This window comes from Protopterus annectens, chromosome 4.part0 (assembly GCF_019279795.1).
Source record: "Protopterus annectens isolate FY-2018-M chromosome 4.part0, PAN1.0, whole genome shotgun sequence".
NCBI classification, from domain to species: Eukaryota; Metazoa; Chordata; order Ceratodontiformes; family Protopteridae; genus Protopterus; species Protopterus annectens.
In genome coordinates, this window is record NC_056733.1 from 1,724,326,575 (window position 1) to 1,724,398,663 (window position 72,089).

Consider the following 72,089-nt stretch of genomic DNA (forward strand, 5'->3'; position numbering starts at 1 on the left):
GCATCTACCACATATTTGACACCCCTTTCAAACTGACTCAACCATTAGGGACCCAGGCACTTTCGTTGGCAATGAACAATTGTCATGAAATCCTTTTAACTTGCCAGACTAATCACGAGGGACATTTCTTCCAGATCTATGGAAGTTAGCATTCTTATCCTCACCTCCCTCAACAGGGTCATAACAGAGTATAACAGCCCTTGTTGTATATGCCTGTCTAAACATATGACGCAATTTAAGAGACTGCAGAGTTTACTCACTAAGATAATTGAGGGCATGACTTCTTTAAGCCACATGGATAACCTAAGAGTGCTCTCTCTTTTTTCACTTTCCAATAGACTCTTGAGAAGTGACCTCTGTCTTGCCAAAAATCCTCAAACAATCCAGTTCTATGTCACCTACTGTACCCAGACAAAACAAATAACATCTTCAGCACACATGCAAGATATCAACTTCCATCAAAATATAAATAGGACCTGCTAGCATGGTAGATACATATTTATTTTTATTTTTATTTATTTTATTTTTATTTTACATTTGTTGACCGGGCTAGTCTAGCTGGATATATGTCCATTTTCAGTAGAGGCCCGGAGAGAAAAGCTCCACACAGTTTCAACAATGTTAACATAAACAACATAATAGAAAAAAAACATATTTCTACATTTTATACATTTACTAACAGGGAGTCTGTCACTTATGAGTACATAATAAGTAATGTATAATTTTAATAGGCTTAGAATAGTTAATAAGACGGTACATTTATGTGTTGCTAAAAAAAAGTATTAGTTGCAGGAAAGAAGTTAGTAAAAGTGTTGATATAGATAAAAGAGGAAGATAATGAAAATATATGGAGGGGTTGTTAGGTAAAGTGTGTAGTAATGATATGAGTCAGTTTAAAAGATGTAGTAGTAGTATGGAGTGTGAGGAGAGGAAGCATGGTAGTATCTAGAAAAAATAGAAATAAAGAAATATGGATAAGATAAGTTAGTGAAAGAGTAGGTTCAGAGATGAGAAATTTTAGATGAGTAAGTCAACAGTAGATAGGTTGGTCAGTCTGGTTTAGAACAGGGGCACATCCAGTGTGTTTTTAGGTGGAGTTTAAGCCTATTTTTAAATAGAGTAATTGAGGGAATTGTGGTCAGTTCAGATTTAAGTTGATTCCATGTTTTTCCAATGGAAACAGAAAATAGAGAGTCTCCTGCTCTATTGTTTGATTTGTTGATGTGTATAAGAGATTTTTGTGATGATCTTAGGTATTTAAGGTTTACATAGGGGTGGATAAGATTTGTTAGGATGGGTGTTCTTTCAGGTTGATACAGAATTTTGTGGATGATGGTAAGTTGATTATATTTCAGATGCTGCTGAAGTTCAAGCCATCCAAGGAGCTTAAGATTAATACAGTGATGAGTTCTGTAAGGGCTGCCTGTGGCAAATCTGGCTATGTTATTAAATGAGTTTTCAAGTTTTTTAAGGTTATTTTTTGACAGATTGGTAAATATGGGTGAAGCATAAAGAAGGGTGGACATAAGGTGAGTGTGGGCAATGGTAATTCTAGTTGCAGGAGTAAGGAAGGATTTGATCCTAAAGAGAGAGCCTATTTTTTATTTGTAGTTTTCAGAATGTTGTTGATATGGGCCTCAAAGTTTAGGTTATTATCTATGGTGATACCTAGCAGTTTGGTAGTTTGATCTTGGGTTATTAGTGTACCGTCATGAGATGATAGAGAGAAGTCTATAGGTGGAGATTTACTGGTAGGTGTGAAAAAGAGAAGTTTGGTTTTTTTGGGGTTTAGTAAGAGGCAGCGTTTTGTAAACCATAGTTCTACAGAGTTAAATGTGTCTTGAGATAGGGAGTGAAGATGAGATACAGATGATGCAGTGCATATTAGTGTAGAGTCATCTGCTTATTGGATGCATGTGGCTTGTGGAATTACTTGGTGTAGATCATTAATGAATATGGAGAACAGAAGAGGGCCCAGTATGGAGCCTTGAGGAACTCCAATGTTAACTGGTAGTTGAGTAGAGAGAGTGTTTTTCCATAGCACCGCTTGATGTCTGTTATTTAAGTAGGAATGGAACCATTTAATGGCGAGTGTGTCTAGAGATAGAGATTTAAGAATGTTAATGAGAATAGTGTGATTTACCATGTCAAAAGCTTTGGATAGGTCTATGAAAAGAGCAGAGGAGAGCATTTTAAGGTTCCAGTTGTTATTTATGGTGTCAATAAAGGAGAGGAGGGCAGTAGTAGTGCTATGGGAGGGTCGGAAGCCATGTTGGGTGTTGGAAAGTAAGTTGTTATGGAGAAGGTGGTCTAGCAATTGCCTATGTATACATCTTTCCATGATCTTAGATAGAGGGGATAGTAGGGCTATGGGATGATAGTTAGAGAATTCAGTGGAGTCTCCTCCTTTGTGAAGGGGAATAATGTGAAAGACTTTCCAGAGTTTAGGGATATATCCTTCAGTGATGGTTCTATTAATGAGGATGGAGATGGGGTATGCAATAGATTTGGCTGCTATCTGTAGATATTCAGATTGTAGTTGGTCAGCAGAAGGAGTACATGGTTTCAGTTTTTGGAGAAGGGTGAGAATAAATGATGTGGGGACAGGTTGGAAGAGAAAAGCTGGAGGTGTGTTATAGTTAGAGATGGATGTTATGTCGTGGGGAGAGAGTTGACAAGCAAGATCTTGAATTGCTTTGACAAAGAAAGTATTGAAGGTGTTTGCAGTTTGTTCGGGATTGTCTTTGTCAGTGCCTTGAGGGTTAGGTGTGAGTGATTGACTTGGGTGTAATAGTTGATTAATACTTGACCAGAATTTCTGGGGTTTATTGTGGTGGGTATGTTGATATTGTAAATAGTAGTTTTTTTTGTCAGTCACTATGGCTTTTTGTCTCATTTCTCAGTTGTTTAAAGTTTTGGATGTCAGTATGGTTTTTAGTTAAGCGTGATTTATTCCAGCATTTATTTCTGAGATGGATTTTTGTTTGGTTTCCCTAGTAAGCCATGGAGCAGCTTTAGTTCTAATTCTAATAGAGCGGGTAGGAGCATGACGGTTGAGTATGTCAAGAAAATTATTATTGAAGTAATCAACAGCTTCATCAAGGGAAAGGTGTTTTAGTGGGGACCAATTACATGTTTTCAGTTCAGTAAGGAATAATTCTGAGTTAAAGTTTTTCTTGGTTCTAATGTCCCTATATATGGGTTGAAAGGGGGGGTTGGTCTTTAGTCGGATGATGTAGGTTAGGGAGTGGTCGCTTATGTCGTCAGGGAGGGTTCCGGTTTCATAATTCTGTGGTTGACTATTAATAAGTATCCAATCTAAGGTGCTTTCTTTTTTGGTATGTTTATTCAGTCTAGTAGGGGGAGGTAATAGTTTGGGTGAATCTGTGGAGATTAATATGGTTTGTGGGGCATTTATTATTGCAAGAGTTCCAGTCTATATTAAAGTCACCTAGGATTATGGTTTCTTGAGGGAGGTTTAGAGATAACCAGGAAAGTATGTTTTCTATGGTAGTGATGTTGTTTCCTGGGGGAACATAGATAGTAATAATATAAATAGATTTAGCTGGGTTTAGTTGAAATTTGGTAATAAGTATTTCAGCATTAGGGTCTTGGGGAGGTTTAAGTTTAAAGTTGGTTATTTCAAGGCCAGATTTGAATAGTACAGCTACTCCACCACCTTTCTTTTTAACACGGTCTAGGCGTATGATGTTATAACCAGGTGTTAAAATTTCATTATCTTTTGTTGCTGGTTTTAGCCAGGTTTCTGTTAGACATATGATATCAAATGAGTAGAGTTCCAATAGAGCATGGAGTTGTGTTATTTTATTGTTAATGCTTTGTGTGTTAAGGTGAGCTATTAAGAATGAGTTTGGAGATTTTATGAGTGGGTGAGAGTTAGAAGGGTTTGGGTTGTTGAGTAGTATGGTATTTGTGGTGTTTGGGCCTGGATTTGGGTGAATGTCTCCGTCTTTTAAAGATTGGAGTATTGTTAGATATAATTTCTTTGTGAGTTTGCAAATAAGTGGTGGATATCTTTTGAGGTTACGGGAGTTGTATCTAATGTGGACTGTTCTATGGTATTTAGGTGATAGATGTTTGGGTATGGAAGTGATGTTGAAGTGGTCAGTGTGAGAAGTGTGTTGAATAGAGGTAGTACATTTAGTAGGATTTAATAAGTTTGTGTATATAGGGTGCTCATAGGAGGTTAATGAGTAGATGAGAGTTAGAGGAGGTAGAAGTATGAGTAAGAATAACATTTGTAAGTAGATTAAGGTGTACTGTTTATTTAAAGTCATGGTATTGAAAAAAGAAAGAAAAAGTAAAAGACAAGAATGAAGATTAAGTTATTGTTTTTATTTTTAGTTGTTTTGGCGGGAAAAGTGTGAGAGTAGTGTGATGGAAGTGGGACTATGAGTGGTGGAAATTAGGGAGGGGGTGTGGTCTGTGAGGTATAAGGTTAGGACCCCTGGGGGTGGGTGGGAATTGGGGGTAGGGTGGGGAGCGGAGTGAGCCCGTAGGGCGAACGGAGCGGGTTAGAGCAAGTAAAGAAGATCTCCTGGAGTCAATCAGAAAAGCTACCGATTGTGCAGGAGTTCTGGGTAGTTCCAGGTGAGTGTAAAGTAGTTGTAGTAGTATAGTATAAAGTAACACTGAAATAGTAGAGAGGGAAAAGGGAATAGAGTACAATGAGGGGGAGTAATGAAAAGGAGGATGAAGAGTGGATAAGATAGACACTAAAGAGGGATAGTATATTAATGGAGAGGAAGGAGAAAAGGAAATGCAAGGTAGTGGAGCCACCTGGTGGACAACAGCTTGAGTATCAGAGAGCTTGGCTAGGTAGAAAGAGAGAAAAAGAGGTGAGTCAATTGGTAGAACCACTGGGATAAATGTTATGGAAGAGAGAAAAAAGGATAAGATGGTGAGAGTTGGAACTGGCTGCTGGGAACCTGGCTCAGGAGGGCAGCTTTATCATACACTCTTGGTGTTAAGTAATACAGAACATTGTATCCACATTTATATCAAGGGGTCAAACGTACTTTCTCTATTTCTTCAGCAAGGTGGGATGTATGGCACAGGACAAGTAGTCTGGGTGCAGATTGAGATGGAAGTCTTAAGAGACAGGCAAGTTGGTTCCCAAAATCCTAGGTCAGTGAGGAGGTTAAGAGCTGTAAGGTCAGAGAAATTCAAGGGTTAAATTAGGTGAGATGGTAAGCAAGGCAATTTAGGTGTTAGTGTCACAGTTAAGGAAAAAAGCAGACTGTTATAATGTTAAAATAAACACCTCTAACACATACTGGTCCTTATAGGGACCATTCTAAACAGGAATTCAACAGTAGTCAGATTCTAACAATCCACAGGCAAGGTTTAGTGTCGATTGTTACATGTATCAAGCAATTATTACAGAAAGAAATGTTTAACAAAAGTAGACAGCCCACATATATAAATGCATTACAGTTAGGCCAGGTATTCCTGCTGGGTTACTCAGACAAATATCATAGACAGCAATTGGTGTATCTTGACAGGATGATGACACAATGTAATACAGAAATAAACAAGACAGATCAACAGGTGTGCACGTACATTAAATCCAGTGTAAGTTCCTCAAAGAGTCGCATTACACAGCCAGCTCACACTACTGGAGCTAAACAGCATTCAAAGGGTTATAAAGCATACCAGCTAGCAATGCCTTCTCCGCAATTAGAGTGTAAGCGGTAGCTGTACAGAACAAGTGAAACGCTAGGCAAAACTGCCTTGATATTAAAAAATGAGAGCGACTTAGCAGAACAAGTGAAACGCTAGGCGAAACTGCCTTGATATTAAAAATGAAAGCAACTTGGCAGCTATACACGTTAGTAATAACGCCAGCTTAATGCAGCTTCCCACAAATTAAAGCATATATTATACAGTTATAATAGGTCAAGTTTACCTTAAGCGACAGCTGTATAGATTAAATAAACGCTGGCCAAAACTGCCTTTATATGAAAACTAAATGTGAATCAGCAGCTATACACATTATTAATAACGCCAACATAATACACCTACCCACAATTTAAAACATAATGGAGGTAGGATGATGTAAGAATGTTCACAAGCTGATAAAGCCGGAGAATAATTTAAAGTTCTAGCAATGTGACTTTTAACATTTAAACAATGTATAAACCCATAGAAGCCTTGCCTTCCCCAAGAAAGTGAAACGGGAGTGTTACTGATCAAGGAAGACTCCAGCTAATCATTAATCTCTACAATGTGAAAACAAGACCTGCATTTAAACATATTAAAGTAAACGCTAGCTAAATGCCTTCCGTATTATTTCAAGTAATGTTAGCTAACCCGGTACAGATGTACGCTAGGTCTTTAGGTATCTTTCTCCAGTAAGCTAGAAGCCTTCACTGCTACAGGCAATAAAATGGTAGCTAACCTTATACAGATGTACACAAGGTACATTAAGGATATATCACACTTAACAGCAAGGAGTGTCCAAACTCTAAGGAAGATGTTCTAATGCTCACAGTGACTGCGTTTGTTTGGTGTGCTTCACTCGAGACAGCGTGGGGCTCGCCGTCTAATGCTGCGTTGCTAGGACTACTCAACGGATTGCGTGGTAGTAACCCACGAGGAGGCACTCTGTTTAGTGAAACGACTGGTGCTCAAACAACAGTCCAGGTGCTAAATATGTGCGACATAACCATGCTGGAAGTCAACAAAGTTTGGCTGAAGTTAGTTTAGGGAGAAATGAGCATTATTCATCTGCTTAAGCAGACAAAGGTACGCTTCAGATTTCCCGCTCAGTAATTAGGATGAGTAGTGCATTAGTAGTTTAGACGTCTAACTCTATAAAGCATAGGCTAATATGTATTGGTTAACATTACAACAAGTGGGATAAGATCAGCAGTTCAAAGTTTAACAACAGGAAAAGACAATTCTTAGTTTAAGCAACAAGAAATACAAAAACTTACGATGCAAATCCTACTGGGACAGGGACACACAGCAGCCAGGGCAGGATGTGGGATATTAAAGATGGCGCCAGGCAAAGTTACCCTACTATAAGCCTTTGGGGAAGGAAGTGCAGTGAGAGGAGGAGGGGATAGGGTAGATAGGGGGAGGAATAGTGGGAGGGGCTACAGAGCGGGTTAGAGCAAGTAAAGAAGATCTCCTGGAGTCAATCAGAAAAGCTACCGATTGTGCAGGAGTTCTGGGTAGTTCCAGGTGAGTGTAAAGTAGTTGTAGTAGTATAGTATAAAGTAACACCGAAATAGTAGAGAGGGAAAAGGGAATAGAGTACAATGAGGGGGGAGTAATGAAAAGGAGGATGAAGAGTGGATAAAGTAGACACTAAAGAGGGATAGTATATTAATGGAGAGGAAGGAGAAAAGGAAATGCAAGGTAGTGGAGCCACCTGGTGGACAACAGCTTGAATATCAGAGAGCTTGGCTAGGTAGAAAGAGAGAAAAAGAGGTGAGTCAATTGGTAGAACCATGGGGATAAAGGTTATGGAAGAGAGAAAAAAGGATAAGATGGTGAGAGTTGGAACTGGCTGCTGGGAACCTGGCTCAGGAGGGCAGCTTTATCATACACTCTTGGTATTAAGTAATACAGAACGTTGTATCCACAGTTATATCAAGGGGTCAAACGTACTTTCTCTATTTCTTCAGCAAGGTGGGATGTATGGCACAGGACAAGTAGTCTGGGTGCAGATTGAGATGGAAGTCTTAAGAGACAGGCAAGTTGGTTCCCAAAATCCTAGGTCAGTGAGGAGGTTAAGAGTTTCTCTATTTCTTCAGCAAGGTGGGATGTATGGCACAGGACAAGTAGTCTGGGTGCAGATTGAGATGGAAGTCTTAAGAGACAGGCAAGTTGGTTCCCAAAATCCTAGGTCAGTGAGGAGGTTAAGAGTTTCTCTATTTCTTCAGCAAGGTGGGATGTATGGCACAGGACAAGTAGTCTGGGTGCAGATTGAGATGGAAGTCTTAAGAGACAGGCAAGTTGGTTCCCAAAATCCTAGGTCAGTGAGGAGGTTAAGAGTTTCTCTATTTCTTCAGCAAGGTGGGATGTATGGCACAGGACAAGTAGTCTGGGTGCAGATTGAGATGGGAGTCTTAAGAGACAGGCAAGTTGGTTCCCAAAATCCTAGGTCAATGAGGAGGTTAAGAGTTTCTCTATTTCTTCAGCAAGGTGGGATGTATGGCACAGGACAAGTAGTCTGGGTGCAGATTGAGATGGAAGTCTTAAGAGACAGGCAAGTATCTCACCAAAATCCTCATTTACTGAACAGACTTTTCTTAGACATAAAGCAAAATAGCTCCTTGACCACATTAAGAGTAAATTGGACAAATGGTTGGGTAATTACAAACACACATCTGATCAGGCACCTTAAGCCCTCATTGAAAGGCATTGAAACTAGATCTGTATCAGTCATGTCAATGGGTAGCTAAAGTTCAGGTATTGTGGCTAGGCCACTAATGGTTCCCTGGATCAACATCCTAGTATTGTCCTTTAAACCTATGATCCTAAGAAGGGAAAAGGCATATCACGGCTTCCCACAACCAGCTACTTGGCATTTTTCACAGTTCTAAGATTTGATATAACATCCACTTCAGAAACAACTCTGGCATTCTGCATATTCAGTTTATTCAGTTTAATGAATTATATAATCACTGTCATCTCTTTGAAACAGATGGTGCTGAGGTACTTTAAATAATGTGGTTGCCCACTCTTTTGTTCTGCCAGAAATGTAAGATTAATAAAGTAAGTGTTGCTCCAACTGCCACTCCTCAGCTTATTGGCTGCCAGACAGCCACTGACTTTTGAATCAGTGCTGAACTTTGTAACAACCTTCCATCATTAATTTTTTGCTGGAATGTGCTGAGCTGAGCATTTCAGTAGGACAGTTCAATTCTCAGCAGTGCTTACAAGGCAGCACCTCTCATGCAGGTCTAGATGGCATTGAGTTTCACTCAGCACACTGAGAAGGATCAGCAGATATCCAATCTCTGCTTCATCAGAAAAGCATGTGTGTTATACTCTAATGCATGCAGGAGGTTTCTGGGTTAGTGGGAAAACAAGCAGCAAATAGGAGTTATACAAATTACTGCTGGAATTTAGAAAACATAAACAGAATTGCTTTCAAAATTAAATATAACTGAAACATGTGTGCTGTCATCAAGTGAAGAGATACATTGATTGAAAGCTGTCTAATTAACAGAAAGAAAAAAGTGGTATCCAGGAGGACATTTACTGGAGATGACGCACACTTGATTGTGAAAAAATAAGTTAACTATATGCCATAGAACACTATCCCTAGGATTCAGAAGCATTGTGGCCATGATTGTGACCAGCCTTCCTCTGATTACTGTGCATGTGGGATGAGCCCCAACGCTCACTAACAATGAAATTAGCAATGCACGTGTGTGAGAAATATTCCAACTCCTGGCTGCAGTTGCAGTAACGACTGCAGGAAAAGCATGTAGGAATATGATGCAGCTACCTGGAACTATGAACAGCAGTAATGCTCATGCATTGAGCACAAGCCACGAAGGTGCTCGGCATGAACTTGCAGACACAGCTGCAGCAAGAGAAAGGAAGTATGTTTCATCCCAAAGGGGTCATCAGACTTATGTGTTAATCTATTGTTTGATGGAATTATATATATGCAAATAAAACAACAAGTGGAAGGTAGGAAGGGATGTAAAATGAAGATAGCAGGGTAGAGTAGATAACAGCACCATACAAATAAATATAACATAGACATAAGTGCAAAGGGAGGTGGTGACAAAATTAAGGATGTGGAGGACAATGCATAAGAAGACATGATACACACACACACAAACACACACACACACGCACACACGCACACACACACACACACACACACACACACACACACACACACACGCACACACGCACACACGCACACACACAGACAAATGTCAAGAAACTATACATAAAAGAAAAAAGAAAACGCATAATGGGTGAGGTAGAGAAAATAGCCAATATATCAACCAAAAGCAGGTATAAAATCACTGCCAAAGACCCTACTGTAATAATGATGTGCCAATATGAAAACAATAAAAAAACTCCAGTGTGACCTAGGCACTCAACCCTCCCCACTTATAGTGAGCAAAACACATCATTTAAAGGTTGAGTTACAGAAGAAGTTTGCTGAAAATTGTCAGAGAAGTACATGGTGGTTAGTTGAGACACACTTGAAAATGGAAGAAAATGAGAAACAAAAAACATTCAACCCTGAGGGGACTTAATCCACTCCCTTCTGTTTATAGTGCAGAAAGCACATAATTTACAGGTTGAGCTACAGAAAAAGTCATTTGAAAAATGGAGTCTTTTCTGTTATCCACAGACATAGTTGCCATTGTAATACTTTATACAACTACTCAAATCCTGAAAGTTGCACCCTATATTGTATACACAAACTGCCATGCAACTATAGTCAGCTAATGTGCACAGCCAGTTGCAAATGAAGCCAATTTACGTGATTCATGATAGTGGCTGTACCTAGTAGCTGGACATATGGAACTTGGCAGCCCTGACCTTTGTAATACAATGAGCAGTGCCAGTTCTTGCCAGTTTCAAAAGGGCAGCAATGGTGACTCCTCATGACCTACTGTGCTCAGTACAATTACAAAAGATATGTTTTGGAATCCCCAGATGCACATTATTGAGAAGTGTTTATATATTCTTTGACCAGATTAAAGGATGGGAACTGATGTCTAGGAAAGAAATGAGCAGAGTTTTATTTTTATTTATTTTATTTCACATTTGTTAACCGGGTTAGTCCAACTGAGTTTGCAAACAAATCCATTTTCAGTGGAGATCGGAGGGGAAAAGTCCCAGCAAACATAAGTAAAGATAAAGGGACAATATAAAAATATTAAATAACAATCACACTACACAATAATTGTAAAAAAGAAAAGGTTATTAACTATTTGCATTACATTAATAGAAAGCAACCCATTTTAGTGGAGACCCAAGAGGAAAGAGCTCCAGCAAACATAAGCAAAGATAAACATACAGGACAAAAACTATTAAAATAACAATGCAAATACAAAATTAATTATAAAGAGAAAAAAACAAAAGAAAAATTAATGAACATTAAGGGTTGCAGTGATAGCAGTGGTCTAAATCTACTACATATAAGAGTAAAAACAAAAAGATAATTGTTCAAAAGAAGGAAGATATACAGACATTGATAGGAAGTGGGGGAAGGAAAGATAAATAGTGTGGAGAATGGGAGGGGGAAGAGAAAGGAGGGGACTGTAGTAGTAGAGCTGAGGAGGAGGTTAGGGTAAGCAAAAGTTACTAACAGAGAAAGATAGTTAGGAGATAAAAGAGGTTATGAAATAGGTTCAGACTAAGACTACCCCCGGGATTCAAGAAGCTCAGCGCAAGGACAGTTTTAGCCTTGCATCGAGCATCCTCACTACAGATAGTGCAGCAGCGGCATATGAATATGTATGAGGGTGCACCGCCACACCCTTGACATGCACAGGAAATGTGTGCGAGTGCAGAGGGCATGTACAAGTGTTCTACAGAGGCGTAAACATACCCCAACAGTTGCAAAACCTACTATACCTACTAGTAGAGCCCGCCTCTATTAGTAAGTCAGTAATTCAGTGTCCATGGATACCGAAATGCATGCTAAGCATACAAGAGTGTTCACAAATAGTGAAATAAAATCAAAGTAGTAAACACACAACCACATAGTGGAATGTTGAGCCATGTCCCTAGAACTTTCACAATTAGATTCCCCGTGTCTCTATTATACATTTGAATCGCTGCAATATCGAAGGTGTAAGCAAAGCACAGCGTGTTTGCACGTCACTGCCCTCCACTAAGCGTAGCTTACACATCAAATTCATTCAAATAGGGAAAAACATGCAGAATCAATGTAAATGTCAATAGTGTGGTATTTAGAACATCTGCCTAATGAACAGGCATTCACAGTTTGAGCCCAACAATAGCACATATAATTTTCCATGTGGAATGAATGTCGTTTTGCTGTAAAACTGACATAAGAGTATCGTATGAGATATTTAACTTAAATATCATTCAAGCAAAGTGACACGGTCATAATGAATAAGGCACTAGTAAACAGGTGTAACCACAAATAAGCAGCAGTAAACATATATAAGTACCAGTAAGCAAGTCTGAGTGTGCTTGCATGGGTCTAATCAGTGCCCAGCATAGGAAATGTATATAGGTATGTACAGATATATAATATATATACATATATATATATATATATATATATATATATATATATATATATATATGAAGAAAGAACAATGTAACAATAAAGCATACAAAAGGAATGAGAAGGGAATCAACAGCAACCCCAGTATTATATAGCGCTGTCAGCGTATATCATATCAAGCTGGGCAGGAGTGAGCAAAGCACTGCTTCTCAGACCACAGGCAGGATATTACCAGTAAGAGTAACATTGTTCATTTGCTAAGTCTACTTTACACACAGAGGGCAGTCCCTGGTGGGACTTCCCAAACACTGATAGGCTATTTGGCCATCCGACCATTACGCAAGCAAGTGCAGGTATGTTCAAGGACTAAATGGTGGGAGAGCCTGAGAATACATGGTTTGGGACAACATACGTGTAGGGCCCCTAAAGCTTGGGAAAGGACAATGTGTGGAGGTGTGTCATGGCTGCGATAACAACTGAACAGTGGATGGTATGCATGTATGTTGAACTCAAGTGGGGTGGCGGAACTATGTGTATAAAATTATGGAGCCAGGTGTGCCAGGGTTGGATGGACTGGTTCTAATTGGACCGCCCCGTGGAGGTCAGTGAGTTTGTTATAAGTATATATGCATACAAACATGCAGACATCAATATGTAGAAGTACATTCTCTGTAACACATTCATTCCATTTGCAGACATAAATAACATGACTGTACCCTTACAAACCTTGACAGTACATAGAATAATAGGTTGTGAATAAGAGGGAAGGGGCGAAACTATAAAATGCAAAAGTGTGTACAATGTCCGAAGTCAGTGCTGTGCTGAAAAAAATCAAATGTGAGGACATTCCCACACATAGAATCATACCTGTGATCTGCCTGCTATGGGAACGCCTATTACTAAACCAGTGTATTTGTAAAAGAAATACGCCAAACACATACATAATTAGGCTCTCAAGTGTAACGTGTGTGTTACCACATAGTCATACATATTAATTTATTGTAGTGTCATGTTAACTGGAGTAAGGATGTAATGAAGTATAGAGTCTAATCTTGACATAAACACATGCATGTCCCATGTGGGACAAGCCAAAAATTGTGAATAGTGTCCTTTTGGTCACTCATGTCACCAATGTTTGTGGACTAAAAGTTTGGGCGTTTTGAGGATACATGGAGTGAGTCAACCGAAGTGATGGGTCTATAGGAGTAGGGAGTGGCCAATGTGTAGTGGTGTGGATATACCACGAATCCAACTGGAGAATGGATGACTGCAATGTTATGGAGGCATTGGAGTGGGTGTTTTGGGAACCAGGAGCCATGGGTATATGGATATATATGCAAATGAAGCAGCACAACAATAGTGTATTGGTTAGAGCAACCGCCTAATGAATGGACATTCCCATTCTGAATCCCACTGCATCACATACCATTTACCATTGGTAATCTGTACATGAACATATTACGACATCTGTCTGCTGTATAACCTGCAAAATAACAATTAAAAGTTAACTGGAGCGAAGTGTCAGTGTCATAATGAATAAGGCACTAGTAAGCAGGTTTAAGCATATATAAACACCAGTAAGAGTGTGTAAGTGTATTTGTGCTGGGTATGCATTGCTTTACAGACACACACACACACACACACACACACACACACACACACACATCTATATATATATATATATATATATATATATATATATATATATGTGTGTGTGTGTGTATATATACATATATATATATGGTTACCTATCATTTCATCGAAAGTTCATTTCATCTAAAGTTCATTTCATCTAAAGTTCATTACATCGAAAAGCATTTTGGGTGGGGCTTCACCCACACCCCCAATGTGGGGCTGTGCCCCCACACCCCTAACTATATATATCAACTCCAGGGTCGCACAACATTGGGGAAGGGGCAAATGCTTACATGTAATGAACAGATGAAATGAACTTTCGATGAAATGAACTTTCTGAAATGATAGGTAACCATATATATATATATATATATATGTGTGTGTGTGTGTGTGTTTAGATATATATATGTATATATATATATATATATATATATATATATATATGTGTGTGTGTGTGTGTGTGTGTGTATATACATATATGTATATATATATATATATATATATATATATACATATATATATATATCTATATATAAATATATATATATATAGTTGCAGACATCATATACATATACGTATATATATATATATATATATATATCTGTGTGTGTGTGTGTCTGTGTTTGTGTGTGTGTGTGTGTGTGTGTGTGTGTGTGTGTGTGTGTGTGTGTGTGTGTGTGTGTGTGTGTGTGTGTGTGTGTGTGTGCGTAGATATACTCAGATATATAGCTATGATAGAAAACAGCACACAAGAATGACATATGTTCACAGGCTATGCCAATGGAAGTGAGGGGCCCAAGCGAGAAACATGAAACACGTAGCATGACCTTCCAACCCCCCCAACCGCACATGGGAAACATACACACAAACAATGTAAAGAGTCCACTGCTCCCCAGACCACAGGCAGGATAAAACTGGGGGGTGTACACAGTGCACCTATGAATTCTAATCTTGGAACACAGACAGGAGCGTCCCTTGCGGGACACCCCAAAAATTGGCAAGACCAAAAGAAGGTGATAAACTGAACATTCTGGCTGGGGTGCATACATGCCCGGAATACAAGGGTGGGAAAGCCTGATGACCCATGTGTCGAGACCATTGTATGAAATGGGTCCTGTGAAGTGGAGAGTGGGCAGTGTGTAGTGGTGTGTCCATAGTTTCATAGTTTCATAGTTTAGTACTAGGCTATCTGCCTGGGGCATTTGTAAGCCTAGCCATAGTGATGTGGCTTTTGCCACCCCATGAAATGGTACAAAAATGTACAGAATAAATTTAGAATACTGTGCCTCTGTCTAGTAGTGACACAATGAAGGTCCCCTTATATAATAGAATTAGTTTACTGTGCCCCTGTCTAGCAGTGACACAGATGTGACCCCCTGGGGTAAACTTACAATCTCCCATCCGCTCATCAAGATTTCTCTTGAAGAGAGTCAGTGAAGGGCTCTGCCTGATATGAACTGGGATCTTGTTCCAAGGCATGGGAAGCCTCTGGGTTATGAATCTATCCCTCCAGCATGTCCTATTCATACTTGTGCCGAGGTTTAAGTCTTTAGCTCTCGTGGTCCTGATGGATTTGGATTTTTTGAGGTGGAGCATGTCCATCAGATCCTGATTGGACATGGCCTTGTACGTCAGGCAGTGATCACCTCTGAGCAGGCGGTATGCTACTGAATAGAGCTGAAGTTTTTTTAGTCTGGCAGAATAAGACATATGTTGGAGACTAATTTACCAAGCCAGTTCCCTGAACTCAAAATAATCTTCCCAAGGACCACCATAAGAGAAGCAAAATGTTAGCTAAAGGGTGATTAAAGGTACTACACTTACGTACCAGTCCGTTTTTTTCAAAAGATATAGTATTGTCAAAGAGTAACTTGAAATTCAATTTCCAATCAAAGTACTTCAAATCCAAAATTAATTCCACCAACTTAGTTCTCTGCATTGGAACAAAGTTAAAAACCTTGCTGAACAAGTCAGCTATACTAGGGTCAAAGTTGGTGGAAAAAAAATTCTGTACAACAAAGTCTCTTTGTCTGTTGATGTATGAGGTATAAACCAAATCACCTCTGGTGTCGTTTGTTGTTTCAATCTCACCTCTTGAATTTGAAATGTCAAAGAAGTCATTACCTGAAATGTTTTTAAGTTCCAGTTGGTTACCCAATACTAGTTCCATCTGGATTGATGTTGTCGCTCATTCCAGTAAGGAGATATGTCTTGTCTTCCCCTCGGTTGATTCCGATACTGTAGACAACTCATCTGATTTCATATCCTGATGGAGCATCGAGGAGGGTCCCACCCTAAAGGAACACGATTCGTCGGTCACTGTTCAGCTCCACTCATCCTAACTTCCTGATTGTTATTCACTAGGCTGTTGGATATGTTGATGTCATTCCCCCGAGGTGGTTTTGGATATGCTTCACCCGCCTGATAGGCCTTGCTGTCTCGCTCCAATTTTTTAACTTTCTGCAACTGGTCATCACTGGCTGACCTATTAACTCTGTCCAATACACTCTTGTAACCTAAACTAGACTGCTCAAATAAAAGATCTTCATGTAATTTTTTGTCAATCTCTATAAGTTCGTTGCGGAAGACATCCATGCAAAGGATGTTATGTTTTATCAACAGTTGCATTAATTCAATCCCCTGGCAATTGAATAAAGCAATTAAGTCCTTGTACAAAGCTGAATCAGAAGTTAATCCACTGGGAAACTTCCAATAGTGAAGATCCTTGGGAACTAGATTTTTCTTGATACAGTCACAAAAGTAGGCGTTCTCAGCCTGTAACTTATGGCATTTAACAAGCTTATTTTTAAAAAAACTGATAATGTTTGTTGAAAATTCCCATTAAGAGTAATATTACGTTTGTTTGGTTGAAATGAAAAGTCTCTGTCAAACCATCTCTGAAAGGTGTCGTTGCTCACACCACTACTTCCATCACTAAAACTACTTTCCATTGCTCCAATGTTGGAATGACCTTGTCCAGGAGGTATGCTGCCATCACTCCCACTTGGCACACCAAAAGGTGCTTCTCTGGATATTTCATGGAAAAGTTGAGTTAAAATGACCATATTCTCCCTTGGGGCATTTCCCAAGGTAAAAGTACATGTAGAAGAACCTGTTCACATGGTGGTACAAAAAAGTGTGGATTCTGTGCACAATGTTGTATGATTTGCACAGACGCAAGTATCAAAATCAACAACATCTATGTTAAACCTTTAGGTAAGCACAGTTGCACTAGTAGGGGAGTAGTTTATGCAGCTTTGTGCTGCACCTGTCAAGGATTTTATGTTGGAAAAACCAAAAGATGTTTGAAAGACAGGATTTATGAGCATGTCAGAAACATCAGAAATTGCAATAACAACAATGCCTTGTTCAAACACGTTCAACAGTTCCCTGGACATGCTTTTAGGTTTTTGGTAGTTGAAAAAGTAATACAAGAAATATGTGGTGGTCCTTGGGAAGATTATTTAGAGTTTAGGGAACTGGTTTGGCAAATTAGACTTAATGCCAACAAGTCTCCTGGACTCAATGATACATTGAGTCTTAGCAGTTTTTTTGAAATTAAAAGCCTACTAGAATGAAGTACACACCAAAAGAGAGAGAGAAAAAAAAAGGGGGGAGGGGTTGTTACCATTGTTGGTTAACTTAGGTTTACAGGAGGTTTGCTGCTACACATATATTTTCTTGATATATATATATATTTTTGATATGTATTGTAATGTGTTTATTTATTTTTAATTTTATTTAGTATTAAGGAGGTAATGATGTTTTTTAAAAAAAATTATAAAATTGATGCTGTATTGTTTTAGGTGCATTTTATGATTCACTTAGCTTATAACTGGATCATCATGGGACATGTTTTTTCTATATAAAATGGCTTAAAACGCAATGTATTGTTATTCTGATGAAGTTAGCTGATTGATGCTGATGAAACCACTAAATAAATTGGAGTTCAACAGTGCTTAGAAAGTTCCTTTCTTGGTTTTCAACAACTGAAGGCATGTAATCTGATGTAATAGGCATCACAAGGTAATATCGTAGTCCTCACTCCCACCCAGGGGTGTGAGTGTCAGATGCAAACACCAAATGCAGTGCATTTGAAAGTGCAGGAGCAAGCAGGTGTATGCCTGTTTGGCCACCAGTATGTGAGTATTACACTGGTAAACAATGTAGAGGCTAACAGAGTGTAAGTAACTGTAAGTGGACGTTAGCATTGCTTAGTTCCACGCAAACCCATGCACACCCGCTCACAACTGCTTTAATGTGCCTTAATTACTCCATATCCAACAGCCTTGTTCTGCCCAGCAGCAAAATAAACAGCCTCTGCAAGGCTCGAAACGAGGACCCTGCACACACAGCTACTGTGATTTATCACTAAGCCATGGCAGATATACAGACATCGGATCTTATCACAAACATATCATCCAGCGCAGTCATTCAACAATATAGGAAATGTATTCCATCATGTAGATGTATGTGTGTGTGTGTGTGTGTGTGTGTGTGTGTGTGTGTGTGTTTATGTCCAGATATAGATACATACATATATATATATATATATAGATATATCAAGAACATCCCATGTGACAACAAAGCATTACAAAGCAATGAAAAGGGAAACACCAGCAATGCCTGTATTATGTAGTGGTGTTGTCCTATGTAATATCAAGACTCCCTCAGACAGACATGTGTCATTAATACACGCAAACATTTGTATATTGGCCAAATACATCACTCTGTGCATTTTATTTACATTAACACAACAGTTCCTGCCCAATCATTATGTGAGAACAGTACTCTTGCAAGGTGCTGTGTGTGACATCATCATCAAGAAAAAGGTAACTGGGGTAACCATACAGGGACCGGTAGTGTTGTGTGTACAATGGGGTTATCTGCATCACGTGTACCTGGAACCTTTAGGAGTCATGTGCATACCAGGATCTTGTGCCTGAGAGACAGGGGTGAGGACAACTGGAGTATGTTGTGATATATATTAAAAGGGTTACACGTGTCCAGTGGACACATGTGTGAAATGGACAGGTATGTATGGGGCAAATGTTGTTCTATGAACCAATTGGCCTTTTGTTTCCATAGGGTGAGAGTGGGATGTGGGTGAAGGAGAGTAGGTATGCTCATGGAGGATAGGTTGGGTAGGATGACAGACAAGAGAGCATACAGGGTCGGTATATGACACATGTGGGGGGGATACACCTTGGAAGGGAAAGGGTGTTCGGCATTCACAAGCCCATGAACACCCAGATGGAAACAGTGGGATGAAGGTCCCCAGCTACGGGCAGCCACCACTGCTCCAAAACAGCTGCAAAGGTGGCAGTGCTGGGGGCTGTCTAGGAGGGGCAGACTCACCCTGTTAATGTGACACTCTGCCCTCGAGCTGGTGTATCTGGCCTCAAAACCCCTTATTGAACCCTTTACACACCACGTCCAGGACTGTACGACAGCGGACATGTTCCTGTCTGGACCTGCTCACAGGGGGGACAAGCCCCATCCTCAGTTGGTTCCACCAGAAGGTGGTGCAGAGCCAACAGAGGTAAGGGTCCAAGGCTGTGCCACAGATGTCCTGGTGCCCAGTGCCATGGCTAGCTGAAGTGGGATAAGAGTTTTTTTTGGGACCTCCAAACCCATACAGCATATGGTGTTGAAGTTTAAACACAGATACGGTTTAGTAATAGTTAAAAGCATTCAGGATTACTTATAACAGCATGCATAGATATGACCATCAACCCAACACAACAGATGGTATACTTTTGCAGAGGGAGCACAGCACATGCATATATACTGCATGACATCTGTTCAAAGTGTAGAAGACTTGTGACTGCAGCTATGAACAGTGGCCCATTATTGGCACATCACTGAGAACCCCAGACAGTGTCTGTCATACCACTGTTTCATGTGACATATGTCCAAAAAGGGATGCGATGGCAGTAACTCATCACTATCACCATGTACTGACTGCAATCCTCACACTATGCTCCTGCAGTTCACAGATGTTTGTTTAGTGAGTAACGCAGGAAACAAATGGTCCACACACTGGCCAGTCCACAGATGGCCCTACAGATGGGGCTCCCTCACAAACAAACCACTGTCTTGTCACTTTTAAAACATGCAGAATACCCATTAACACACATAACTTGTTAAACTGACAGTAGTCTCAATGAAGCATAGCTGTAGTCATGTCTGACACATCCCCCTCCTGTCTTAAGGCTATTTCCCACTGTGTATGTTGTTTGAGGAACATCCAGATATCATATGTGATGCTGTTTACCAAACACCAGATCCAGATACCACTCACAGCGACTGTCATGGGCAAACACCAACATGATGTTCCTAGATATTGTACTGTGTTTCCATGCGAATGGCTATGGGAACATCATCACAGCTGTTCCACATACAATCAGCTAGAGGAGGACTGCAACAGGTGCAGAGGACATCACCTGATCATGACCATCACTTACAAAACACAAGCTGCTGCTGAGCAGGTGTACAACTCCACCTCAACCAGAGAGTGTGTGGGAGGGACAGTCAGAGGCAAAGTACATCAGAGAAGGGCTTGGAGATTAAAATCTAAGCATCATCTGTCACACAACTACCAGTACCGGGGTTCAACCCCCTGACTGACTAATCATTACAATTACAAGTGCATGCACTTACTCCATGTGCCACAAAGCTGACATGTTGGTGTGCTGTAAGAACATATATGTGTGCTGGTGAGTGACATCTGCAACAGAGATATAGTAGACATACATTATGTGTAGCACACATGGCTGTCCACATCAATGGATGTCATTGTCAACACAACCACACTCTCTAATGGACTCACATAGACACACTTTGCCAGGCCCACAAATACACTTCCTAACTACTTAGTTTGCTACACTGCAGAAATGCACAGGTACTACATGCACCACAGGGGATATCCAAAAGTTCTATGGGCTAGAGCATGTGAACATGTCTGACATCAGTTGGTATGCCAATGGGAGTTATACTGGGTGCGACTGTGGTTGGAGGCATCATACCACACATGCAGACACAAGGTGCCAGTACTGACATGTATGTGTGCATTGTTTCATGGGTGTGTAGTGTTTGGCTGTGCAAGATAGTTGTACAAGGTTGGGTGAGGGGTAATCCTTGGCATCACGCCACACAACAATGGTGTGCAGTGTGGCACAGGGGTGTAGTTTCTGCAATGTCCCACACAAATGGGTATTATATGAACTGTCCTGACATCCTGATTACCATTGTGTATGGCCATAGGTTTGCAATGCATGCCATGTCTGTGTTTGATAGTCCTTGACATGGGCATTGCTTGGGATGTGCACATCCCACAGTAATGTACAGTGACATGTACAAGTGTACCTGGTTTGGCTGGCACATGTTGTGTACACAGACTGTTATCCTCAGATATGCCAATACTGGCCTGGTGTGGCAGAACCTACTTATAGACAGCAGGTTGACCCTGCACCTGCATTGATAGCATGATACAGGTATTCCATGGTGTCAGTGGCATCAGTCCATACAGGGCACATGTGTAAAGCATTGTATGGCCTCTGTGGATCACATGTGATGGCACCATAGATGCTGCATGCATCCAGTGGGGAACATAGTGAAGGCACATTTTCCACAATTATGTGCCTATTGTACTGCTGTGCAGGGTGCCATGCCCTCTGCAGCCCACTGCAATCACACCATGCCTACTATCTGTTATCAATGTGCAGGGTGCTAGCAACATAGCTGGATATTCTAGGCAAGTGTGTTTGTGTATGACACATGGGTTCAGAACGTATTCCGGGTAATAGTAGGGTTGCATACTTTGTTCACCAGGACTTTTGCCAGATGTAGGGGTATGGCTGGCCAACACAGTCCCTTGGCTGAATAACATATGTACTCCTCGTGAGGTGGACATTGTGACATATAATACGGACACCATATAGGAAAACTACAAAATCCACTCCCCAACATGTCCAGTGGTTAGACACTTACCACCACCTCCACACAGGCTCTGACTGTCAAACACACACACACACACACCTGCCATGTCTTGAATAGAAGCCATACCTAACTAGTGTATCACACTACAGCATTACACAGTTACAGCATGCACTCTGGAGATTACTGGGTTACAACAGTCCGAGAGGTGTATTACTAGGGGGTTGACAACAGCAGGATTACCAAACGTGGTTATGTGAATTGTAAAGTGTGTGCATACTCTAAAAAGGATTGTTCCTTTCTAAGACAGATAGACACAGACACACACACAGTTAGCCTGTCTGGGATTAAAACACCTACCAATGTAGTTTAACACACTACATCAGTATGCAGTTACAGCACATGCCATGGAGATTACTGGGTTACAGCAGTACCAGAGGTGTATTTGTAGGTGGGTGACATCAGCAGGTGTGCCAAAGAAGGGCATTTCAAGTGTACTGTGAGTTGTACATGTCTGCTACCTGCGTGTACCCGCTGCTTACTGTCAGGAAAACACATTTACACCTGCTTACAACTATCTTATGCAGTCCTAATTGACAGTATCAACAAGGCTTGCAGGTCTTGAACCCTGGACCATGCACACTGAGGTCACTGGATGTACCACTAAGCCATCTGGGTTGTATACATGTTGCATGGAGTCTATAATGCACATCTTACTACAGGTATTCCACAGTACTGAAAACAAATGGGACAGTCACTTTGTGTACATATGTGCAGTACCCTTGAATGTACAGTACTCTGTGAAACAACAAAGACAAGTGTACATCTGTACAACTGTCATAACTACATATATCTATCTATCTATATATATATATATATATATATATATATATATATATATATATATATATATATATATATACCTATGGGATGTGCACACACACACACACACACACACACACACACATATATATATATATATATATATACATACACAGACACAGCTATAGCTATATATATATATATATATATATATATATATATATATATATATATATATAAAAACGTCTGAACACCCTTTGTGATACAGAAGGGTTCCAAAGGAACTGTCATGTACACAAAACAGAGGCATCGCTTGTGTTATAACATTTAAATCTCCAGAGAAGGAATGGTTGTTGTGTATGTGGAGTTTGGGATGGGGAATGATGGCTAATGTAATCTACCCCTGGGATTGTGGAGTTAGGGTGGGGGAATGATGGGTATGGACTTACACCCCAGTGACCACGTCTGTGTCACTGCTCGACAATGGTACAGGAAAATAACATACCCAAATGTAGTCGTGCTTGACTGTGTATTCTTTACCATTCCTAACTATGTAATACTTTGTAGACACCGGTCACCACAGATGGCTACCATGGTGTGCTAAAAGACATTATACATGTGTGTGCCTGGCTACAGGGTAGTCACACACAGAAACACGCACACACTTGCCAGTATTGTGCATACACATCTTGCCTATGTAAAGGTAACTAGTACAGTAGTATGCGGTTGGGGTATGTGTCACAGAACACATACAATTACACTTACTCTGATTCCACTTCTGAGATGGGTGACATCACAGGACTGATTACTTGCAGTGGGGAGGGGGAAAGAGAGAGGTTTAGCAGTTGACAAGGAAAAAGGCCAGTGCAAAAGGAGGTATCTCTTTGGAATGCAGCAAAACCCACTGTCATGACAGGATGCAGACACAAATACACACACACAACCACACTCAACCATTTGCTGACACACACACTCAGGTATTTGTTGACACACACATTCAGGCATTTGCTGAGACACACACACACAAACACACTCAGCCATTTGCTGACACACACTCAGGCATTTGTTGTCATACACACACGCACACAGTTGGCAGTGGTGGGATCAGAACTCCTTTCTATCTACAGATCACTGTTACAGTACTCCACAGTTATGAAACATGCCACAGAGATTACACATTCCAAGGCAGTCAGACTGCCCTTCTAAGATTGAGGACAACAACAGGGAGACTGACAGTCACAAAGTACATAGCTGTAAACCTGTGTGTTTAAAGTAGGTGTCCATTGCAACCTGTATGCACAAACAAGACACATCATCTGCAGGTAGGCCTGAGAGGTATAGTTGTAGCACAACAGGAACCTGAACTGGAGTATGGCCATCTGTGGAATGGACAGCTACTATCACTATACAGGGTTACAGTGGGCATGCTCATACACTTAGTAACACAGGGCTGTATGGGATGCACTATGATTGCAACTACACAAGGTTATACTGGGCATGATCATACACAGTAACAAAAGGTTTGTTAGATGCACTGACTCAAATTACACAAGGTGGCAGTGGGTACGCTCATACACTTAGTAGGACAGGTCTATTTGGGATACACTCCGATTCTAACCACATAAGGCCACAGTGTGCATGCTCATACACTTATATGTACAGAACACATTGTAATGGACTCCTATTGTAAACACACAGGTTTACAGCTATGTACATCTTACCTGTCAGTATATATGCACATCATACTGGTTTACTACCTGATACCTGTATGTGGCCGGTAAATGATATATCTGTGTCTGTGTTGTGTGATACACATGCATACATGTACATGAAGTACTGACATATATATGTTAACTATACACATTCATGCATGTGTGGACATGACAGACAATAGGTTACCTGGGACACACAGGTGGATGCTATCTACAGCATGTGTCACACACCTTGCTGCCCTGAAAGGCATACATTGATAGCAGGTTGTGGACAGTGGCATTATACGTGGAACAGTGGCATGTGCAAGCATAATGTGTGAGACACATTGTGTAATAGTACTGAGGTGCAGGTGTCAAGATGACCTCTCCAGGCTGTGTTAGTAGTTGTCATTATTAGCAAGACTGCTACCCTAAGTATATCTCACATTGGTCATATACACAATTTCTGCTGCTGTCCGTCACTTTACATGAGGCATTTGCTACTAAGCACATTACTGCCACTCACAGTTATGTTACAGTATGAGTGTCAACTGCTAGACCAAAACAATGAGCCAATGTCCTGCTGTTATTATGAGGTTGTCCAGTGTCTGTCATTCCGGGTTGTCATGACTGAATGATGAGCCTTCAACACAGAGCACATGCATCCATGTTTCACGTGTGTGTGGATAATACCTAGGTTGCATTTACCCATATAGCTGCATTCCGAGGCAAATGTCCTACACCCAGAAGTAACACCCTGGCACCTTCAAGACAATTGCACTGGATGCTTATGCTAACAAGTGCTAGATGTGTGGCTTTAGTAATCCATTTGCTCACTGTAGAACCTACAATGGGGAATACTGACATCTGTGCAGTGAGGAACACTTGGCTGAAGGCTCTGTAGTGCACTATTGCACTACCACCATATAACTCAGATCCAGACATGTGGGTCATAACAGTTGTATGGACCATTCCAGGTGGTGGTGTACACATATTCATAAAGGCTACTCACATGTAAAGACCACTACTCTAACATAACGCATCACAGATAAGTCAGGTACAGGTGACAGTGGCAAATGCTACATTCCAGGTTGTATCCCCATATACTTCCACCACCTTGTCCCTAGACTACCAACACATACATATGTGGTATGACATAGTATGGTAGACCACCAGATAACCATTGACTGGTGGACTGTACCTAGGCGTACATCAACTGTGCAAAGTACCCATGTACAGACACAGCTGCATAATGTGTTATGCAATACAATAATACCACTGTTTGTAACCAGCTCAGTTGTACACATACCAGGGTCCCTCAGATGTTTTCAGCATTAACATGGTTGACTGTTGCTGTACACCAGTAAACAACACCCTCATGGTTGGATATGACCTAACTGTACCTGCCCTGGATATGTACATCCCGCACTCATACAACATAAATGACATTACCATAGCTTTCATTATCCTTTCTACATACAGGTGGCTACAGTCATTACACACACATGCACATGGCAGATAGCATGCTAACAGTAGATAAGGTTTGATATCTATGTTAACAGAGGTAATATTCCCTCTCTACTGTCACACATGATACCTATCATATCATACAACACCCCATGTGGCATGTATGTCATTAGACATGTCCACCTAACGCAATGCCTACAAACATACCCAAATAACAGGATCATGGGACCTATACAAAGCCTGTATTGACAGACTCAGGGAAATCCAGCTCTGCTCTGTATGTTCCTGAGTAGTCACATGTGATATGTTCATGACATGTACAGCCATGTGTGGCCACAGCTCCTACATATACCCCATGTCAACAATTGCAAGCCATGCATGCTGTGTGCTGTCTGGACATTAGCCTTAGTACCACAATAACCAGTACATGCTGGGGTGAGATGTTTACAAGCCACAGACCTCGCACTTGCTTGAATGAGTGTACTGTCTAGCTCTAACAGAGCACACTGCTGGCACTCTTCCAGTAAACATGAGGTGTGTGTGGCAAATATGATGTGCTCACTGTTCACCATTACAGTGCCCTGGCTTCACCATGGCACTGTCAAGTAACAGTTTGTAGGAGCATGACATGGAATAATGATGTGTGTGTCTCACTGATATGTGCTGTTGTCATATATGTACACTTGGCTACTCGGTGAAGGTGGTGGTGTCTTACCAGTACATGAATACAACATCCATTATGGTGTAATGCTTGGCTATGTTTCACACATGGTGTGGGGAATGTGTGGAATGTATCTTCTTGACCTGCTAGTGCACTTACTGATGTAGACCGCATATGTGTGCATGTATTGATGTTTGTCTAGATTCCATGTGTGTGCAGTGTCTGATGTCTGAAGATGACTGCTGTCTTAGTACATCCTGCTGTTGCAGTACAGCCTCAACATTGACAACTGTATATGGTGATATGCTCTAAGTACAGTAAGCCATACATGAGGTATGGACAGATGCTTGGACATGACTACTAAGTGGTGGGGCTTCTTTACAGATGAATGATTACTGAAGACTGTTCACTGGTGTGTTACAACCAGTCCTACAATAACCTGTGTAACTGCCAAGGTCAGGTTTTGTTAATTGAAGTGAAAGACAGACAATGTAGAATGCTGTAAGGGTGACACTGAAGGCAAACCTCATGACACCTGTAACAGTAATACCTCCCCTGTACATATATTGGGCATATATCAGTACAGTTGGCAAAGGAAAGAGTCAGTATGCTTTGTACTGGATGCAATAGTGCTGTACTTCTGTAATACCTATCATGAGATAGGCAGGTGTTTGATTCACAGTACTGGCATGTGTGGGTGTGTGTTAGTCCATATATGTCACATATGGTTGGGAATACATCCCACATGTTATCACTCTCCTGAACACTGTTGTTGACACCTGTAGTGAAGTGTAGAAAGAAAGCATAGGCAGGTGGTTGAACCTCACACACGTAAAAAAGTCTGCATGTGTGTGACATAGGTGTATATCTTTGTGAATGCTACAGTGTGTGTGTGTGTGTGTGTGTGTGTGTGTGTGTGTGTGTGTGTGTGTGTGTGTGTGTGTGTGTGTGTTTGTGTGTATGGCTGTCCGTGTGTGTGGCTGTCCAGTCCCTGGAGTGAGGCTGTATTTTACCATAGTGAAATGTTAATGCCCCCTCCCCCCCATCCACTCAATGCAATCTAGCATCCCTTTTGATATCATCAATCATAGACTGGCATTCTAACCGCCTGTTAACATGTACACCCTGGGGTGTGACCTGTTGTTACATAGCCTACTGATGGACCCCCCCTTCCCACATACACTTACTGCACTGTAGTATCCCTGTCGATGCCCTCAATCGTAGGCCATTCTGACTACCTGTACATGTGTAATCTCTGTGGTGCGTCTTGTAATTGCGTAGTACTAAAATGATGATATGCACATAGGCAGGGGTTCTCATCCGAACACTGGCAAGTGTGTGTGTGTGTGTGTGTGTGTGTGTGTGTGTGTGTGTGTGTGTGTGTGTGTGTGTGTTGTGTCAGAGTGTGTGTTACTGCGCCTGTGAATCCCTGGCAATGTGGGTGGGTCTCTGTTTGCATGCTGTCATGGCAGTGGATATTATTGCTTCCCAATGAGAAGCCACTATTTCCATTGGCCTTTACTCTTGTCATCCGGCATACTACTCTTTTACATCCTCCCCACTCCAGGTAACTATACCTGTGATGTCACCCACTATGGATGTGATGGCTCTGAACACAGTAGCTTACTACACAGCTATCATGCTCTTGGATCATTAGAACAGTAAACATAATTGAAACATGGGAGAATATAACTGCAATGTGGAAGCTACAAAGTGCATGAAGGTATTGTCATACTGACCTGTGGCTAGTCACCATGTACATATGGGACACTAACCACAAACACCGACATCTCTGGCACATGCAACTACACCTGAAAGAGGAAGGCAGAACGTCAAGATCAACATGCTGTTAGTGTTGTTACACATGATACATACTGGCAAAAGTACAAAATGCATTCTAAAACTGTAATACATTGTATGTCTGCTGCCTGTCAACACTACTCAATAATATTAATCTACAATTGTCTGCCTAGTATGTTCACCCTGTGCGTCACAGGCATCATCATATGCACAGGGTGATAATGTTTGCCAGAGGCCTAGGCTGCACCATTAGATGACATCATGTGTGTGTGTTAGGGCCTGTGGTATCATTGGGCGTGTGTGGATGTTATGCGTGTGTGTGTGTTGAGGTGGCCTACATTTGTTTCCGGTGTGTGTGTATGCATGCACACAGGTCTGGCATGTGGCTGGCCTACACAGGGGTATTATTGGCAGCTGCAGACTGTACAAGGCAGGTTGCACAGTTCACAGTGTCCGGCCATGGCCCTATGACCTGCACCTGCCAGGGGTTGCACGGGCACTACCAGGCAGAGGTCCAGATTGGGTACTGTTTGATGACACATGTCCACTGGAATCTTGTCCCTGTTGGGACCATCCAGGAACATGTGCATGTGGCCTGCTGTGTCCTGGTGTGGACTGCACAGCACCAGCTGCACTGCTGCTGCTACCACCACTATGGGAGCGGGCATGTGCAATAGCATGTTCACGTAGACCTTCAACAGGTGATGTAGATGACCTACGTCCACGTACCCAACACCTCAATCCCACCAGATGTACCAGGACAGACATTCCACGCTTGAGGATTGACATGCCACGGTCAAGGACTCCCACCATGTCACCCAATAATCTATCCAAAACATCGGCAAGATGATGGTGAGCATTTGCAACTGCCTGGATGTTGTCAGTTAATGAATGCACAGCAACCCTCTGAAGCCTCAGACCTTCTATGTTGTGCTATTCAGCACATGCCTGTGCCTCCATTACAGCCAGAAACATGCATCTGGTGACTCCAGCTGATGTGCTTTGTTTCACAGGGGCATGTTGGCCAGGGTCCTCCTTCGAGCAGCGCTGGGCACATGCCTGTGCGGGACATCACCAGTCAGTTGACTGGGATCATGGTGTGCAGGCACACCTTCCATAGTCTCCACATTTCCCTGTTCCATGCTACCACCCACCAACTGTCCTTCCTCTATGGCCAGTGGAGATAGGGTATGTTTAGGCAAGGGAACTGCGTGTGAGGATGAGGGAGACAGGTGGAATGGTAACCAATGGCACAGATTCAGCCACTGACAACCCTGCCTGTGCCTCAATCATACTATCATTATCACTGCTAGAGTCTATGGGGACACTAATATCAGGTGGACCACAGGAGGACAACACACCTACATCAACACCTGTGAGGGGAAGACAAGAACTGCACATTACAATTTATACCAGGCACACAGACAGGCAGGCAGACAGACACACAGACTCACACACAGACGCACAGACACAATGGCACACAGACACACACACACACACAGACACACACACACACACACACACACACACACACACACACACACACACACACACACACACACACACACACACACACACACACACACACACACACACAGACACACACGCTACATGCAGGTGATATGGCAGATGGCATTCAGCTTAGACAATTATAGTTTCAGCTTAGACAATTATAGTGGTAGTTATCATACATCCCTGAGTTGCACACAACAGCATGCATGTGTTATAGCAGATGGCATGCATCTTACACAATTATAGTGGTGGTTAGCATATATACCTGTATTGCACCATTTGTGTTAGTAGCCTATGCCCCATACCTGCAACACAATACATGCACTTTGCACCATTGCACCGCACTGCCATGGTGTGTGCAACATACACCACATGTTAACAGACCATCGTTAACCTTTGTACATCTGCCTATGATGCTTTGTGTTGGCAACTGCCCCTATGTGTGAGGACATGAGCAGTAGGGTATGTCAACTGCATACTATGTTTGCCTGAGCCCTAACTTGCATATCTCCCCAAAGCAGTGCATGTCTGTTCAACATTATTCTGCCTACTCCTGAGCTGCATCTAGACATTGTGCATGTGGCTGTACACACATTTAAAAATGGCTGTCCCTACTTTGCACTGGTGTCACAGACCAGCACAGGTTTACAGTGCACCGGCCTGCTGTGTGGCATATGACCCCTGCACATATGCAACCATATTACTGATGCCTGGCAACTATGCCCACACATGGCTAACTTAGCAGTGCTCTATGTCCCAGATGCCATCTGTGTACCTAACACACATGAGGAGCAGACATGTCAGTGATGTCTGACACAAGCAAGGTGAATGTCCTGTATCCGTGGCCTGATGTGGTTGTATGTGTATGTTTTGCAACACATGTATGTATTTGGATACTGTACAGGTGAATGCTTTCATGTCATGACACACTCAAGATGTTCAAGACATGTATTTATTTATTTATTTATTTATTTATTTATTTATTTACATTTGTTGACCGGGAGTGTCCGACTGGACGTAGGTCCATTTTCAGCGGAGGCCTGGGGAGAAAAGCTCCACAGTTAAAATAAACAGACCGTAGTTACAGTGGATTACATAGCGATTAACAATTTAACATAGCAATTACATACAACATATTTACAGATGAAGAACACAGTACATCAGTAGACAACTAGAATCTTTATCTGTGAAGTACATAACAGACATTAACAAATGTTACAATAAGAAGTTCCTGCTGTATAATAAGTACTAGGCTTATGAGCATCTGAGCTTGCTATAATCAAGGTAGTTAGTGGAGTGGAAAGAAAGGTAGTGGTTGGATGGGGTGGGTGATATTAGAGTGGGAGTTGCAAGGGCATAGCCAGCATGTTTTTAGATACGCTTTTAGTAAAGTTTTGAAGTGGGTGCATGATGGTACGTAGGTAATTGTGGGTGGGAGGGAGTTCCATAATTTGGCTATGGTGCAAGAGAATAGTGCTTCACCAGCAGAGTTATTGATCTGCAAGTGATTTTTGTTGCTAGATCTTAGAGGTCTGGTGGTGTGATAGGGTTGGAGTAGATTCTGGAGGGATGGGACATGTTATGTGGTGGTTCATGTTCTGCCTACACAAGCTGTGCACAGGCCTGTATGATGTTTAGTGTTTCACATCTGCAATATCACCATTACACGAAGGCCATAGTTGTATTGTGTTCAGCCAATGTACAACAGGGTGTACACACATGTACATCACTTCTACTGTGTGTGTTGCTTCATTTCTCTGGCCATCCTCCATGGGCATGTGTACACATGTTCTGTCCAATGGTTGTGATGGCCATCTTATTTCACATGTCAGTGTTATTGCATATGACATACACCCATATATGTCATATGCTCCACTGAGGACAGGGTTATGCAGACAAAGGGTGGTATGTATGGTATGTGAGACATGTTTTGCAGGATAGTTGAGCAGTGTTGCAGTCATCCCACTACATGTCATGGACATGTCAGATAGCATGTGACATTGTGTGACATTCATAGCAAGGGTATAATCCGCAAGGGTGTATCTTGTGGGCCGGTCATACTCCAGCTCCAACACATTTAGAGTGTGTGCACACATATGCTTTCTGTACAGTACTGTTCATATTCCCAACATGTCTAATGCTGATATGTAGTAACTGTCACTACAGTGAAACACACCTCCACCATTGTATTCACTTTTGTCCACACATCTGGCAATGACAGTTTGGAAGGTTTAGTGTAGGTGTTTCATATAGTCTTCATTGTTTCACATGGGTAAACACTGTGATGCAATGCAGGTCTGACCAGTGTCCATTAAGAGGACCACCATACATTATGTGTATGTGTGTTATGGCAGATAGCAAGCAATTAGTATGTTCCATGCATTATCAAACCTTGTAAATAATAACAATCTCACCTGACACAGGCTGCTGTTGCTGCAAAACACCAGAGGTAGCTAAACAGGAGTGTCACAGCAGTAAGATCATTATCCACACCTGCGTGATAGCTACAGAGTGCAATGTCCATGTTAGCACATAAGCCAGTACAATACACTATACTATGGAGTATGTACATCTGTGCATACATAGAGTAGCAGACTATAGTATGTGGCATGTGTGCATACATGCCTTGCATATTATGTTACATTACATATTGTACAGTAACACATGTAACTATGTGTAATATAGTTGTGTTACATGTGCAGTAGTGACTTACCAGGCAACTCCAGACTCAGTGGTTTAGAGACACCCACCTTCCCAATACCAGCTAAAGCTTGTGGATGGAGGTCTGCAGGTGTCCCCAGGTTGGCCAGTAGCTCCTCGGTATGTATGAGTGGCGGCTGAGTGAGTGGCCCCCCCACCTGTTGCACCTTGTTCCCTGATGATTGTATTAGGACACTGTTTTGCCCATCTTATGAGGTCAGGGCAGTATCAGCGCACCTGCTGATAGGTACGATTGAGACCGCCAACATCATTTACCCTCCTGCAAAGTTCCTCCCACAGGGCATCCCACTGCTATGCATCCTGTGGCACATGGCTGAAGAGTGTTGTATGGTTGTCGAGGAGGTATGGGATGAAGACCTCATCCTCCAAGTGGCTGTACGCTGGCAGTCTGCTACATGGCATACCTGGAAGACATAATGATGGAGACAGGTCACAGTAACTCACAGAGAAGTACAGAAGTACAGCTGAACATACATGTGTATCACATTTATTAAGATTACAAATACGTCTTTGCAAATCTGCATGACACTAACACCGCTGACATGTATAAGTCACACACATTTGACACTTACTGGCGATGTGATGTTATCACCATATATGTGTGTGTGTGTCATGTGATGACATTGCTCATACACCATGTGGATGTTATCTTGATGTGGACATGTCTGTTTGCCTGTACTGGTGTCTTTACCTATCAGCACATGCCTGGATGTGTTCACATTAATGCAATCACCCTTAATGCTGTCTTTATGTCACATATATAGTCATACATAGCCATTAGGGACATGACCTGTGACCCTGCAGACTTGGAAGCATGTATGTGGTTTGCCATATACATCTACATGGCACTGCATAGCTGTGTAGCATCCTGACATGTATTGCCTGTGTTGCACATGTATAACACATGGGACAATAGCTAGCCTGATGGTATTTGCAGGGTTGGATATCAACTATAGCATGTATGGTCATAGTGAACTAGTAGGCTATATGCCCTGGGCCATTTATGAGCCTATGCAGACAGGTTACCTAGCTGTAGGCAACAGACAGGTAGGTTTCAGTGGCCAGTTCAAGCAGTGCCACAGAACTGATCCACAGGGTTACTAATATATTTGGCATGCGGTCATCACACCATGTCACAGAGAGGGGCGATGTGCAGCTTCGCTGGACAGGGATGCATAGTATGGCAAGAGTATGTTAAGTCTATGGGACAGAGATCTGTCAGGCATGTTGTGATCCTTGTAGTGGAAAGGTGGATGCCCATGAAGTATCTGTTTATTTAGGATCTGGATGTGTTAAGTGTAGCATGTCCAACACCTGTGGGTTGGACATGGATTTATTTAGGGTAGGCTGCATGCTATATCGTGCAGCTAGGGATTGGGAAGTGCAGTGTAGGCCATCTACACATGGGCAATAACCCTTAAAGGAAATATGTGATCTATTATGGGTCACACGGGTGTTGAGTATGGCTGAGCAATTATCTGTATATTCCTGCATGGTACCCTGTCATGATTAGGGGTGCCACATACAACTACCTGTCTGGTGTGGTGAAGTAACTATCAAAGGAAAGAGTACTGTCCAGCTGCATCCCATACACACAGTTGCCATTATGTTGACCGCTGCCTAGGTGGTAGTTCTTGGGTACAGGGTTTGTACCATAGGGGATGACAATGCAATACTTATCTGTCAGATTGTGGCCATACGTCACACACCACACATCTGACACACCAAGGCCCTTCTCTATGTTGAACACAGCACACATTGAGTCAACTATTGCACCTAGTTCATAGTCATTTGCAAACATTAATAGGCTGATGCCTTCTGTGTTAGTCTGTGTGGTATAGATAACAAAGAGGGGGAGTACCAGGAATGAGCCCTGTATTACTGTGGCTGGCACAGGTTTGATGTGCGTGTATTAGTCAGGCACCTTCTGTAGTGTTGGTTCTGCCAGAAGTCCAGTTGCCAACCACTCCAGTGACATAGGAATATACACTTAGTTTATTGAGTATAGCTGGAACACAGTATGGGTGATGGTGTCCTATGACCTGGCAAGGTCATGATATGCAATGTGAATTAACCCTACTGTCATCTACATCTGTACCAAGTGCATCAACTTCGTTGATCATGGTTCATGGCCTTACAGACCAGACTCAGCAGGGTAGTTGTGCACTATTTCCCATTATCAATGGTGTCTCCCCCTTTGTGGGGTGTGATTACTGTTCCTGTGCACCATTATGTGTACACAGTCTGACATGGAGCTATGATTGAACATGATGTGTATGTGGATAGCTGAATGTTCTTACATTTGTGTAGAATACACCGTGTGATGTTAACAGGTCCCATGAAAGCTGTATGTATGGCTTTAGAGAGTGCAGCTTTACCTGCATAGTCGTTATTACAGGGGCCCTGTAGTGTACATGGATATATTACTAAGTGTACCAGTTGGGGTATGGGAGTGGGCTTAGGTTCTCCAAGACCCTATCTTGATGAATGGGTGCTATTTCTATAGGTGCAGTACTTCCCATGCCATAGTGCTGTGCAGCATGGCAGGTCTTGTCATTGCCATTACAATTAATGACACAGCTATAGAATGCTCTGAGATTGGCCTTATAATATGTGGCTGATTACTTTCACAGTAGCTTTGTGTGGTTTTATATGGTGTATCTACATCTTACTGAGGCTGACCAGGGATCACCTACACTCATGTATGTTCACTCTTGCAACCATTACTATCTTCTGTGGTACAGTTCAAAGCATGGCACCACCAGTTTGCCTTCTTGTTTGTGTTGGGTTGAAACCTGGTTCTGTTTCAGTGGCACAATCACTGCACATATGTGACTGCTTAAGGTTTATTTGTGTAGGATTCAGCATTTGCACATGTATTGTCCATCTGCGTGGGTGCCATGACAGTCACCACTCTGCTCTTAGGAAACATAACATTGGCATTGGAGACTAACTATGTGTAGCATACTGTTAGCCCTGTTTGTGTGACTACTGTGATCCAGGTCAGTGGGGTCGATGGAATCCAACATGCACTGAGCGCAGGTGTTGGTACATGAGGAGTTTTCCCAGTTCATAATAGAATAGTTGAGAGTAGCCATTATTATGGCTCTGTCTCAGACCTAATCTTCCCCATTATAGCACATTATGACAGTTGGGAAATCCGCAGCCTGGTGGGTGATCTGTCTCAATGTGCAAATTGAATTCCACTTTGGCACAAAGGTAGTTGCTCAGCATAATGCATCTGAAGTTATGCAAGTGCAAATAGCGTGGGGGTGTACTGGTGGGTGATCCGAAGCAAGGTGCAATTTGAAATCCACTTTGGCTCAAAGGTAGTTGTTCAGCATAATGCATCTGAAGTTATGCAAGTGCAACTAGTGTTGGGGTGTACATATCCTTCAGGAATAGGGACACAGCTGCGGCCCGTGTGTTCCAATAAAGGATAATGGGCAAGAGGTGAGGAATGTGTTATAACATGGTCATGCAGGTGTGCTCTCCAGAGCATTTAAACGTCTCAGCCACTGTACAGATATGTTCTCCATGTTAGGGATTCACATATGTGTGTCTGTATAGTGTTTCTGACATGTATCATTGTGTAGCGAGACCCGCAGTTTATTGCCAGGCTGTCCCTGTAACAGAAGTGGGCCTTCACTTGAACTGTGCATGATGAAGGCACTATAGGGGGAGCATGAACCCTAGGCAGTATCCAGATTCCAAGGAGTGACAGTTGCAGGCCCTGTCTGGCAAAGCATCATGGTCTGTCAACCATGTTATCCCAGGCAGACAGATACTGGATACCCTTTGACTTGCACAACTACACTAGACAATTGTGGAATACAATCCTTTTGTCCCTGTACTGCAGCATCATTCTGGCCAATGGCAGAATGCTATCCAGGCCTTGGGACATACATGCATGGGCTACAAGACCTGACAGTTCCTACATGTGTTTCCATGCAGTCCAGGCTACTGCATCACAGGTCCTGCATAACAACATGGGATATGCCAGAGCCATGTGTATAGATCAAAAGGTGGTCAGAGTGTATGGGTATGTGGCTAATCATGGCAGACAGGCAACTGACAGTATGTATGCCCTCGTATAGGTTTTTATGTAACATAGTGCTAGAGTTAGCATTCACAGGTTAGTACTGTTGGGCATGTTCCCAGCCATGTGTTCTGAAGTGTGGCACAATTATGCAAACTATGTCATACAGTTTGTGTATTTTTGTGTCTGTCTCTACCTGCTTGGGGGGGTCACTTGTTTGTCCAGATACTTAGAAGCATCTGTGAATGTGAGTGAGTTCTGGTAATTTACTGTGTTCTGGTAAGGGTATGTGTTGGTTGTGTTGATGAGCTGCATGTGTTAACCTACACCTCATGACTGTCCAGTCCAGTCAGGGCTGTAGACTGGGATGCCTTCTAGCTTACCCCTGAAGCTGCATTGTAAACAATGTGTGAGGCGTGGTATTAGGTGGGTTTGGCAGTGTACAGGGCATGCAGATTACATTTCCCCAGGATGGCCACATACACAAAGCTGACATTAGTAAACACCAATAGCTGACTAGTGGGCATGCCTGTATAAGCATTCAGTACTACAAGTACCAAGTACTGTATTTAGTTTATGTATTGCTTATGAAGATGTTTTAGACAGTGATGCTCACAAGTAAATATTTGTATTATGGACGTGACAACACTGGCTATTACGGAAACATTGTAGCTACCTTTAGCAGAAATCCTCCTCTGAGGAGCACATCACATCCTTTTAGTTGATTAGAGATGATGCAAGTGTCTACAGGTCTGTTTCCTTCTCTGGGTATATACTCACATATCCACCAGGACTATGAGCTCTGTTGGGCGCAGACACCCACTCTCCAAACAGAGTCATGTATCAATAGACTCTGATGCCACTATCAACATGATCAGGATATAATCAGATAGGGTGAGCCATCACCTATGAAGTAGCTATTACACATGGGCAGCTGTCTCCTACATCTTACACTCCTACTGCAGATGTTACACTGGAAATAAAGATGATCGCAACCTGTTTCATTACCAGGGCTGTGCACTACCATACATACAGTATGTGCAAGTGGCTGAAAGGTTGGCAATGAGAGGTTGGGCTACACAAACCTTGTAGTTGAACCAGTGTCTCTGCTCTCAATATTCACTCTATGTAGGTGTGCACATAGCCATTTGGCCCAGCCCTGTAACAAGGGTCACTACTCATTTGCATAACATGTGCACATGCACAGCTGTTATTGCTTACAAACGATACTAGATAGGACCAGCTCTGTAACAAGGGTCACTACACATTTGCATAACATGTACACATGCACCGCTCGTATTGCTTGCAAACGATACTAGAGAGGTCCAGCCCTGTAACAAGGGTCACTACTCATTTGCATAACATGTACACATGCACAGTTGTTATTGTTTGCAAACAATACTAGAGAGGTCCACCCCTGTAACAAGGGTCACAACACATTTGCATAACATGTACACATGCACAGCTATTATTGCTTGGAAATGATACTAGAGAGGTCTAGCCCTGTAACAAGGGTCACTACACATTTGCATAACATGTACACATGCACAGCTGTTATTGCTTGCAAATGATACGAGAGAGGACCAGTCCTGTAACAAGGGTCACTACACATTTGCATAACATGTACACATGCCCAGCTCTTATTGCTTGCAAACGATAGTTGAGATGTCCAGCCCTGTAACAAGGATCACTACACATTTGCATAACATGTATACATGCACAGCTGTTATTGCTTGCAAATTATACTAGAGAGGTCCAGCCCTGTAACAAGGGTCACTACACATTTGCATAACATGTACACATGCACAGCTCTTATTGCTTGCAAATGATACTAGAGAGGACCAGCCCTGTAACAAGGGTCACTACACATTTGAATAACATGTACATATGCACAGCTCTTATTGCTTGAAAACGATACTATAGAGGTCCAGCCCTGTAACAATGGTCACTACACATTTGCATAACATGTACACATGCACAGCTGTTATTGCTTGCAAACGATACTAGATAGGTCTAGCCCTGTAACAAGGGTCACTACACATTTGCATAACATCTACACATGCACAGCTGTTATTGCTTGCAAACGATACTAGAGAGGATCAGCCCTGTAACAAAGGTCACTACACGTTTGCATAACATGTACACATGCGCAACTGTTATTGCTTGCAAATGATACTAGAGAGGACCAGCCCTGTATCAAGGGTAATTACACATTTGCATAACATGTACACATACACAGCTCTTATTGCTTGCAAATGATACTAGCGAGGTCCAGCCATGTAAGAAACTCAGATCCCTCATAAAATTCTCCAAAGTTAGTTATGAAAACAAAATCGCCACTGATTCTAAAGACAACCACAAAGCATTCTATAGCTATGTCAAGAATCTAAATGGGAACACTCAGATCTGCTCTGAGTTACAGCACAATGGCACTAAATATACAGAATCAACTGATATTGCCAACATCCTGGCAGATAGGTTCAGTGCTAACTTTACCCCCACCCCCCCACCCCCTAAAGGGCACATCTCTATACCAGAAGAATGCAAAGTTCCTGTAATCACGGCTGCAGAAGTAAAGACAGCACCCTCCAAAGCCAAGAACACAGCATCTATGGGACCTGACAACATCCCAGGCTGCGTTCTACATGAACTACAGAATGAACTGGCACCTCACCTAAGCACCATGTTCAATCATAGCCTCACCTCAGGCTTCGTGCCCACTGAATGGTGCACAGTGATGGTTATCCCTCTTTACAAAGGGGGAGCTACCATGGACCCCAGGAATTATACCGTCCCCTTAGCCTAACGAGCCTGGTCTGCAAGGCTGTGGAATGTCTCATCATGGAACTTATAAAAAAAGACATTGGTAATCTCCAAACTCTGGACCCTACGCAGTTTGGGTTTGTAAAAGGCAGATCATGTCTGCTAAACCTGATTGACTTTTTTGAAGCAGTCACCAAAGCCATAGATGAGGGTAAGGTGGTTCACACAGCCTATCTAGACCTTGCCGAGGCTTTTGACACCATCCCCCACTCTGGAATTATAGATAAACTCACTAAACTAGGTATAAATCCCTATGTTACAAGATGGGTTGTCAACTGGCTCACTGACAAAACCCACACTGTGAAAGTAGCAGACTCCAAATCTGACTTCAGACTAGTGACAAGTGGAGTACCACAGGGTTCAGTCCTGGGACCTTTCCTTTTTGGTATCTACTTTTCTGAATTACAGGCTAACACAGAAGGTCTTTGGCTAATGAAGTTCACAGATGACTGTAAACTAGGAGCCATAATTGAAACTCCTAATGTTGTGGACATCCTACAAAAGGGCCTCACAGAGATAGATGCCTGGTGTCAAAGCCATGGCCTCAAGCTCAATGCCAAAAAGTGCACTATCATCCCCTTTGGTAAAAACTCTACCCATGAGCTACCACATAGGTGGTAGTCTACTTAACACCAAAAGTGTGATAAGAGACCTTTTGACACAGGTGAACAATAGTCTCTCCTTTGATAATCACATTGCCACAGTAGTCAGGAAATCCTTCTACATGGCACACCTCATCACAAAAGGTTTCTCATCCAGGAAAAAAAGAGGTCATTGTTTCCCTCTACTCATCACTCATTAGACCCATTATAGAGTACAACACCTCTTTTGGTATGTACCTCACAAGACATCTACAACAGCTGGAAAGGCTGCAGAAATATCTCACAAAGAGGATTACCTGCCTCAAACAGATGCCCTATGCAGATCATCTCAAAAAACTCCCAGTTTTACTCCGTCACATATCACCTACTCAGAGGCAATCTCTGCCTAACATATAAAGCTATGTCAAACCCAGAGCTGTTGGACATGTTCCACTTAAAGAAATCCCAGTCTCTCCGAGCTACATGCTCTAGGGACTTAAATCTTGTCACCACAATAAATCGAACATGCTGGCGGGATAGATTCCTGTCCCAGAGACCTCTCATACTCTGGAACAACATACCCATCTATACCAAACAAAGCTCCTCATTAGCACTCTTAAAAAAAAAAATCTTGATGATTGCATGGGAAATAGGAAATTTACCCCGGGGATCACCTCTGTGGCACTGCTCAACAGGGGCACAGGAAAATAATTTTCTTGGGTGGCGAAAGCCAGGGTACCTTTTTGGCTAGGCTTGTATAGGCCCTATGGCCGATAGCCTAGTACCAACCTATGAACCTACCCTTACATATAAGCCAGGTGACACAGAATGATTTTCTTACTATCTTAGCTACATGTTGGTCAAAGGCCAGATTGTTGCCTAAATATGTTCCCAGATTGTTTACTCATGGGTTGATTCTATGAGTGTTTTATCAATGTAGTAATTATGCTGGATTGACTACTTTCCAAAGGGCATTATAAAGTACTTTTTGGCATTAAGTTTTAGCTCATGGTTTTGGCACTGAATGTCTGTATTCAACCCTCTTGCAAGATGTTGTTTTTTCAGGGGCAATCTATAACATCTCCAAATGTATAGTCTTCTGCAAACTTGGTTAGACAGAGGCCTTGAACATTAGCCTTAACTTCTGAGAAGCGTATGCCAAAGAGGAGCAGGTCCAGCACATCACCCTGGGGTACACCTTTGGTGCCTAGTCTTTTGTTGGTGGTGCTCTCATGAATCCTGACTTCTTGAGGCCTATCTGTGAGCAAGCAGGCAATTCAGTGAGTTATGTAGGGATTTATGCCTAGGTCAGGGAGCTTATCAACAATGCCTGAGTGGGATAGTATATCAAATGCATTGGCCAGGTCAAGATATGCAGTATGCATTATTTTACCCTCATCCATTGCCTTGATGACCCTCTTAAAGAAGTCCACCAGATTAAGTAGGCACAACCTTCCCTTAGCAAAGGCAGTCAGAGACAGGTCCTATGTCTGTAGGTTGCCAATGTCCTTGTTTATCATTGCCATAATTCATCCCATAGCTTTGCATATTAGTCATATTAAACTGAAGGATCTGTAGTTCCCTGGGTCAGTTGATGGTCTGCCATTGTGAAGGGAGAATGACTGTTGCAATCCCCCTATTCACTAGGAATCTAGCTTGATTCGAGGCTGTAGTTTAAGACTGTCTCAAGTGGTAATGATAGGTCATGTATTAGACTGTTCATGAGGCAACTTTGAATGTTGTCAGAACACAGAGGTGGTGTTCTTGGCTTTAATGAGTGTTTCCAGCACCTTCTCCCTGCTAATATTTGTAAGAAGTATGTTGTATGTTGGAAGGGACTTCACCCGAAGGAGCTGAGGGGGGGGTGAAGTTTGCGCTGAATTAATTATCCAGTAGATTTGCTATGTCACCGTGATTGATGAAGGTGGTACCATTCACAACCACTTCAGCACACTGCAGGGTGTTACCTTTAAGACAAACCTAAAGAAGGCCTTGTGATTATCCTTACTCTGCGAGGCTAGTCTTGCCTCTTAGTTGGCCTTGTTTGACTTAATAAGTCCTCTTAGTTTCTTGTTTAGTTGTTTAAGAGAACACATGTTTTTGAGGGAGTTGCTCCTCCTGTTTTTAAAAATATTTTTTTTTTGTTTTGTTTTTTATAATATATCCTGTTTAGGTGAACATTACACCAATGGGGTTTGTTTTTAGTGTTTGTTTTGCATTTACTTCTGGTAGGTACATCAGTCTCTATGCAGTGATTCACATGTTTGAATGTGACTCTGAATAATTCTGCATAGGTAATTGTGGTCTTGGAGTTAGGGGGAGACTGGGATTTTGACAAACTATCACTTAATAGGATATAGTCTACCTTTGAGTATTTCCTGTTACTGATTTATCTGGATTGTCTAAGTTGATTTTTACTTCAAAGGAGACAGCTTTGTGATCTTATCTCACTAGTGAGAACATGAAATGTGGGGGGGGGGGGTCAATGCTTTCCCATATTGGTGAGAGCCAGATCTAGTATCTTTATTGGAACTTGTGCTGTCCATTCCAGGGTACATGCATTATTGAAGTCCAGGAAGCATTGTGTCTGTGAGTCTGAGGCAGTGTCAGTTTCCCAGTCTAAGAATGGTGACTCAAGTCACCCATGAATAGAATGTTTGGTTGAATAGTGAGTGCCTCTAGCAGGTTTAGATAAGAGTAGTCAGACTCTAGGGGCATAGATGGTGACCTGTTGCAAGCCATGGTATGGTGAGGGACCTATCTATGGTAATGTGTAAGTGGATGAGCTCCATGGTAGCATTCTGTTTTACCAATCTGCATGTTTGTTTGTTGCTAATGTAGCTAAAGACACCTCCACATTTGGCCCCAGTCTATGCTGTTGTTGATCTAAATTTGTAATAGTTACTGTACCCTTACACTGCTTGAATATTTTCTAAGGTTTTAAACTAAGTCTTAGTCATGGCACAGATGTCTACATTCTCCAGAGTGAGGAGGTCTTAAAGGATGTGGAGGTTTTTTGTATAAACTCCTAGCATTGTGCATTAATAACTTAAGGTTGCTTGTAGACTTTTTCACTATGCTGGTAGTTTTTTTCATTTTGGCATTACCTAAAAAATCTCGAAAAAGGTGAATAAAGTTTTAGCAAATACCCGAAAGCTGGGGTGGGGGTGGGGGGCAGGTGCAGCCTATCCTTGGCAAATCAACATTGTCTGTTGACCATGCCCTCCCATTCTGACAGATATTGCATTCCCCTGGAGTGACACCAGAAACTAAGCCAATTATTAAAATCAATCATTTTATTTACATTTTATGTTTGTACTGTGCCATCATCCTTTGTGAAGTTAGAATGTTGCTCAATGTAAGGCTCATATCAGTCTGTGACCCATATTTTGAGAGATCCATTATATCTCTTTTCATATAGTCCAGTGAGGTACTGGGTTTTAACAGGGTATTTTCTGGGGTTAAGGACAAGATGTATGGTGCTAGGATATGGTAGTGCTGCTCTATATCAAAACTGTTTTCTGGGGTTAAGGACAAGATGTTGTATAGTGCTAGGATATGGTAGTGCTGCTCTATATCAAAGCTGTTTTCTGTGGTTAATGGCAAGATGTTGTATTGTGCTAGGATATGGTAGTGCTATTTGATGCACAAACATCCTGCTCAAAGTTTAATTTCTTGCAGTGCTGCGCTGTTTAAAAGATTTTGGATGTAATCCTAATTTTATACGGAAATTTTACTGTCTACATGTTTGCTATTATAAACAGAGCACTGCTAATTGCTGTGTGGTGGACAGCTCCACGCAAACTCGACTGATTTATAACAGAGAAAAAAAACTTGAAAAAATTGATTCCTATTCCGATTAGCCAATGAACATCCACCTTCTGACCTCTCTAGAGTTCTTCCCAACTCAAAAAGACCAGGTAAACACATTCTGCCACAAGATGGATAATCCTGGAATTTCTTAAATTAGTTTTCAAGTGCAGATTAAACAACAAGCAACCACCAAACAACTAAATCCCTGGCTAATCCACTCTTCTGCATGCATACAAAACTATAAAAAGCCAAAAAAAAACAGAGATTAGGAGTTTTGCCACAAAATTAAATAAATGCTTTACAAATGTTCAAAAACAGCAGTTGTCACTGCATAAAGCAAGTACAAATGCAGTAATTCAAGAAAATATTCTTATCTTAGCCTGGATAGCTCTGTATGTCATTGAAACATTTGAAAAGCATTACAGAGCTCTGTGGAAGTGAACACAGGGCCTTGCAAACTCCCCAGATTTATAACAGATAAAAAGCTTGAAAACTGACTTGCATGACCTATAGCCAGTAATTGACTGAACTTTGAGCTCCCTGGAGTGTTTCCCAACTCAGAGAGACCAAGTAAACACCTTCTGCCATAAGATGGATGATCCTGGAATTTCTTAACGTACTGAAGTATGATCTATGCCTAACCTACAAGGCATTCTCTGATCCAGCCCTGATGGATCTGCTACACATTGTGAAAACAAACAGCACTAGAATTACCTAATCTAAGGATATAAATCTAACGATAACATAAACAAAGCGTGTTGGAGAGACAGACGTGTCTCAGAGGTTACCCCTACTCTAGATCAGACTCCCCATTCATGTGAAGTAGAGCACTTACCTAAGCCACTTCAAATGTGATTTGGTCCAACAGGTGGGAAATTTTAAATTTACCCAGGGCTTATCTCCTGTGTCTCTTAAGGACAGGAACAGCTTATAGATGCCCTAAGGGACAAGTATATACCAAAGCCATTCTAGTCCTTGTGCACTGATAATTGGGAAAATTGAGTCATGAATGGCTAGGTTGAAAAAGGCTCTAGAGCCATTAGCCTTGTGACCTCATATGATTCTATAAAGTAAATGGAGAGAAACAAAATAATAAGCAAAATACATTTATGTAATAGAAAGGAAAGTAACAAAAAGGGTGGGGGAGAGAAGTCTAAATTCAGTGAAAGTTGAGCCTGATATATAGTTTGACTATGATAAAAATTAAACTTAATATACCTAAAATGCCAGCAAACACCTCCCAATTTAAGAAGGTTGTTAGAATGCACAGCTGACACAGTTTGGAAACAACAGCCATTATCACCTGCATTCCCAAAGGCAAAAGGTTAATGTGCTTAACTAACTGGGCAAAGTAATTGGGTCTGAAGTCCACAGTGCAGTAGTGGGATGTCTGAGACAAAGTTTCACACACAAAGAAAAATTGCTGCTGATAGACACCTTTCTCTCACAGATTATAATCAAAGAAACAGGTAAATGTTGTATTTATATATTTCTACTATGTAATGTTGTAGTTACTAATAGGAGACCTGAACTAAAACATTATAAGAAAGCAAATGTGTGGAGGGATTGGACCTAGGGACAACCTCCCAATGTGAGTGCATAGCCTTAACATCCTGACCCACATGTCCAAGTATATGGCAGGATGCATTCAGAAACACATACTAATAACACACAGTAGTCATAATGCTACCTTTCACCTGCATCAGAGATTTATGTAATATATACTCTTTTAAAAATAATTGGCATACTCTTAATATCATAAGCTGTACATTCTGAAGCAAGTATGCTCACCCCAGCTCTCTCTAAGATGCTGCAATCATCCTGTCTGCAGCTGCCTATTCACTCCAATGTCTTAGGAGACTATAGAGAGAAACAGATCACTGTGTACTATCTATGGATGGCACACAGTGGCAGGTTATATGTGTAGTTAAGTTATATTTAGAGTACATAGGTGATGATCCCTATTTAATGATGTACTGCCTCAAGTCACTGTAATGGTGACGGAACTTTTACCCATGCATGGGATGCTAGTAACATGAAAGACAGCCTGGATAAAGTATAAACTGAAGTCCTTAATAGCCTAGTGCAGGAGAATCTGACTGTAATTATTACGGAAGAGGTAAAGGAAAATCTCAGACTCCTCATCACACCACATCAGTGTTCAAAAAGGTGGACTACTCTCTTCCTGTCCTGTCATCATGTCTCACCATAAAGAATCTCCGTGAAAATGGCAGAAAAAGGTTCCCAAATCAGGAATTATGTCCCACCTGCAGAATAATGATAGGCATCGCATTAGCATGTTGTATGGCAGGCTTAGATAGTGTAGTCAATGGTCAGCAGGTGTACTCATCATGCAGCAATAACAAATTGCGCTCTAATTAGAATAATCATCACATCAAACCAGGATATTCTGGATGATATAAGTATGATAGCAAGCTCAGCGCCTCATCTTACTACAGAAGAAACTTTAGAATGCAAAGTTTGGTACCTGCAAAAGGTATATTTTGGAAGATTAATTCAGGAAAACTACCTCTGCTTCTGTAAGGAAGGTGTTACTAATTACAAGGCCATTACTTGCATTACAGCTTTTAAACTGTAAACACTTGTTGACATTCTAAGATATATGCTTTTCAGTGCTACTAACTGTATTCGGAAAGATGTATTGAGGGGGAGATTGTGTGGATACAGCAACTGCTGTGTTGCATGATTGTTAAGCTTAATAGGAAAAACATTTGAGCATATAAAGCAGACTTCAAAACAATCATAAAGTTCATATTTCACTTTCAGTAATTAGATTTAACTGTTATATACATTATTCATATCTCAGTAGAAAACTATATTGAACAATGAGAATAGTTATATCATTTTGGTCATTTACAATGGTATGTGACTCTTCTGCAGGGGAAATGTGCTCATTAAACCTTTGTGTGTAACATTAATTGAAGAGTGTGAATACAGATATATGACTGTTGGGCCCACAGACAGCATGCTATTTGCCCAAGGTGGAGACTGGTGAGTTTAGGATTAGTCAGGACCAAGCAGGAATGAGGCTGGTATTTCCACTATTTTCCATACCAAAAGAGCAATGCCTAATAAAACCGGGCAAGCAGAAACACACTGTTGAATTGGCTGGGGCTTCCATACATAACCCAAGTTCTTAAATGTAGAGTACGAGGTGCTACTCCATGCTCTCTGGCTCCATGAATGATGGCTTTTGCACTACATGCAGCTGACTAGACCTACTGGTACCACTCCTGGGATGATACTAAATGGCAGCAATTAATGCAGCTGTTGGCCTCAGCCACTGTTATGAAATGGTGCATCATGTGGTACACAACAAAAATCACATCTGGCACAGGAAGATAGTGTAATAAGTGGAAGGCTATCAAATGCAACATGTGTCATGGAGACAGAAGAGTTCCTAGCTTTGTTCAGAGGGTGTGGCACCTCAACAGAGTCGCACAGTCAGGTGCTGTATGTTGGCGTTGAACAAGAAAGGCCCCAAAAACAAACCACTGAAGATGTCACAGGTATGTATGCCTATCTGTAAGATTTTCTATATGTAAGTCCTAGGTATGTATCCTTTAGTTACTATCAAACTTATGAAACCTGTCTGACTTACAGTATACAGGTATATAAGTTGTTCAACATTCACAGCCCAAAAGTCAGTTGTATGTCCATTTCTGGGACCAGGTCATATTTGCACTGTTTGCCTTGTGTTTTGGCATATTCACAGATAATTTTTTTATCCAACGGCAGCATTGTGAAACTGCTCCCACCTGATTTTGGAAGATCTGCAGCCTCTGATAATAATGGTGTGGGTGAGCTGGCACAGTTAGGGAGTACATAGTATGCATTGTTCTCAAGGAATGTGAGCACCACATCCCCAGACCATGGACAAAGCCTCTATGCCAGCAGATAACCACTCTAGCTATATATCACAGGGAATACAGGTTAAAGGGGACACTTTCAGTCAGGGAAGTATGCTGGTACCTGGAAGACAGATGTCAGAATCTGTCCCTGGCAGTCAAGAGTAGATAGGTCTACACAGGGTGTGGATAATGGTGCTCACTGTTGACAGGGTTATCTCCCTCCAACCAAAGCTGGTGTTCTAGACACCATGACATATCATGTGTGCAGGGCCATCATGGAGGCACAGGCTAATACCACAATAGTCGTGATGGAGAAAGTGATGGTGATATAGGATGTGCACGATAACGTCTGCGACTGCCTGTTCCATATGTGTGTGATTGCTTAGATAGGCTCAGCCACATTCTGGAACATGCAAATTCTTGTCTGGCAGAGCTATTCACAGAGCCTGTCAACTGTTACATCCACAGATGGTAGCTAACTTGTCAGTGGATTACTAAGATGTCACTACAGTGGTACTATCACTTCTTTTGTGAAAATTGTTGTAAAGAACTGCACCAAGGAGAGAACATACCATGGTTGTGGTCAACAGCATGTCTCATAGTATATGTCATTCCAGGTCACACAGCACATGAGGACCTAGCCAGAGTTAAGAAACAATCAGTGCAACTAATGTTAGAGAAAAGTTCTCATGGAAAGAGGCATGTACAGAATGCAGAATTGCCTTAAATATACGCCCTGGACCTGTCCAGTAGACCGAGTTACAGTGCTACAAGTAATGCTAAGGTTGTGCCCTGTAGACTCATACTCACACCCGCTATAAGCCCCTGCAGATCATGTATCTCCACTGATGATAATCCTTCTCAACAAGTGTTACATTAAAGCCCATCCCCCCAAAAACTAACATTTCACACAACAGCATGTTTCATTTTCATATACCGCAGAGTTCATACACTTCAATGTGAAAGACATCCACTCCTGTGCTCCCTTCCCCATCTTTGCAAGTGATGACACCTGTTCCTGCCTTTTATATATTATTTTGTTTGCCTTTTGTTTTATGTACACAGAGACAGCCTATGCATGGATAAAAATAACTTGGTGTTGGTTTTGCATGCATAATTTTTACTGTACTATATCTGTTTTACTCTTGCCTACTATGTTCTGAAGTTATGTGCAAGCTGCTGCTGCACCTTTGCCAATGCCACAGCATACTACACATGCATCTATCTGGCATAATCATCTCCTGCTATTGTGTCCTACACTGACTCCTTATCTGGCTTAACTTCTCCTGTCTGGGGTGCAAGGAGCTGCTCAAGTGCCCACTGCGATGTACCTGCCTCCCAAGTATGATATGTAAAAATGCACAAAGACTGACATTGTTAATCCAGAGAAAGCATGCCTTCAGCAGTCCAAGCACATGCTCAAAAATATTTCTTGTTTGTGATTGGACATGGTTGTATCAATGCTCTTTCTGATTCTGTTGATTTTTATGGGTGCCATAAGCCAGGGTTCCAGGACATAGCTGGCATTACCAACAAGGTGCTCCTGTGAGACATGTTGGTAGAGATCATAGGCATGCTTTATGTGGAAGTCACAATAACTGCTTGGGGAGTCTGCACACACACACTATAGATGATATCCTGTGCATTATAGACCACCTGGCAATTGATGGAATACTAACTTTTTATGTGACCTATAAAGGATATCATTCTACCTAGCAGTTGATAGAATGCTGCCATTTATATTTCACATACCTGTTTCCCAGTCCACCAGCTTGGGCACTTATTTCAATGTGGGTACAGACTATAAACCCCCATACCTCATGGAAATGGGCTGCATCACAGAATCCATGCAAAGTGTTAACTCTCTCCTTTGGGCAGTGTGGGAACCACACATATTCCCCATATGTTAAGCCCCTAGTAGGTCAATGAAAGTTTTTTTTCAGCTAATATGCATAAAGCCACATATACCTTAATATCCACTGGGATAGGTACTCAAAAAGTCCCATTTGGATGTAGCTGAGGCAGACACAAGCCCACAGTTTCATGGATAGTGTCACTATCTATACAGAGCTGGTCCATGATGTCAATGTCATGGAGTCTGTAAAATGTTATGTTTGGTCAGCTGACCAAGTGCCTGTGAGGGTAATATCTGTGATGATCAACCACTGGACCAGTAATCAAGCAGCCTCAATCCCCACCACTGGCAAAAGTTGGGGATGTACACTAGGAGGATAACAGTCACACACACATTATTTCCAGATGTAGCGCTCTACATCAAGTGCGGTTTCCCTTAAGTGTACACACAGTCCACAGTCAGTCCGGGGCTGGTTTCTCCCTCTTTCTCCAGTTCCCCAATAAGACCCCCCACTGGCACAGGTATAGAGTTGAGATCTAAACTGAGTGACCTAGCCAGGACCTACCAGCACCCTCTCTGTCCAGCCAGTGCATTGTGTCCCTGCCAAAGCAGCTGACACACACACTGTTTGAGGTTTGATTTACAAACACATCAGGGAGAGGCTGGCATATGTTTATTAGTTATGCCCCCTTCTGCCCAGACTATAAGGTAGTTACTACTACCAGCAGTCAACTCCTTATCAGCTACTTTGAGGCCCTTAACAAAGGATGTCTAATCTTACTATGTAAAACTAATATTAATACAAATGGTAGTTTGACCAATAGCAAGGCTATTTGGAGTGGCCCACACTGTGTCATTAAATAAATATGCAAGTACTCTCAAAACTTAAATATCTCTATACAGATCAGCCACAATGAAATGTTTAAATATATTTAATAATAAATAATAAAAGAACAAGACAATATTAGTATATATTCACAGTGACAGAGTTCAAAATCACAGGAAATATTTAAAACAACATTGCAGAAGAAAACTATCTAAACTAAGATTCACTATATTCCTAACTCAGTCTAAGAGAATTACTGTACCCTAGTTAACTTACTTAATTAGAGTGAGGCAGATGTGGTGAATGGTTCTTTTCAGGACCAAGACAGAATACAGAATGTTCTGTCTCTCTAACAGTCTATTTAAATTGATATCTCAAGTATTAGTGCTGGGATAGCTTGCAGAATGACATCATTTCTTGTCATCTGACTCTATCCCAGGAGAAACCCCCACTGCTGGAATCTGGCAATATTTAGCATCTGCCTGTGAAAATATATAGACTTCAGATGTCTGGCAGAGGCTGGAAGTCATAAAACAATTACATTCCTCCGCATTTCAAGACTAGTAACTATTTCACCCTAAAGACAATACAGAAAACTTCTTAGCACAGACTCTGTGTCTCTAGCACATTGAAAACTGAAATATACCATATTTTATTGTGTAGACATAAAGTAATTTTATTTCAGCTATTTTTTTTTTTAAATTTAACTTCCTGTATTTCAGTTTCCACTGTTAAAATATATACATTTAAACAGTTATAATAGTCCGTGTACATTTCTGTCTAGTCCAGTAGGGCACACTGTGGTTACATTTTAAGCACACACACTTTATAAAAGAACTTTTTAACACACATGTTTGTACAAACACGTTTGATATACACATGACATACAGTTTTAATACAGTTGTAACACAGACATCTTACATAGATCAGGTTGTTATTCACAAATGACATATAATTATTTACAAAGTTCCAGAGAGCTATGCTGGTGATATCCCCATTTGTCACACTCCACCCCCCTTGAAGACTCAATCTAATTTTTAAAATGACCCTTGAGAAATGTTGCTAGCGAAGTATGAGCCTCTCTGGGAATACATTACCCCATATCCTGTCTTGAGATCCCAGCTGCCTTTGCATTGCTCACCTCAGTACAGTGCTGCATTGTCATTTCACATGCCTGCAATCCTAGGCTACAGTATAATAATTTGGGATTTTACTGTCTGGCTCCTTGTAGCCATGGATCCTCCTCAGATTCCTCCTGCCTCCTACTGCAAATACTTAGCACCAGGGCCTCCTCATCATAGTAATGTTTCATGGTGTTAACATGGTACAATTTGTGCCCCTGCCTTCCGCCTAGTAGTTGTACCATGTAATTAACAACACTGACCATCATTACCACTTTGCAGGGCCGCTCCCAAGCTGCCTGCAGCTTGTTGTGTCTGACAGGAATGAGAACCATAACCTGCTGCCCCACAACATAGTCTCTAGGTTGAACATTCTGCCATACCAGACCTTTCAATGCTGTTGTGATTCTGCCAGGTTCTCCTGGCCCAAGCCCATGAATTTCTTGAGCCTTGTCCTGAGGTGTAGGACAATGCCACAACAGACTGCTTGTGGGAGTCATGCTCACCCTCCCACTCATCAAGAATCAAATCTAGAGGACCCTCACCCTGTACTCATACAATAATTCAAAGGGTGAAAAAACTATGGATTTCTGAGGAACCTCTCTGTAAGCAAACAACAGATGGGACAAATATTTGTTCCACTCACTCTTAACCTGGTCTGCAAATACCTGTAGCATGTTCTTTAGTGTAGAGTTTAACCTCTCTACCAGGCCATTATTCTGGGGGTGGTAAGGAGTGGTCTTTAGGTGCTTCACCCCCACAGTGCTTCCACAGATAAGCCAGCAGGTCTGACATGAAATTGGCACCTTTGTCAGTCAGCATTTCTTTTGGGAAACCTACCCTGCTGAGAATCTCTAACAAAGCATTTGCCACCTTTTCTGCCTCAATGGAGGACAGTGCACCACCTCTGGGTATCTGTTAGCATAATCTACTACAAAAGGGTATACTTCTTTCCTGTGGAACTTGAGGTACTCAGAGGCCCCACAATATCCATAACTACCCTCTGAAACAGCTTCTTAATCACAGGCAAAGGCATCAAAGGAGCTTTGACCTTGTCTCCTGCCTTGCCTACCTTTTGTCACTGCTCACAGTTCCTGCAGTACCCTGTTACATCCCTGGAAATACCAGGCCAAAAAAGTTCTGCATAATACATCTCTTTGTACGCATTATACTCATATGGCCTGCAAAGTGAATGTCATGAGCTATGGCTAGAAGTGCCAGCAAGTAGGCTCTGGGCACTACCAACTGCTGTATTCTCTCACCCTCTAGCCCTCCCTCAGGGGTCCACTCTCTATACAGTAACCCTTTGTCCGAGTATACAGATTCCCCTTTTCCTTGAGAATCAGGAACCTCCCTGGCTACCTCCCTCAAGCCTTGTAATGTAGGATCTGACAACTGAGCCTATCTCAACTCACTCATTGTAACCCTTCCCAGCTCCTCTTTCACAGGAAGTTTGTTATCCCCTGACAGCAGTACCTCACTGTCAGCCTGGGTACTGCTATTCACCTCTCCCCTTGTAGTCACTCTGTCAAGGGAACATCAGTACTAACAAGCAGCTGTGGCTCACCTTCAGTTTCACTGCTGCAGGGTAGCTTCCTCTCTGAAGTAACTACCTCACCAGTCCTGGTTTAAAGTGTGTGGTCTGTCTGGGTCCCCTGCAAGCTACCAGACCCACATGCTTGTATCCAAGCCTGACTGTTTGTAACTGTATGCACACAAGGTACTGCATTATCAAAATCATTCCCTATCAGGGCATCTGCAAGGCTATCCTCAAACACACCTACTTGCTTGTTCCCTTTTCCACCCACCCAGTCAAGGTGAACCCTAGCCAAAGTTATTTGGAATAGGGTCCCTCCTAAAGCTCTGACTAGAGTGGACTGCCCAAGAAAGTAGTGCTCATCTTTAACCATTGCATTCTTAACAATGGTTAGGTCAGAGGCTGTGTCTCTTTTATCAGTGACCTGTTTCCTCTCTGCTAGGATAGGGTATAACCTCTTGTGGTAGTTTGGTACCCTTGTTGTCTCCAAACAACTTACTGCTGGTACTCTGTCATTCTCACTTACTGGCTCTCCCACCTTTTGTTTCCCACCTTGCCTCCTTGGCCTAATGGTTAAGGTGTTTTCCTTACAAACACAAGGTGCAGGGTTTGAGTCTCACAAGGTATAATTGGCTAGGCTTAAAATGGCTCGCAAGGGCAGTTAGCTTAGTACTAACCTATGAACCTATATGCTACATGGCCCCACTTGTTACATTTAAAACATGTAACCCTTGATCCTGGCTGTGTACCTAAACTAGTGGAATTGTCTGTTACTGGTGGACTCTGTTGGAGTCGTTTAGGCTGCCCACCATGAGTTTCCTTAGGCCCATGTGCAGCACTACTTATCAATTTCCTGTGCAGTCATGCCCTGCTTGCTAGGTATAGGTATCCCTTTTTCCCCTACTCATCAGCGGTGTTGCATTCTCTATCTGACAACCAGATTCTCATGTCCTCAGGCAAAGTGCTAAGGGTTTGTTCCCTCACCAAAATGTCTGCCACCCCTTTAAAAGTGGTGACCTGACACCCACTCACCCACCTATGAAAATAAGTGCTTAACTCAGCAATATACTCACACACACACACACACACACACACACACACACACACACACACACACACACACACACACACACACACACACACACATCTCAACCAACTGCCTCCCTGTCAGCTTGCTGTACTCCTCTTCTGAGATCCTTGCCTACTCTCTCTGACTAACTAAGCTAACAAAAAAAAAATAAATAAAACTATTGTGATGTGAAACTCTGAATGTCTACTGTATGGCTGCTTGAGAGTACAAACACCTTCTTTAGTGACCATTTTTTACAGGCTGCAGGAGTTCAGTATCCACACTGCTGAATCCTAATATGTGGATATCCCACCACTGCAAACCAATTATGTGATGACCCAGCACTGAACTAGTAACCAAGGAGCCTTATTACTCACCACTGGCAACAGTGGGGGATTTATACTGGGGGGATAACAGGTACATGCATAGTATTTTGAAATGCAGCTCTCTGCATCAAGTGCAATTTCCCTTAAGAGCACACAGAGACCTCAGTCAGTCCAGGGCTCATTTCTCCCTCTTTCTCCAGATCCCCAATAAGACTCCCCACTGGCACAGCTACAAAGATGAAATCTCAGCTGAGTGACCAAGCCAAGTCCTACCAGCACCCTCTCTGTCCAGCCAGTGCTTTGTATCCATACAATTCTAATACAGTTGTAAAACAAGCATCTTATATAGATCATGTTGTTATTCACAAATGACATATAATTATTTACAAAATTCCAGACAGCTGTGCTGGCAGTATCTGTCTTTGTCAAACTATCACATACTGGTGGCACAGCATCAGCAGTAACAACCTCTTGCAGTTACACATTAACTAATGCTGTACTGCTATGGCATCCCAAAACACCGGTTTGTGATTATTTTGATCCGAACATTATCATTCAGCCAATTTCAAATATGCTGAGGGCGCAGCTCCATTGCACAGCATTTATATATTTATGAATTGCTCCAGTATTTTGTTTTGCTCATTAGCATACTTGACTAAGGTCATTTTTAATAATGTTGCTCATTACCATGTCATTATATGGCCATTAGCATATGCCATGTTCAGCTGTGCTACATCATGGAGTTTGTGTTCTGAAATCCACACCCTACATGTGGCTGCCTGTCATGCAAATTCACTTATCATGATGCAGCAATTTTTCTGAATTCCAGGCCATTACTGTTTTTATATCATGGTGAATGGAGAACAAAATTTTACACATCAGATAATTAGGATCTAAGTGTTTGATGCAGGACATGTATTTCATGTCATATATTTTATTACTTTTTTAATTTCAAGGGTAAATACATTATACAGTTGCATGCTTTTATACTGCATAGAATGTCTCTACATTTTTATATAATACTAGGGAGATTACATAGCTACTTTCAAGTCACACTGTAGATTTCTGTGTGGGGACATGCTGTTTAGTACTTCACTTGGTTTCTTCACTTAGTGGGTAACTCATGTTTTTTTTTACTCTTTTATCTTGTTGTTCTAGCACTTGCTTCATTTATTTGGCTCCAAAGGACACAGTGAGGGCAATGTTCTGATAAGTGATGTTTTTGAGCTGGCATTAAATACAGCTCTAAAGAGAAGGAATTATGGCATGGCTAAAATGCAATAGCTGGTTTGGCTTCTGGTTTCTTATTTTACTATTTTTATTACTGTTTTGTTAACTCTGTATATCCTGCAAGAAGAAATGACAGGACAATGGAGAAAAGCTGCAGTAGCAACAAACAGATTTATTCTGTTATCACATTCATAAATCCATTAATTTATACAATGTTTAATATGAATGTAGTACATTTTCCATTTAAGCATATGTGTGTGTGTGTGTGTGTGTGTGTGTGTGTGTGTGTGTGTGTGTGTGTGTGTGTGTGTATCACATATCACTCAATCTATCTATCTATCTAAGTATCTATCTATCTATCTATCTATCTATCTATCTATCTATCTATCTATCTATCTATCTATCTATTTATCTGTCTATTTATCTATGGGATAAAGTGTGTTCTGTTGAGTGCACAAGTTGTTGACAGGTAGGAGAGATGTCACTGACCATCAAGTGCACAGTTTATCAATTAGTGCGCTGTAGTGAAATTTTCCTTGTTGCAAAGACTGTACCACCATGGAATTAGTATATAAAAGTAACTGGTTATGTGGGCAAAATGTCCCCATCGGATGTGCACATGACTTTGTTCTCATGTCATATACACTTGTGGCAGTGCAGGGTTTGTATGTCAACCACATTGTTGTATTATGTTGGTACTATATATTTTGCATGCATTTGCATTGATGTAGAAGTGTAGAGACATGTCCCTGACGAGCAAAAGGAAAACTGTAAGTTAATTTATTTATCATTTGTTGACCGGGAAAGTCCGACTAGGTTCCACAGAGCCTGTTTTCAGCAGAGGCCTGGGGAGAAATGCTCCAGATGCTTGTCTTTGGAATGTGGGAGGAAACCAGAGTACACGGAGGAAACCCACGCAAACCATGCAAACTCCACACAGAAGGCACCTCAGCCAAGAATTGAACCGGAGAACCTCTCGCTGTGAGGCGGCAACGTTAACCGCTGCACCACTGTGCCGCCCAAGTTAATGGTTTCCTTCTATGATTTAGGTATGCGTTTCTGTATTGTTTGCTCATTGTGATTGGTATGCAATTAAATTTGACTGTGAGACTGTTAATATCAGATAGATTTTTGCATATGAGTATATTTATATATATATATATATATATATATATATATATATATATATATATATATACACACACACACACACACACACACACACACACACACACACACACACACACACACATATGTATTACATTACTTGGATGTGTGAGAAGTGATTTCTCAATAACTATGTAGTCACTGGGATGTGAGAACAGATTGAAGTTACTCAGTGAAGAAGTAAGAAAAAATATAAAAAAACACAGAGCTAACATAAGAATGTTTATTAAGCTGAGGAGTGGATTTTAGCAGATGAATGGTTGCATACATTATGTATTCAGGAAGTGTTAACATTCTTAGCATGCTAATTCTAATAATGCTAATTCAGATCTAGAGATCACTGTTAAAAAAAGCAAATATTGCATCAGCAAATTTGTCTAAATTGAGGTTTTACTCTGAAAAAGAAGATATGCTAAGAAATTATAATTATTTATATAAAATAAATCAACCTCATAACATAGAATGGAATAGGATAAAAAGTTATCATATAGCTAGATATACTACTAACACATAATTTAAGAGATACTATAAAAATCAATTATGAAAAATTAACACACTTTGTATTTACTGTTGAAAAATATATTAAACATTATTTTTCTTTGGAAAACGGATTATAGATGATTCAATCACTTTATTCTTCAAACTATTACTTTATCATTAATACATGAGAAAATAAGTTAGTCAAAATTATAATAAAATATTTAAAAAAATGTATGGTACCCAAACAGCACCAGAATTGCTTTAAAACTTCACACTAACCTTGGACTATTGGATGCATTTGGTTTCATGACATTGAGTCTTTTTTTTTCAATTACTTCAGTTTTGTGACAATATTTTATTAATTAGACCCATCCTGTAAGGCCAGATGAAAATTATTTCCAAACACAAACTGACAATTCTATTAAATATACAAGACAAAAAAGTAATGATCTAACTTGGCTCCATTTATTCAAATGACAAACCTTACATGTTTCAGTTGTATTACAAACCTTTATAAAGCATTAAACCAATTCACTTAAAAAAACTCAGAAATGAAAAAAATGTTTATTTACTAATTTCTTACTGCATTTCTATCTACTTTTTAAATGGAACAAATGTGTATATGATGTTAATTCCAAAGGAAGGAGAATTCTGTTTTTTTGTGAATACTTGAAATGTCATACAGTTAATTCTTCAGACAAAATCATTAGCTAAAATAGCTTAAATCCTAATGATTAGAAATGAATTCAAGGTATTAGGAAATATATACAAATTAAATACAAGGAATATTCAACAGTGAAAAATAGTTGTTTGCTCCTTTACTGGATTACTCGTCAGTAAGTATTTTGAGTACAGAGGTAGATTCTAACAAAGCGTTTATTGAAATTGTATACATTGATTTTAATTTCCTATACAAATGGCATGATGACTACTGGAAATTCAAAAAGACCATGAGAAGAAATCAGTAACGCCTACCCACAATGTGAACATGAGCGTGAACATTTTTAGATTCAGTAAACGTTGCTTAGCGGTGCACAAACACGTGCAAACAGGGAAACTTCCATTCAATGTTAATTTCTGCATAAACAGGTAAATCTTATGCAAATTAGCCAAGTGGAGTGATCCAACAAGCCAAAAGGCATCCTTGTAGACTTCATGTCAGTGTCCGTAATGTACGCAGAAATCTTTGATGTACAGGAGACTACACAGACAGAAGGGGATGTAAAAGCCCAGAATTATGGACATAACACCTCTGAAAATGTTAGATCACATACATATATGTTCAAAACATACATTGCGGATGTCTAAAAGAGGAAGATAATATGTAAAATTAATAATATTCTTTTTAAATAATTACATACTTACTCTATGCACCGCATTGTGCAAACATGTTTAACAGTAAAATAAAACAGAAAAATTAAAATAACATTTATAATGTCATTTTTCACAAATTTATTGTAGGACCTTGCACTGAGTACATGCAATTGTGCATTTGTGCTTTTAGCAAGCTCACATGGCTAGGAACCATGAAGTTTCCAGGCTGTCAGCACAGATATATATGTAAATGAGGTGGATTGCTTGAATTGCTAAAAGGCGCAACTGTGTCCACATATCCACTTCGTGTTAGCTCCTACACGATATTGATATTCCCACTGGACATGAATGACATCAGGGATTGTGTCCTGTTACTTTTAAGAGGTTTTAGTGCCCAGTATGCATGTTTGCGCTGTGCGTTGCATAGCTTAGTATGTTTGCAAGAACAGACCTCCCAGGTCACAGTGGTGACATAAGCATCAAGCATTTAAAACTGGATATATTCAACGAGCAATTATGACTTCTGTATAAGATATGCTGAGTGGCACGGTGCATAACATAACATGTTCACATGTACAGACCATCTAAGTTACAGTGACGACATAGGCAGCACTCAATTAAAACTGGATGCAGTCAATGAATAATTATTACTTTGATCTAAGCTATGCTGGGTGGTGCGGCACATAGCGTAACATCACGCAATAATGGAGAGCCTTTAAATCATGCCAATTACATCCTAAGCAGGTGAACTACATCATATTTAGCCAATCCCAAATGGTGGACCTACAGCAGAACTGTTTAAAGTATGCACACACCCTACAGTCTGATTTTCCCTCAATACTCTGCACAATTGGCGTAGAGACTTGGGAATTTTAACTGAGATAATGCTAGTGGCTGCTGCAGCTATACTACATCTGTATGTGGTAGATGCTGAAGTCAATACTGCTGGTACTGCTGACAACAGGCCTAGGCCAAGACAGAGAAAAGTGGTCAGGCCTAGGGTAACCTTCCCGAAGCTACATGAGCTGGGGATGGGAGATCTCTACCTGGTGGACAGGGACATATTACAGGAACTCACTGAGCTCTTCTGCCATCAACTCAGAGCCTGAGCTTACAGAGATGAACCCATCCCAGTGGAAACAAAGGTATGTGTAGCATTTAGGATACTAGCTACAGGTACTTTTCAAAGACCAACTGGAGGCATGATGGGGAAGGCACAGGCATCTGCATCCAGGATACTCCACCAGTTCTTGGTTGCTGTGCTACCACATGCCAGTGAGCACATATCTTTTCCCCTTCCCCTGAGATAAGGGCCAACAATATGCAATGCTTCCACCATGTAGCACACTACCCTGAAGTACTGGGGTGCCATAGATTGCACCCATATACACATCAAGGCAACACCTGGTGAGCAGAGTATGATCTAAATTAACCACAAGGGGTACCACTCCATCAAATGCCAGTCATGTGCAATGCCCAGGGGATTATCCTGAATATGTGTGCTGACATAGGTCTGCTCAGTATGCCCTGGATTTGGTTAAAAGACAAACCCTTGCACATTCACTGACAGCCTAGGGACCTAGGGACTGACACATTACTCCTACTCACATACATATATTAAAACTGATGCCAGGCAACTCACACATCCTTACATATCCATATATTGACTGCGTATTGCTTGCATCAGACAGAGTCAGCCTTGGACTACAGTTCTGACAACTGCTGCATTTGCAAGGTAGGTCCCTAACCTACACAGTAGTCTACAGGGTTATTATCATATGTCACTGAATGTATGGACCTGGTACATTATGCAAGTAACTATAGGGGGCTAGTTGGACAGAAATGACATCCACACAGGACTACAGATACTCATTCCACTATCATGTTTCATTTTTGTTTTCAGTAGGCCTCATGCATGGAATACTCATGCAGTCATATTGCAACAGATTACTGGTACATCATTCAAGGGAGATGTTACAGAGTAGGGTTAAATGATAGACTATTGTGTATCCCAGCAGAACATATGGTTTTCTTCCCCCACCCCCAACACAGCATTGCCCCATTGTGAATGACCCCCTGTCTGTCAAGCAGCTTCTGTGGCTCAAAAGGACTAAGACAATTACCTCATGAGATGGTGTTTGTGGTTCTAATCCAGAAGTGTCCAGGTTTTTTGGATGTGAGGTATTAATAAGTTGTGTTTTAGAGACTGTGACTCTGTGTGTGCTCTACTATTATTAACCTCTTTCACATATTAATTGCATAACTCAGCTTTAGAAAATCTTAGCCAATCTGAGTGAAGCACAGCAGTGCAGAAACAGGGACTGGTGTCATATTGTATAACACAAAAAATCCCAGACTACAGTACAGCTATGTGTGGGCTAGAGTTGGTTTATGGATCAGTAAGTGTCTGATGTAAGCAATGCGCCTCCCATTTGTCTGCTGTTTAGCAATTTGTAAACAAGCCACAAATCCCACTGTGCATCCTCATACACTTAGTTAAGCAGAGCCCAAATCCATTGCTGTTTACACAATTACTCTTTAAATATTAGATATACATATGGTTCCCTTTCATAATATCGAAATACTGAAATTTGTAAAATAGTGAAAGTGCATAATCACAAATTTGAATATCTCAAATTCGCAGTTATGGCTTTATGCTACTTTACCTGCAGTGTTTTGTGTGGATGGGTTCCGGTGTTGTGTTTGGATTTAGGTGTAATTTAAGGTAAGTGAGTGTTTTGTAAGGGTATTGTGTGGGAGTTTGAGTGCATGTGAGTGCGATTGTAAGTTGTACATGTGGGTTAGGGTAGACAGGTGAAAGTATGAGTGTGTAAGCACTGGATGCGTTGGTATTTGTATATGTATGATGTTTGTGTGTGTGTGTGTGTGTGTGTGTGTGTGTGTGTGTGTGTGTGTGTGTGTGTGTGTGTGTGTGTGTGTGTGTGTATGTGTGTGTATGCGATGGACTGTAGAATGTCTGGGTGTGAGTTTACTTTCTTTTTCTGTCTGTTTGTGCGATCTTGGACCTAGTATATATAAGTAGGGGGATGGGGGCTTGCCCCCCTGCTTATTTGTAGCGTAGGTATGTGGATGTGTGGTGTTATGTTTTTGTGTGTTTTTTTGTTTTGTCCTGTGGGTATTGTGGTATATGTGTGGCGTGGTGTATGCTGTGTGTTTGGGATTTCAAATTTCATGGTTTTGGGTTGTCAGTGTTTTGTGGATTCACGTTTATGGTCTCGAGATACTGAAATTTGAGATCTCAGTATTTCAAGATTATTATTAACCCAGCCACTGGGGATGCACAAGCAAGCCCGGATAAATGGGGAGGGTTGTGTCAGGAAGGGCATCCAGCATAAAACTTGGCCAAATCATTTCATGCAGACACCAGTAAATATTTACATACCGTATAGGTCGAGGCCCGGGTTAACAATGACTGCCACCAGTAGTGTTAGCCAACAGGGTGCTGGTGGAAATTGGGCTACTGTTGGCTGAAGGAGGAGAGGAGGGGGAAGGCATGGCCGAAGGCAGGAAGAGAGGAGAAAGGCTAGGACTGTGGTAATGAGGGTTGGAACTTTGAATGTTAGCAGTATGACTTGTATAGGGCGAGAGCTAGCCGATATGATGGACAGAAGGCATGTTGGTATATTGTGTGTGCAAGAGACCAGATGGAAGGGGAGTAAGGCTAGGTGTACCGGAGGTGGGTTCAAATTGTTTTATCATGGTGTGGATGGGAGGAGAAATGGCATAGGAGTTATCCTGAAGGAACAGTATGCTAAGAGTGTTTTGGAGGTGAAAAGAGTGTCGGATAGAGTGATGTTTATGAAGCTGGAAATTGATGGAGTAATGAAGAATGTTGTTAGTGCATACGCTCAACAAGTTGGTTGTGCAATGGACAAGAAAGAAAAATTTTGGAGTGAGCTGGATGAAGTGGTGATGACTGTACCCAAGTGTGAGAGTTTGGTGAGTAGAGCAGATTTCAGTGGGCATGTTGGTGAAGGGAACAGAGGGGATGAGAAAGTGATGGGGGTGTATGGTGTTAAACAAAGGAATGCAAAAGGTCAGATGGTAGTGGATTTTGCAAGAAAGATTGACACGGCTGTGGTGAATACGTATTTTAACAAGAGGGAGGAACATAGGGTGACATACAAGAGTGGAGGAAGATGCACACAGGTGGATTATATTTTATGTAGGAGGGCCAGTTTGAAGGAGACTGGAGACAGTAAAGTGGTGACCGGGGAAAGTGTAGTTAAGCACCATAGGATGGTCGATTAGAAGATGACATTGGTGATCAAGACAAGGAGGAGGAGAGTGAGGGCAGCACCAAGGACCAAATGGTGGAAATTGAAAAAGGGTAATTGTGAGGTGTAGATCAGGAAAGAGTTAAGACAGGCACTGGATGGAGTGAAGAGTTACCAAATAGCTGAGCAACTACAGCAGAGCTAGTAAGGGAGATGGCTAGAAAGGTGCTTGATATGACATCTGGACAGAGGAAGGATGACAAGGAGACATGGTGGTGGAATGAGGAAGTACAGGAGAGTATACAGAGAAAGAGTTTGGAAAAGAAGAATTGGGATTGTCAGAGAGATGAAGAAAGTAGACAGGAGTATTAGGAGATGAGGTGCATGGCAAAGAGAGAGGTGGTGATGACTAAAAATAAGGCATATTAAGAGTTGTATGAAAGGTTAGACACTAAGGAGAGAGAAAAGGAACTGTACCGATTGGCTAGACAGAAGGACCGAGCAAGTAAAGATATGCGGCAGGTAAAGGTGATAAAGGATAATGAAGGAAACATACTTACAAGCGAGGAGAGTGTGTTGAACAGATGGAAAGAGTACTTTGAGGGGTTGATGAATGAAGAAAATGAGAGGGTGAGAAGCTTGGATGATGTGGGGATAGTGAATCATAAAGTGCAATGGATTATCAAGGAGGAGTAAGGATAGCTATGAAGAGGATGAAGAATGGAAAGGCTGTTGGTCCAGATGACATACCTGTGGAAGCATGGAGGTGTTTAGGTGTAATGGCAGTGGAGTTTTTAACCAGATTGTTTAATGAAATTTTGGAAAGTGAGAGGATGCCAGAGGAATGGAGAAAAAGTGTTTTGGTACCAATTTTAAGAATAAGGTTGATGTGCAGAGCTATAGTAACTACAGAGGGATTAAATTGATCAGTCACAGCATGAAGTTATGGGAAAGAGTAGTGGAAACTAGATTAAGAGGGGACGTGATGATTAGTGATCAACAGTATGGTTTCATGCCGGGAAAGAGCACTACAGATGCAATGTTTGCTCTGAGAGTGTTGATGGAAAAGTACAGAGAAGGGCAGAAGAAGTTGCATTGTGTTTTTGTAGACTTAGAGAAAGCATATGACAGGGTGCTTAGAGAGGAATTGTGGTATTGTATGAGAAAGTCTGGAGTGTCAGAGAAGTATGTAAGAGTGGTACAGGATATGTACTAGGGTAGTGTAACAGCAGTGAGGTCTGCGGTGGGAGTGACAGATGCGTTTAAGGTGGAGGTGGGTTTACATCTATGATCACATCTGAGCCCTTTTTTTATTTGCAATGGTGATGGACAGGTTGACAGATGAGATCAGACAGGAGTCCCCGTGGACTATGATGTTTGCAGATGACATTGTGATCTGTAGTGAGAGTAGGGAACAGGTGGAGGAGACCCAGGAGAGATGGAGATATGCTCAAGAGAAAAGAGGAATGAAGTGCAGCAGGACTAAGACAGAATATATGTGTGTGTGAATGAGAGGGAGGATAGAGGAATGGTGAGGATGCAAAAAGTAGAGGTGGCAAAGGTGGATGAGTTTAAATACATGGGATAAATAGTTCAGAGCAATGGTGAGCGTGGAAAAGATGTGAAGAAGAGAGTACAGGCAGGATGGAGTGGGAGGAGAAGAGTGTTAGGAGTGATTTGTGACAGACGAGTACCAGTAAGAGTGAAAGGGGAGGTCTACAAGAGGGTAGTGAGACCAGCTATCTTATAGGGGTTGGAGATAGTGGCATTGACAAAAAGGCAGGAGTTAGAGCTAGATGTGGCAGAGTTAAAGATATTAAGATTTGCACTGGGTGTGACGAGGGTGGACAGGATTAGGAATAAGTATATTAGAGGGTCAGCCCAGGCTGGAAGGCTTGGAGACAAAGCCAGAGAGGCAAGATTACATTGGTTTGGACATGTGCTGAGGAGGGATGCTGAGTATATTTGGAAAATATGCTAAGGATGAAGCTACCAGGTAACAGGAAAAGAGGAAGGCCTACGACAAGGTTTATGGATGTGGGGAGAGAGGACATGCAGGTGTTTGATGTGACAGAGCAAGATGCAGAGGTTAGGAAGAAATGGAAACAGATGATCTGCTGTGGTGACCCCTAACTGGAACAGCCGAAAGAAGAAAATGAGTATTTCAAGATTATGAAGGGGAATCACACATATATATATATATGTCTCTTACTCTCTCTCTCTCTCTCTCTATATATATATATATATATATATATATATATATATATGTGTGTGTGTGTGTGGGGGGGGTCCCCTTCATATAAACAATAAATTCATGATTTCAGTATTTAGAGATTATGAAGGGGAACCACACACACACACACACACACACACACACACACACACACACACACACACACACACACACACACACACATATATATATATATATATATATATATATATATATCTGTCTCTTACTCTCTCTCTCCCTCTATATATATATATATATATATATATATATATATATATAGATATATATATATATATATGTGTGTGTGTGTGTGTGTGAGTGCGTGTGTGTGTGTGTTGGGTCCCCTTCATATAAACAAAATCCCACTTACGTGACTTTCATAACATCGAGCAGAGAACACTGAAAGTCCACAACACCGACATGACATGTAATGAAATTTAATTATTTAACATTTGTTAACCAGGAAACTCCGACTTGGAACAAAGCCAATTTTCAGCAGAGGTCTGGGGAGAAACACTCCAGATGCATGTTTTTGTAACGTGGGAGGAAACCAGAGCACCTAGAGGAAACCCAGACAAATGCAGGGAGGACATGCAGACTCCACAAAGAAGGCATGCCAGCCGAGAATCGAACCAGAAAGCCTCCTGCTGTGAGGTGACAATGCTACCACTGCACCATCAAGGTTGCCTAAAGGTAAGTAACTGCTTGGCCAGCATGTTGACCTTTGCCCCTAACCTTCACAGTAGTGCAATCTCGGAGTTAGTATATTTAGTTGGGGGTGGTTTTTTTTTGCTTCCATTTCAGTTTCTTTGTCAGTTTTGCCAATTGGTTACTTACCTTAAGTTAAATGTCAGTGTTACAAGCCGTAGGTGTTGTGGACTTTCGGTGTTCTTTCTCTGCTCGATGTTATGAAAGTCAGGTAACTGGGGTTTAGTTTACATGAAGTAAATCCATATATGTATATACACACATATACATATCTGTCTCTTCCCATATTTCTAGATAACACATATACATATCATACACACACACATGCCTACCGATAGATAGATAGATAGATAGATAGATAGATAGATAGATAGATAGATAGATAGATAGATAGATAGATAGATAGATAGATAGTTAGATAGACAGATAGATAGATAGATAGATATCCCTGTTATATACATAACAAAATATATATATATATATATATATATATATATATATATATATATATATATATATATATATATATATATATATATGTGTGTGTGTGTGTGTGTGTGTGTGTGTGTGTGTGTGTGTGTGTGTGTGTGTGTGTGTGTGTGTGTGTGTGTGTGTGTGTGTGTGTGTGTGTGTGTGTATGTCTGTATTGCCCTGCATACCGAGATTATGATGAGTAAAACTGCAGTATGACACATATATAATGTTACCACACATACATCAACAAGTAAACAAGCTGTATAATATACAATGTTGTGTACTCAAGCATTGAAAGAACAAATTGTTCTTGGCTATGGGCTTGCCATCCAAATGCAAACACACATATGGCCAAAACAGCTACTGTTGTCACAAAGGTAGGGTAAAAAAACAGTTATCTGACTGCTAGGCTACTAGATGCAGATGACAGTAAGAAGCAATGTCACTCTGCAGGCCTCACACTCCATTGAACACCAGGCGTGTTTATGTCCTCTTCAAGTAGTTCACCTGCAGTCTTTTATAAAACAGACTTAAGCTGTGGCACATGCATTAAGTACTCTAATCTTTAGTGTGTAAAACTAGATAAATAGAGGTTTTAATCTCATGCTGGCCCACTTGGTGTCTGTGTGCATCTCCCGACAAAACAAGTGTGAATCCCCACTGACTTTCAAACTGCAATGGTTCTGCACTTTTTTGTCCCTTGCAGTTGATGCAGGCCTCCAAACTCCTACCCCGAGATTCCTTGATTTCGTCAATGCAAATGCCTTGGACCAGCTGGTTGAGACCCCCACAAGAGGTGACAATATCTTGGACTTGGTATTATCCAATATGAGTAACCACTGCAGCATGCCTACAATTTCATCTTCCCTGGTAAGATCTGACACACAAAGCGGTCACTTTCAAAGTCACCATCTCTCCCATTCCCCCCTTGCTAGGGTCAAACAAAAAAAACTTCTTCAAAGCTGATTACAACTTCCTGAAGGAAGGGATAAACAGCTTCACCACCTCCTCCCTTTCCATAAGAACTGGCACATATGTCCAAACCTACACCAAAGTACTATATGAGCATTTATATAGCTGCATGGAATCAGGAATACCCAATAGATCAAAATCCGCCTCCTCAAGGAAGAGTAAACCTATCTGGTGGACATTTGCAATAAATAAATTCTATAATAAAAGGAAAAGAATTGCAGTCCAGGGCCAAGAAAGACCAGGTGCTTAATTGGAAGTAATCTTTCTTTAGCCTAAACAAGCAAATAAGAGCACTAGTGAAATCCTCCAAAGCAAATTTCGAGTCCATACTGGCCACATCTACTAAAGACAATAATGAGACCTTCTTCACACATGTCCACAATCCCAAAGGAAGTACTCAGATCTGCTCAGAACTGGTGATCAAGGACACCACATACACTAATGCCATAGATATTTCCAACCTGGTGGCAGCAGGTTCAGTGAAATTGTTATCCCTCTGTCTCCCTCATCAATAAATCAGAACATCCCCAGAACCTGCACCCTCACCTTATCTCTAGCAAGTCATCACTGTCCTCTCAAAGGCAAACAATGCAGTCTCAATGGGACCCAATAACATCCCAGGCTGCATCCTACATGAACTCAGTCAGGAACTTGCAGTAACATTAGGCACCCTATTCAGCCAAAGCCTGAGTACTGGTGACATCCCAGTCGAGTAGAGGACAACTATCATCATCCCTTTGTACAAAGGTGGAGTGTCCACCGATCCAGGAAATTATAGACACCTTAGCCTAACTGGGCTGATCTGCATGGCCATGGAGTGGATTATCATGGTCCTCATTAACAAGGACATTGGCAACCTTGAAACATTCAATCCTACACAGTTTGGTTTAATGAAGGGGAGGTCATGCCTGTTAAATTTGACTGACTTCTTTGAGACAGTCATCAAAGCCATGGACGAGGGGAACACAGTGCACACTGCCTACCTTGACCTGGCCAAAGACTTTGATACTATTCCCCATTCGGGTATAATAGATAATCTCTCTCAACTAGACATCAATTCATATGATATCAGATGGGTATCAAACTGGTTCACTGATAGAATGCACCTAGTTAAAATAGGGGAAGCCACATCAAGCAATAGACCTGTAATGAGTGCTGTACCCCAGGGATTGGTCTTGGGGCCTCTGTTGTTTGGGATATACTTTTCTGAGGTGCAGGCCAAAGCCAGTGGGCTATGGCTTATCAGGTTTTCAGATGACTGCAAGCTGGGGGCAGACATAAATTTCCCCAGTGATGTGGATATCCTACAAGAAGGTCTCACCCAAACAAATGACTGGTGCCAGAAACAAGGCCTCAGACTGAATGCCAAAAAAATGCATTATCAGCCCCTTTGGGGAGAGTGACATCCCCATATATTATCACATTAATAACACAGCCCTAAGCACGCAATCAGTCGTGAGGGACTTGAGCACCTAGGCTGAGAGCAAACTGACTTTTGACTACCATATTGGCTCCATTGTACGGAAAGCTTTTTGTAGTACCCACCTCATTAGTAAGGGTATCTCATCCAAGGACAAGGAGGTCATAACATCCATGTATTCTTCCCTTAAAGACCCATTATTGAGTACAATGCCCCTTTTTATAATGTACCACAAAAAGCACATGCAGCAGCTGGAGAGACCACAGAGGTTCCTCACCAGGAGAATCCAGGGCCTCAAACATCTACCCTGCACAGATAGGCTAAAGGCCCTATCCTTCTAGTCAGTCTCATACAGACTCCTCAGAGGTGACCTGTGTCTGCCATACAAAGCAATCTCAGACCCCGCCTTGATGGGACTGATGCATATATGCAAGTCAAGCTCCACTCGTGACCTCTAACTGGTCTGTGACATCAACATGACTTGTTGGTGGAACATATTTGTGTCCTAGAGACTCCCCCTTCTGTGGAATAGACTCCCACTCCATGTCAAGCAGGGTACCTTATTAACCCTTTTTAAGTACAACCTGGATAACTGGATGGGGAACAGAAAATACACACTTGGGATTCCACCTGTGTCCCTATTAGAGAGGGGCATCGGGTGCTGACTTGTCAGAACATGGGCTAAATTCTTGGCTAGGCTTGTAAGGCCCTCAGGCAATTAACCTAGTAACTTCCTATGATGCTATGATCCTAACATCCTCCACAAAGCCTGCTGATGTCATCTAATGTCAGACTTAAGCTGTGGCACATGCCTTAAGTACTGTGATCTGTAGTGTGTAAGACTAGACAAGTAGGGGTTCTAATCTCATTCCAGCCCTCTTGATGTGTTTGTGTGTGTATGAGCATCTTCCTACAAAACCAACTGTGAAGGTGCAATGTAAAAAAACAGTAATCAAAATGCCAACAAATTTCAAAACACACCCAATGGAGAGTCAAACCGGTTAAAATCCACTTTAGTACTTAGAAAGAAACACAGTATTGAGCAGTTTCATCCCTAACACAATGGGGAATCCATCAGAATATATCATGTGTGTATCCCAAACACATTTAAAAATACCTTGAACTACCACAATTGCCTCTAAGTCCACCAATGATTTGAAGTATTAACTTGTCACATGGTTGATTTCAATTGCTCGCAAACTGCAAAGGGCCAAACACAATGGTTTCTTATCTTAAAAAACAACTTACTTTAACTCATTCCCTCCAGTACAGCTATTTTGGGTGTAGTCCTTTAACTCCCAGTGGGCGTGGCTTGAGCCTTTAAAAAATGAAGTTATCACCTTACAATTCTAACAAATACTCACTAACATAGGTCAAATATCAACACAATTGTGTTTGCCATCATACATGCTTCAAGATGAAATTTTCAGATGCCTTGTATCTAGCATGGTTTTGGAACTATTAATGCAAATATGAACAAGTAATATTTGATGCCTAGAGGAGCAGTAGGAGGTAACTGTAGATGCACCTAGAGGCGTCACTCAGATGTAATGAGTTAAAAACATACCTAAAAACATGTCTTTACCCACATTTAAATAATTACTTAAACATTGTCATCAAAAATATTTTTTCTAGTAAATAAAAAAAAAAAATATATATATATATATATATATATATATATATATATATATATGTGTGTGTGTGTGTGTGTGTGTGTGTGTGTGTGTGTGTGTGTATATACCTTGTTTCCAACTTAAACAAAGGGGAACAAATACTGACACTACAACCTATCAGCTTTATCTTTCAATGCCGGTACTAAAGAAATAAAATCATTCAACCTGGATGGGAAAATAGTGGCTAGCCTAACCTGCTATTGTAATTCTTTTTTACTCAGTAAATTCTTCCAATCACCCATTCTTGGGTTCAAAACAACCTGCTCAATAATACCAAAATTAAATTTGGCAAATTGTTTTCAAGCAATAGAATGTTTGTACAGGGCATTAGTTTCTTTTTTGTTTTTAATCTCGTACAAGTGTTCATAAATCCTGTTTTTTAAGGCTCGCTCAGTTTTTCCAACATAAAACCCTGCACAACCTTCACACTTAGCCAAACACATTATCTTTGTTGTAGAACAATTTTCTTTTCTAAACACAATTTTGCTTCTAATCCTGCTCCCCAGAACAATTTCTGTGTCTTTGATTATGTATGTACACTGGCTACAACAACCACAGGGCTTTGTGTCAATATCAACACCATTCCTAAGGTGTGCTCTATTTTCCAAGTGCCTCTTTATGTTACTACCAGATTTGTTAATAAACATTGGCTCATTCCCCAATATTCTGTTAATCTCAGGACTGACTTTTAAAATGTTCCAAATTTTACCTGATAATATCTTTTATTTCCCCTGAAATAGGACTGTATTGTACAATACATGCTTTCTCATAGTCCTTAGGCCCTACAGGATTTCCACTAGCATTACTATTAGGGAGGCCAACATCAAGAAGTGATTTGTATCTACCTCCCCATTCATTGTACACCCCTTCAATAATGTCATCAACCATCTTGATGGGATGACTTCATTCCCTGATTATTAGTCCCATTATGATTAATACACCCCTAACATCTTCAAAGTGGGAGAAGTGGAAGGTCATACTGGCTACATGAATGGCCTGTCCTTTGACTAAACTCCTTTTCTGAGATATTGGATAATAACTGGTAAAATATAAATATGGATCACAAAAGGTTTCCTTTCGATAAATAATGGATTTTAATTTATCTTTGGTGTGGAAAATTGTAGTATCCAAGTAATGAATCTCAAAAGGATTATATTCATATGTGAATTTCAATAAGTTGATGATACTGCTCAAATAATCTATAAAATGACCAATTTCCTCTTTCTTCCTTTTCCACAATATGAATATTTCATCCAAAAATCTTATATATAGCTGAATACTGTTCCAGAAATTCACAATTGAAAACTTGTTGGCATACACAGGGTAAATGCTGCCCCCATTGCCACCTCTCTAATTTGTTGGAAGTATTGTCCTTTAAAGTATATGCAATTGTTTTCTAAGATTAAGGCCATTAATTCTTAAATGAGGGTTACTTCAACATGACTCAGGTTGGAACAAAAGAAAAGAGTTTCTTCAGAAAGTTCTAATCCCGCAACTTTGGGAATAGAGGAGAACAGGTCTTTAACATCTATAGTTAAAAATATTAATTCCTCAGACCAAATATCCTGAGTTAACTGGGACAAAAATTCCCATGAATCTTTAACCTACAAAACAAATATGATTACCACACTGACTTAGAAAGAGGCAGGGTTTTGCACTGTTTTGGGCAAAGCAGATGATGCAGACCTTCAAATTCCTGTCCTCCACAAGGCCTGCTGTTATCATTTAGCATAAGAGTACCTAAAGCCATACTAGCTCCAGACTTGAGCTGTGGCACATACATTAAGTACTATGATCTGTAATGAGTAAGACTAAATAGGTAGCGGTTCTAATCTCATTCCATCCAACTTGTGGTGTTTG